Here is a 72,089-nt window from a genome sequence, read left to right as displayed (position 1 = left end):
ACCGGATTTAATCTTCGTCTCGTAAATAGAAGTACTCGCGGACGGAGCCGTGTCTTGGTATCTTGACACCCGCTGGCGATTGAATATCACGATTTTCGTCTATGTAAGGTATTTTAAACCGTAAAAATATCTCGATTTTAAATACTTGGGGGAACAATCCAAAGTGGATAAATATTTCCAGGGGCTGTAAAATGGTCGACATAGTATTTTTACACGGTTGCTTAGAAACGATGGAATATAAAACTTTTCGTCTATGTAAGGTATTTTCAGCCGTAAAAATATCTCTATTTCGAATTTTCCGGAGGAAGAAATCAAAGTGGACAATTATTTCTATCGTCCATAAAATGATCGACTTAATATTTCTACACGACTTCTTCGAAACGATAGAATATCAAACTTTCCGTCTATGTAAAGTATTTTCGGCCGTAAAAATATCTTAATCTCGAATTTTCCGGGGGAAGAAACCAAAATGAACAATTCTTTCCATCGTCCGCAAAATAATCAACTTAATATTTGTACACAACTCCTTCGAAACGATAGAACATCTCTCGTTTCGTACATACAAGATGTTTCGCGCCGCAAAGAAACCAAAATGAAAGTTATTTTCGTCCGCGGTAAATTGGTCGATTTAATTGTTTCGCGCGATGCGCAATGGGTCACGTGATCACATCTCGCGACCTTGTTCGCGGATCTAGGAGGCACAGGATCGTCGGGACCGGTAAAATCGATCGCAGCGCGTTGCGAATTTCCAAGAATTTCTCCTCTCTGAAACGACGAGATCGTACAATGGTCGCAAAGTCCAGGGTCTTGGTACGTGCGCAAACAAGGACCGCGAGCGTGAGCGGCGCAATTCGACGCAACCGAAGGACGCAACGCAATACAAATTCGCGCTAACGAACGCACGCCCGGAGATGTATTTTCGGTTCGAGCGTGTGGGCAGATAATAAGACGCGACGAGTGGCAATAAACGAATTTACGAGGACGGTTCGAAAATCCCCGGGCTTTTCGTGTCGGGATCACAGCTCTCGCGAGGGTTCTCGTACCACGCGTGATAATATTCCAACCCTTTTCCCCAACGATTCGAAACGATCGTACGTTCTTCGACGAGCAACGTTTCGTTCACCGATTAAACCTCCAAGCGAGTACGAGTGTCGATCTACCAACCCTCTTTGGAATCTATACGAATCGGTGAGGAATATCGTACCGATCGAGGATCAAAGAAATCGTCGAATATTCAATTCTAACGTTTGATATTCGTATTTTCACTCAACGAGTAACGCGTACAAAATTCTCCGTCTTTTGTTACTCGAAGGCTTCGAGCGGCGAAAAAATTTCCCCACCGTGTCGGACGAACACGGACGTAACATCCGCGTCATCGGATCCAACACCGTTCTCGAAATAGATACAGACGCGTCTAGGTAAAGTTAAACGTACGATAAATCGCGTACGATCGTATCGATGTAACTCGGAAATAGATTTCCGTTAATAACTCCGAAAAAGAAGTTCTCGCTATTTTTCCCGCGAGGAAGCATCAAGCTGGAAAATACCGATACGTATCCTCGAAGCTTGTCGCGTAACCGTTGAAAAAAATTCACCAACGTACCTTTCCTAATTATATTCCCCGGTTGCAGCTTCGTTCAGTTTCGCGTCGCCGAGAAAGAAAGTTGTTTTTCCAACGCGAGCTACGCGCACGGAGAGGAAAAATAGAATTCGCTTCGGGGGAAGCAAACAGTCCTTCCCTCCCCGTACCGTGCTCGAAGTCGAAAACGAGAAGCTGCCTAAACACCGATTCCGCGTCGGTGCGTGTTTACCTGTTCGCCGCGCGGCTTTCGTAAATCACCGCGAGCCAACATCGCGAATAGTTTCTCGGAAAAAATTGGCGTACACTCGCTGGACGCCCGATCGCGTAAACCGTGAGCGGTGCTCGCGATGGATGGCTTCTAAAAGTCCACACCGAGCGGAATCGGTTCGCGTTTCGTCGAAACGAAGAATTCGCGGAAAGAAAATACAACTCGAAGCTAGCGCGCGATGTTTTCCACCGATTTCGAAGCCTCCGAAAATCTTCGCTAGCGTATTTCTAGCTCGAATTTCCCCGTACGAACGCGCGTCGGTTGTTCGTTCTTTGTTTATTTCGTGAAGAGGTTCGTTCGGCGCGCAGAAACGCGAACGTTCCACGATTCGAGAGGAATACGTATCGGAGAAAGTTGGACAATTTCGGGACGATCTGTTTCGAAAACAATTTTAAATAACGCGAGTGTAAAGAGTGTTAAATACAAAGACGATTTTAAAGAACACGGACCAAGCGTTGGTACACGGAACGGATGATTTATTATAGCAGTCGACGCTAACCATGATCGATTGGAAACGACGGAATCAAAGTTCATGAATAATTCATCGAGAGTTTGTAAATACTTCTAGTCATTGATGCCGAGATTTGTATTCAATTATTGCTTTCTACCGTAACGGAAGCAGTTTTCGAAAAGGAAAATACGCGGAGAATTGTCTGCAGAAGATAACGACTGCAATAACGAGTAATAAATTAAGAAACAGTCTTGCAAATTATTTCTCGAAACATTGGTCTCGAAATTAAATTCCGCGAGGGTGTTGCGCGTTACGCTCGTACTCGCGCGTCGAATCGAGGGCGAGTCTCGTTCGTGCGTCTCGAGCGCGGATTCAAATCGGTGCTTGGATCGTTACCGGGGTTGACGTGAAATATTTTAAAAAGATACGTAAACAGCGAAGGAAAATCGTGGGAATAAGGTGACGACGCGCGATGGATTTCCGAATTACTCGAAAAAACGCGAAAAAACGAATAACGAGAGAGGTTCGAGAGTCCTCTCGAAGGAGCGTGGCACGTAGCGATCCATTGTCGCGGTAAATGTTTCGAACGAGAGGAGAGATACGATCGTGGCTTCTTCGAGCGCGGACACCAATTTCTAGGTGTACCGTGGCGTTATCTTACGCGAGTCGTTTCTCTTATGCAAATAATTCCACCGTAGAAACGATCCCGCTGATGTGCCCCGTAGATCCGATTGCAACGAAATTAATTATTTGCTCGGCTTTATCTGATCATTGGCTCGGTCGTCCTCGAGCCGGGAGAAAATCACCGTTTATTCTGTAATTTGTAAACACGAGCGAGGTGAAAGCCCGTGTATACCCTCGGTTGTTGGTGCGGCTGTCGGCCAAACGACGCGACCGTTCGAAGATTTTATCGGCGAGGTCTTTTCAGCCGGGAAACGAGCGACTCGCGGAAGGAACAGTGGCGGGAATTCGAAAAATATCCTATTCAATTAAACGAGCCGGAAATCGCGTCTCGAAAAACGTCCACGGTATAAATTACGGCTGGAATTCTTCTCGTCGAACGAAACGAATCCGAGCTGGTATCAGTTTTCTCGAAAGGAACGTTTCGCGCTCGAAACAACGGGAAAGATATCGATCGACAAGGCGGAACGCGTTTCGAATCGTTTTCCAGCTACCTTCGATTCTACGGATCCTGTTGTAAAATTCAGATTATAGTATCTAGTTTATTATAATATACAGGTATCTCGCGTATGTAATAGTATAGTTATTGTATACATAAGAATATAAAGTTCGAACGAATGTGTATACAGTGATATGTCTCGATGTGAACGACGACAGTGTCGCGTGGTCTTCGTGACTCTCGACTAGGAACCGACTAGAAAAAACCCAAAAGAAAAATAGGCAAACCCTTCCGTGCCTATCTTCGGGTTGCAACTCGGGACCGGAGTTCTCCACTCGTACGCACGAGTTGCAAACGGTGCTCCCAGTTGCAACGAAACTGTTCTCCGAGTTGCAACTCGGCTGTTTCCACGACTTTTTCTTCTTTCTCTTTGACGAAATACCCTTCCGCGCCAATACGGAGACAGTTCTTAAAACTGATATCGACATCTGGCACCCTTAAGATCGTTAATGCATTCGTTCCAACAGATTCGTGTCAAAGTACTACCCGTTGTTTAATCGCGGTAGTATCCCGTGGTCGAAAAAGAATTCCATGACAACAATTGCCCGTGAAAATCTCCGAACCCTCGAGACGTGGAACGAAACTGTCTCGAAAACTTCTAGCAACGAATCCGTCTCATTAAAAGCGTTCTCGGCTCGAACGAACCGGGAAAAAGAAGCAACGAAACACTGCGAGTCCATTTCATCGAATTCCTTCGCGATGGCGAGTCCGTGCAGCGAACAAGAACGAAGAATCGAGAACGCGTCGATGAACACACCGGACAAGTGTCCTCGAACGAGGAATATTTTTACAATAGCTTCGATTACGGACAAATAGAACGTTCCAACTGTGCAAGAGAGCAACAACGACTCGAGGAACGCACCGGATGGAATATTTAACCCTTTGCACTCGAAGCGTTTTTGCTACCTGAAACTGACGCCTCGATGAAATCTTTCAAATCGGAAAAATTAATACGCAATGGAACATTTTTGTTTCAATACTCGACGTACATACGTTTACATCTTAAAAGAGTGTTGTTTCGTTCTCTCCTCTTATCACTTGGATCTCTGGAGGAGAGATCCTTTTGAATGATTTATCCCCGTACGAGCCCCCAAATAACTATTGCTCTGATGTGGTATATTAGAGTATATTTAATAATATTATATATTACAATGATGGTAGTGTTAGATGTAGTGTCAGTGGTTAGTTTCGCTGGATACGTCTTTTAGTTGTCTCGTCTTATCGTCTTTTTAGTCATACCGTCCGCGACACACTCTTCGGACATACTCTCGTCGTTATACTTTGTCATACTATATCATACTGTGTTCCTACGTTCTTCTCGCGCTCTATATAGTCATTCCCACTCATTCTCTTTCATTCCAATCCTCAGTCTCTCTCACTTCAGACATTCGGCCACGCTCGGCCATCCCAATCACCCGTCTTTTCTAAACACTCTTCACTTTCTCCGAACCACATGTATTTCCTTTCATCCCCATGCATTCTCACGCTCGGTCGTCGCACAAGACCCTTTGTAAAGGATACTCGTGCCTTCCAGGAAAGCTAGCGAGCCGATCGGCGCTAAATGTTTACTTCAACTCGAGTCCAACCGCGCACGTTATCTTGTTTAGGCCTACGCTCGAAGCAAGCCTAAGCGGACGCCGAAAATCCGATACTACAAGAGTGTAATACCTAATTTCCAATTTCAATTTCAAGTAACGAAATTTTCCCGAATTGGAAGAGGTACACTGAATTGTGCGGTGACCGAGGGTCTCCTCTCGAGTTCAAAGGGTTAATTTTCAACAACGCGCGATGCATCGTCTCTGGAACCACTATTCGACAAGGTCTTTCTCCAATCTGTCTTAAACGCGAAGGGAGCTTCTTTGGGGGAATTTGGATAAAATTTAGCGGCGAGTTAATTAAAAATTTGGGAAAACGAACGACCGAAAGATCCGTTTGCAAAGTATCGACAGAATCACGGTAACCTACGCGCGTTGTACTTCGACTCCAAAGCAAGGAAACGAACTCGTCGTGTTTAATCGTGTTTAAAACGCGTTCGAGTATTCCGCGCAGTCGTTTTGACCAATGATTCCGTTGATAGAATCGTGAAGGAACGTTAAACATTCAGGTAGGTCGACGACGATACACCACTGTGACGATCTAAATGATACAAAATCAATTCGAGCACACCCACTCGAAACTTCGCACTTAACGAAACCCTCTCTTGGACAGTTCATCTCCTCGTAAAAACTCCGGACACGTTCCCAATGATCCATACACACTCTCGAGCCCGATATCCTTCCGTAAACCTTAAAAGTCCTCTCGATGCGGTTCCCTCTGAAACACTTTTCATTCGCAGCCAGTCGTACCGATATTTATCTCGTAGCTTCGAAACGTCTGTTCGCGTACCCTGTACACGATCCAAGCCCTGATCTTCGCTGCTCGGAGGCCCGCGATTTTCTCGCGGCCCGTTAAATCAAGCTCACGAAGACTCAGCAAGGGACAAAGGAGAGCCTCGACTCGCTCCTGGCCAAAGTCGATTTCAATTACACGTTTAATCGCGACATGGGGGGAGAAGGAGGGAGCGTTGGTGTCCGTGCCATCGATTTGCATCGACTGCGTCGCGACGAGGACGCTGGCAATAAAAGAGGTGTCGCGAGATCCCCCGGAAGTGAATTGGCTCGTGGGCTTTGCCGCGCTGGGGAGGAGGGGTTAATAACGGGGGCGAGAAAGCGGCGCGGACTCGCTTCGAGCACCAAGTATGTGTGCACGTGTGTGTGTGTGCGTGTGTGTGTGGGAGAGGCAGAGGGGGCCCCCGCGGATCGGGATAATCGGATGAAGCCGTCTGGCCCGCCGCGTCGGAGACGTGATGGATGGAAGGTGTTCCAGTTATGCGGATTCCGTTGCGCGGGATGATGAATGAACCGCAGCAGCCGGAGGCGCTCGAATTTCAACGCGGAGCCACGAGCAAAGAGAGCGCCGAGACAACGACCGCAGTGATTTCCAGCGCGGCCCAGACGCGGAGCAGAGCGGAGCCGAGCGGACGAGCTGACTCCCCCACTCTCGTTCGCGGCCAGTTACGGCGCAGCCTCGGGTTAAACCTCCGTTCTGTCTGCATGTGTGTGTTTGTGTATGTATGTATGTATGTGTGTTTGTATGTGTCTGTATGTATGTGTATGTATGTGTATGTGTGCACGTACGTCGAACGACGAACCGATTCGCTGGCGAACCGACGACGACGGTTCTTTCGTCTCGTTGGAACGAGTACCCGAAACGACCTGGAGCAACGATTGGGATACTGGTTACGACGTTCAGGTACGGTTATCGAGAGTTACGGGTTATTCGAAGGAATAACCATTGTATTTTACTTAACATTTTATTCATCGGGATCGTTCTCGCCGAAATCTGGCGCAGTGTGAGACAGAACTCGAGCGTAGAAGAGGTAGGGATGCAGTTTTCCCGAGTTCCCTGATTCTTTTCCAAAGCGTGAACGCTTCGAGCGTTTCGAGAACCTCTTCGACGCACGGACCTCGTGTACATTTCACCCTGGAGATGAATTTTCCAGTAAATACGTCTAAATTCACAAATAACTCAAAAATAACAAATACTCAAGGTTTGCGCGAGACTCGGTAAAATTGAAAATTCTGTGTCGCGAGTGTCACGAGATCGTATCGTATCAGGAAACAAAAATATTATAGTGTTAAAGTCGTTTTACCAACGCACTTTAACTCACGATTCGCAAATGCAAATATTGAGATTATAGTAATTTGATTTAGTTCCTGCTCGGTAGAAATAGGAGGTAATCGCCAAAAGTTACTATTTAGCGAACGTCTCTGTAAATTGTTATCGTTTAACGAAAGTCTCTGTAGAGAGTTACCGTTTATCGAATATCTCCATGAAGAATAATATACTGACATAATTAGAGGTAAGAGTACGCGACGGGTGACGAACAGCGATTTAGACTCGAATAAGGTGGCACAACGACCAAAAACTTTATTCGGTGGACAGTGGCTTGTATACATGATCTTTAATTATCGATGATCCTGGTGTTTCGGTTAATTACAGGTAATTACAGGTAAGAGTATGCGACAGTTGACGAACAGCGATGTAGACTCGAGTAAGGTGGCACAACGACCAAAAACTTTATTCGGTGGACAGTGGCTTGTATACATGATCTTTAATTATCGATGATCCTGGTGTTCCGGTTAATTACAGGTAATTACAGGTAAGAGTACGCAATTGTTGACGAACAGCGATTTAGATTCGAGTAAGGTGGTACAACAAACGAATCTTATTTCGGTGAACGGTGGCTTGTATACATGATCTTTAATTATCGATAATCTTGGTGTTTGGATTAATTACAGGTAATTACAGGTAAGAGTACGCAACGAGTGACGAGCAACGATTTAAACTCGAGTAAGGTGGCACAATGACCAAATCTTTATTCGGTGAACGGTGGCTCGTATACATGATTTTTAATTATCGATGATCCTCGTGTTTGGGTTACGCGTCGGTTTTATCGAAGTACTCGGTGGTCCTCTCACGAGAGTGTACAGTGTTCGAGACTCGCGTGACTTTCATCGTTGTTGCGGTGATCCGGGAAATGTCGGCGACTGTTGGCAACGAACTCGATCTTCTCCGAGAAGAACGGGACCGGATGCTGGGAATCGATTAATCGCGAGGCGTTGTAACGCGCAATTTCGTAGCGGTCGAACGACCATACCGGCTCGCATTGGCGAATAAGAGCGTCACCCGATGACCCAACGATTGGTCACGTCGCCTCGAACGCGTCGATCGAGATAGGTGTACACCGGACGAAGAAGCGTGCTGAAAGAGTATATTTTGCGGGGGGAGAAAAAAGAATACAACGCTCGTTTGCGTGTAAACCGAAACCGGTGTGAGAAAATGTTTCACGAAGGGGTTACCGCGTCCTCCTGGTCGCCGGAAACGGGGATCGTTCTTTTTTTTTCAGGACGATCGTATATTTGAAAATAGTGTACGCGGGTGTAATTTATCGATGCAAATCACTCGTTCTTTGTATCGCAGGGATTCTCTTTTTCTTCGGTGAGAACTCTTTGAAATAGAACATGTATACAGGTAATTACAAGTAAGAGTACGCAAGAGGTGACGAACAGCGATTTAGACTCGAGTAAGGTGGTACAACAAACGAATCTTTATTCGGTGGACGGTGGCTTGTATACATGATTTTTAATTATCGGTGATCCTGGTGTTTGGGTTACGCGTCGGTCTTTGAATAGTTTTCCTTTTACGTAATAACGCTCGATCAAATTTCCCAGAGAAGAGTGTTCCGAACCGTTCTGGAAATTCGGCGAACAAAAATTGCCCGACTGGACGATACTCTTCGGAAGTAAATTTGTCGAGTTTATTCCAAAGTAAAATTCTAACTCGACGATTTATCGTCGCCTTGTAACAGTCCCGATAGAGAACCAGTCTGTCTAACGACGACGCGAGTCCTTAAAAGAGCATTTTACAAACGTTTCGTCGTCCACGTATTTGGATCGTTCCGCGACGATCCTTGTTTCCTTTGAGAAAGCATTTCGGTGGAATTTCTTCGCGAATCGGCTCGAAGATTATACCGCGTCTCAATTAGAAGCTATTACGGACGGGTCTTCGATCGTGAGTGCCTAATTTTTTAACGAGTCGACGCGACGACTAGCATCGGAGCGATCGTATCCATTTCGATGGGTGTAATTGTTGAAAAATAATACGCGAGATCGTTGAAAAAATTCCTCGACTCGAATCTCTCGAGTTTCGACGTTTCCTCTCGACAGATTCGTCGAACGATTCTCAACCAAGAGAAGTATAAGTGTGGATAATAACGAGCCACGCTGATAAATAAGTTAAGAAACATAATTCTGTGAAGAGAAAAATTATGCTGTACGATAACACGCTAGTCTACTTCTCGCTGTACAATACACATATGCTCTCTCTCTCTCGTAACAAGTGACTGTTTCTTCCGCTCTGACATTCTTCGCTCATACCGTACGCAAAACACCTAAACCTAAAACGCGTAAACCATTATCGTAACGTAAATCGAAGTCAAAATGAAAGTCAAAATCGCTCGAAAGATTCCATAGATACTCGCAAATATTTTCACTCGCCCTTCTATGCAAACATTGTCCACGTTTACATTGAAATACATCGCGTTCCAAGTCGACCGGTGTCAGAAGAGTAGCCCAAGAAACCCCCGGTTTCGACGACGTCCAGCAGCACGATGGTATTGCCTCGAAGCGAGCCTTAGAATCAGCTAAGGCTTCCCTCGTTATTGCCGGAAATTCGGAATCGGCTTGACAGATTGGCGACTCACGAGACTTAGCATAGCTGAGGTGTGTCGCTACAGGCTGCGGGACACGTCGCCGTGTCCCGCTAAGGTTTCGCTATTATTGGCTAACCGATAGGTTACCGTGTCAATCTGTCTAGACTGACACGTGTCGTGTGATCGATAACCAGCCCCCCGGTACCCGTTGTGCTTTCGATCCACCTTCTTCGCACTCGCGTGACACGTATCTTGGCGTTTATCGATCGATTACGAATCCCCGTCGTATTCCCCACTTTTGGCGTCTACGCGTCGAGACTTCTCGTGGCCCTTCCAGGGTTCGTCGAAACAATTCCTGGGGATCGCGATTGAACGGAACCGTTGCCAGCGAGGGTAACGGAGATTTATATTAATAGCGACTCCTCGGGACGTGTAGACTTTTTAGAAGAATAGCGACCGCCCGTGTGCTTTCTGTACGCGCCCACTTCGACAGATTGTATTATATATCGCGATCTTTTCGATGGGGGAGAAGTGTATTGTTCGGTGCGCGGTAACGAATGGAAACTATCCCCCTACGATTAATGTGTACAACTTCGAGATTACGTTTCGCGGACCTTTCGAGGGAACGGTGGATACATCGGGACACGCGTTTCCGAGATGAATAGAAATCGTTCGATCGATTTTCACGTGTGCAATTATCGCACCGTGGTACGGTGTTTCGATTCTCGACGCTACGGAACGACAAACACGAAACCGTTTACCGTCTACCAAGAATCGCGTTCGGTTCGTAAATAGTTGCGTCCACAAGAGGTCCTCCGTGTTGTCCGGTTCGTGTCTGCTCGGTTAATTACAACTCGAAAAATCTTCCGTTGGTGTTCGATCGCTGTTCGAGTTCTCCCTGGACGAGGGCTGTGTAAGGACCAACGAGCACGTCGATAAGACCAGCGCGAAGCCTAAACATCGGGATCACCGATAAACGAAATTCGTGTATTAAGCCGCTGCCCTCTGGATAAAAATTCATCGATTGTTCCAATCTAGTCGAGTGTGAACCTCTGTACCCGCCGCGCACTTTTGATTATTACGCCGATATACTCTCTACGAAAGTATTTCATTAAAAACAGTAACTTTCGCCTAATCGATATATTCTCTACGGAGGTATTCGCCTAAACAGTGAATTTCGGTACTTATTTCATCATTCTACGAAGAATAAGCTAAGCCATTCTCACTTAAGTATTTCCGTTCGCGATCCCGTGCGTTGTGTCGCGCGAGCGAAAAGACTTTTCTGTTTATATTTTTGTTCGTTGCTCCGATACGGTCCAGTGACAGCTGCGAGAGCGAATGGTAACGCGAATGGAGTTACGAATTACGCGATCCACGATACGGTGTTTCGACGTTGCCTCGAGTTTCCGACTGCCACGGACCCGATGATATCCCCGCCCCACGCGCGCCGAGAAAGTATTTCGTGCGATAAAGTCGAAAAATTTATCACGCCCGGCGAGATAGTCCCCCGTACGACCGTAGGACGAAGAATTGAAAAATATTTAACTGCCGGCAGTGACGAGATAACTTTAAATACCGACGGGTAACGCTACTCAAACACTGGCCAGCTTCGGCAGCCGCAAATGCCTCGTTAAACATTTTCGAACCGTCCGCCGCTATCGGCCGTTTAAAGTACCCAAATATTTTAGGCACACGGTCGAACGGCGAACAAAATATCCGGGAATCGAACGGGAACGATAACGATACTCCGTTGTATTTATTTATCCACGAACGTGAATCCTTCGCCGCGAATTGCTAATAAAAATTGCACAACGAGCGCGCGGCACTTGTTTCCCGTAACGGTGACGAAACGACGGATCCATCGAAGAAATTTCAATTATCGCCGCGACTGTTCGTCAAATTACGTAATTCGACGATAAATACAGCGCGACGAGATAGCCATGGTTGTTCGATTCAAATTTTGCCAATCTTCGATTCGAAAGGATCGAAAGCACCCTCGCGCGAAAAGAAAATCTTTAATGTGAAAATTGTACGCTCTGTTTCGAATGATCGAACTCTCGTTCGGGGAATGTTCCAAACGGAGGAGAACCTGTGAAAATATACAACGATTTCGTACGTGTTGTATTATGTAATATTCATTTGTACGATAAATGTAATTTCTTAATAAAAAAATACAACGATTTCGAACGTATTGTGTAACATTAATTTGTACGATAAAATGTAATTTCTTACCAAAGAAATACAACGTTTTCGTGCGTATTGTCAATGCAATTTCTTAATAAAAAATACGACGATTACGTACCAATTGTACAATATTAATTTGTACGATAAAATGTAATTCCTTGATAAAAAATACAACGATTTCGTACGCACATTACAATATTAATTTGTACGATAAAATGTAATTTCTTACCCAAAAAGTACAACGTTTTCATGCGTGTTGTCAATGCAATTTCTTAATAAAAAATACAACGATTTCGTACGCATTGTACGATATTAATTTGTACGATAAAATATAATTCCTTGATCAAAAATCCAAGAATTTCGTACGCATAGTACAATATTAATTTGTACGATAAAATATAATTTCTTAATTAAAAAAAATACAACGATTTCGTGCGTATCGTCAAGGTTCGAAAACAGAGGGAGGATCGAAAGCGTCCAATGAAACGCTCGAGGAAGAGAACGATCGAGATTCACGGCGTTCGTCCAAACTCCTCGTGGAAACGAGCCGGTGGAAACGGGCAACGAGGGGTCGAAAAACGAGAAAAACGCGGAAAGCGGAAAGTGGAAAAATTGGAGAGAGTCGATCAAAGTCCAGCGACATTATCGGAACAATTCCCGAATACCGTCGGTCCTTGACGAGGTCGTGAACTCAGGGTCGTCGGAACCCGCGCATTGTCGGACCGTTGGATGACGTAATTCATAAATATTCCCCGAGAATTGGCGTCCTCCGGATCCCTGCCCCCGCTCTCTCCGTCGGGCCGGCTCGGTGTCCGGGAAGCGCTTAAGAGATTAAACCGGACGGTTCAAAGTTCTTGTCTCCCGTGTAAACACTTTAATGGAGCCCAGGAGCGGATGTGCACCTGTTGCTCCGGCCACGACCTAAAAATATTTCGAGCCGAACGGGTATCCTGCCCGTCGACGTCGCATTCCCCTCGCCCTTCGTCTCCACGACGAGAGGAAACTTTGCTATCCAAGTCGCGGTCCATCGTGGCACGAACGATCCAGGAAAAATTCGACCATCGATTTTCGAGTAACCGTGACGAAACGTTGCAAAATACTCGCGATAACTTCGTTTAGAAATTTTAAACCAGTGACGAGATAACGCGGAACGACACTTTCGTATCGCATCGATCTTCGTACGCGAAAATTCGCGAGAACGAACACGAGGACTTTCGAAAGTTTGTTTACAAATACAAGTATTGGTGACATTTCCATATGGAAACCTTTTTTTTGGAAAAAGACGTCTTCAGTTACGTGGAATATTTCCAAGAGCGCGTCGATCGCTAAAATTCGACGAGACTGTCCCGGTCGGCGAACGTTTTTCGATTCACGAATAATTCCGCGCTGGAGAGCATCGACTCGCATTTATCTGCGCAATAAATCTCGTAATTATTTTCCGATTCTAAAAATACGTACGTATCGCGCGAAAGCGTATACGTCTTACCAGGAAATCGGAGCCCTCTTCGATATCGTGGACATTATCTTCCGTAAAATTTAATCGATCTTCCTCGCGGTACACGGAGAATGAACGTTCGCGGGTGCTTCGTTTCGATAAACTCGAGTCGATCGTAACACGGTGAACGTTTTTCTTTTTGCAGTAAATTCCTACGATTATTGCGCATGGTTGTCATCGATGCGTTGGTCTTTCGGTGGATATTTAAAAAACGATGAACAACGAGAAGAAAAGAGAAAGAGAGAGAGAGAGGAAACAAAAAATTCGGCGGACATTTCCGATCATCGACGGAATTGCAAATGCGAGAATTATACAAACGAGCGAGCGATAATTGCTCGTTATTTATGGACGTAATTACACGTCGCTTCTTCCCACCCGATAATTACGAAATAATTTACGGATAATTTTTGCGACAAAAAGAAACGTGCACGCGCGCTTACACGCGGGGATTCACCGTTTGGTAAATCCACTCGCCTTCGCTCGTCGCGCGAGCGAATTCGCGAACGTTTTCGCGTTCGCGCGACGCTGGCCATCGTTGGCTCGCACGCGCGCACGCGCACACGCGCACACGCGCACGCGGCCACCTCCCCCGTCTCCCCCTACCCGCGTATCTTTTTGTTTCGGCAACAATGCGGATGATGCAACAATAACTGCGCATTTATCATCGGCATCTTGCTTATGAATAATTACGTATTTCATTAGCCACAATGTGAACGCGATAATTGCACGCCACGTCGAAGCGGAAGCCGCGCGCAACGGCGCCTCACGGAAGCCGCGACCGTCCTTTTGCGAAATTAATTGCACGAGCAGTGGTAGCAAGGCGAAAAAGAAAAAATAGGAAAAAAAGAAAGAAAGAAACAAAAAAAAAAAAGAAGAAGAAGAAGAAACAAGAAGACAATAAAGCAGCCTCGCCACGACGCGAGCGGCGAAATCGCGAGTGGAAGCGGCCGGAACAATTACCGGTGACGCAACCGAAAACGTCGTTTGATGCGCGAGCAAGATATCTGGGGTTCTGTTTTTTTCTTTCTTTTTTTCACGAGTAAAAAGAAGACGGAAAGAAACGCCTCAAAATTCGTCGTAAAACGGACCGATAACTCGCACGGTCGTTGGACGAAAATACAACGGGACGATGGATACGCGAGATCGTTGAAGGAAAAGATCGATGAAATTCATCTTCGTAGATACGGCTAGTTCGTAAATTCCCTAGGGATGATTAACGTCGTTCTCGTCACCGATCGAGCGATCGTTACTCGATCTCTATAGCCGTGTTTTCGAACGATCTTCGACGTTTGTTTCTTGCAACGATCGATAACTCGAACAGCGGGAAAATGGATCGGGACGACGAACGCGTGATCGTAGATGTGGGATTTTGGAATTGTTTAGCACGAGAAAATGTTAATAGGACGTTTATTTTTGGATAAATAATCGTAGCGGAGTATGGTTATGAACAACTGAATAGATTGTAACGATCACACCAATGGAAAAAATAGGAAAGCAGGTATCGAGCTCATCCACCATTCCTTGACTTCTCAAGTACTGCATGGTTCAATGTCGTTGTATTCCAACAGTAGATGGTAAAGTTAAAATTCATCTTCGCGTAAGATGATCTTCCGATAGAGAAGACTTACGATACTGTTCTTGAAGTTGTTCGTTGTAATAATCGCGTCGTTCTCACCGAGAGGGAAGATCCTCTCGACGATCCTCTCTACTCGTCTCGATCGAGAATCGTTCACGATGGCACTTTCCACGACACTTTGCAACTTCTAATTCCTCGCAACAGGAGAAACAACCGAATCGAGACGCTCGACGCGAGATCCAAGTTGGAAAGAAATTCCTGCTCGCGGTTGGAAGTGGTGATCGGAATCGTTGTTACGAGCCTGCTCGTAAATTCCCTCGGTGATAATTGCGTTGTTGTCACCGAAAGGGATCGTGTCGGCGCGCCTACCGGCCGCCCGATCCAGAATCGATCTCCGTAGGACGAGGAAAGGGCACGGGGTGGCGAGCAGGGAGGAGAAAGAGGATCGAGATCTAACGATTGTTTCGAAACCATAAGTCATCCGGCCGTCGAAACCGGTTCCACTCGATTCGCTGACGACTACAACTCGGTGTTTCCGATCAATGAATTCCAGGATACCGTAAATCGCAGACCGCGCGGACAAATCGTACCCGTTCCGGCCTGAACTCTTGCACGCCTGCCTGGCGGCGAGTTTCGACAAGCGTCACGCTTTGGACGATTCTACCTTCGCGGCGAGCATTTTTCCAGATGAAAATTATCAACGGTTCGGTCGTACTCCGAACGCGAACGTTTTGCTCGGGCTACTTAATTTTGTAAATCTGCTTACGAAACTCTTGGCTTCGTTTTACGTTGTTCGGTTAGACTTTCGTACAATGCGTATTATAAGATCGTTGTACGTTACCCTTGTTTGTACACTATTAGAATAAGCTTCGATTACACGGTCTCCGAAAGCATCCAATAACGAAATCGTACCAGAGAGAGTCCAGTATCAATTTCTCCGGATTCTTTCGTACGTGTTAAACTTTCCGATGTTTTTTTTTTTGGATCACGATTGCACTGATATATTAAATATGATCAACTTGGATTTACGTGTGGAAGAATAGCTGATCATAGTTTTATTTCTAATTTCATTAACGATTACATCGATCGTTCCTGGTTTCTTTGGCAAATCGATCTCTACGTGCCAAAACGTGTACCGAGATCTAGAACTGATTTTTATATACATTAATCCAGATCTGCGTATAGATCAAAGAATCCGATCGATCGTTACCGACTCTGACACTCTACAATCGTATAGAATTTTTCTATGGATCTTCGCATACCTTTAAAAAACAATTGCAACATTTGATACAAAGTGTTTCGGTCCGTTCACAAATAAATAGTAATGATAAATTATTTTGATCGAAATTCACCAACTTACCCTACACGTTCGTATACGACGATGCAAGGACTCTGTAATTCTTTTCATTATTTTGATCAAATTTTATCGACTTACATATTCGTGTACAACCGCGCGAGGAAAATACAAACGTGGACGGTTACACCGCAACTTTTCCACTATTTTTATCCAAATTTACAAAGTTCTACTCGCGCGTTACGCATTCGTGGATCGAGGTACGAGGGAAATTTTACCACTATTTTTATCGAAATTTACAAACTTGTACACGTTACCAACGCACTCGTACGCGGCGGTACGATGGAAACGGGAACGCGGACTTTTCGGTTGCTCGGCGTAGTAACTTTTCCACCATTATTTTCATCGAAATTTACCAAGTACTACCGAAATCTCCACGCTTCCGTCTCCCTCTCGCCGTTGCCCGCGAATTCGCAATACCCGACGTAACTCGGTCGATTTTAATGAAAATCACGAAACGCGAGTAAAAATCCACGCTCCTCTGTTACTGCCTCGTGTCCCCGTCGCGTACCAACGCGCGATACGCGGTTACAACTTTCGTAAATTTCAATGAAATAGTAAAAAAGAAAAGAAGTTTTCCCCGCGTGGTACGCACGAACGCGTAGCACGCGGTGGTACCGCAACGAATTTCGATAAATGTGACGGAAAAACGTCACCGTAACCGAACGGTCTACGTTCCCGTTTCCCTCGCACGTAAGAACGCGTACTACGGAGAAGCTCGTAAATTTCAATAGAAATAGCAGAATGATCACGGAAATAGCTCCTTAGCATGCAACGAACGATCGACGAAGTACGACACGAAACGAAACACGATCCCCGCCGGATATATAGCGTAAGTACAACCAGCCAATCGCGTTGAATACCGAACCGTGGAAACGTATCGATATTTCGATCTCTGATACGTAGGTACGCTCGCTCGCAGCCGAAATCCTCGTAACTCGAGTCGCTCGGATATTTTCCACGCGCTTCTGTAATTTTCGCGTACGGTATCGAACGTACGATGCGCGTTAACATCACCACGGTGGCTACGGTTATCGCGAGCAATTGTCCGAGAAATGAATTTCGCCGCGGTGGTCACGGTCGTTGCTTTCCCGATAATACGCCCGGCTAATGGAACAACAATCCACGGTATCGGCGGCTAGATATCGTCGGTCACGATCGTCACGGGAAAGTGACGCGCCGTGGATCGATACGACGAGATCTTCATTGTTCGTGGGATCGCACTTTGCCCGATACACCGGCAGCCAGCCTCGTGCGCGTAACGCCTGGAAACGCCGCGAGATTAAAGTGTTTTCGATCGGGACGCGCCTCGGTACACAAATACTCCGCGCGCTGTGAGTCAACAGGCATTCATAGCCAGTCGGTGGTTTCGCGCGTTCCACTCTGGATCTTCTCAGGTATTTTGTTTTCTTTTCGCCTTGCGCCGATGACGTTTCGCATAAATTCCTGGATTATCGTTACGTTTATCTTTGATACCCACTCCGATTCGAACAGTGAAAAGTATTCAGCGCGTTTCAGCCGCGTTTTGTAATAACCGCGCTAACTCGAAACGAGAAGGAACTATCGTCGAACAGCGATAGAAATAACAATGGTACCACTTCTGTGTAGAATGTGGAAAAATATTTCCATCGTCTTAGCCGTTACTGCCACCGACTGCTACTGTGTCGTCGATTCAACCGAGTATCACTTCGACGAAATTAATACCGTCGTTATCAATGGTCGATGTTGCTCAAAATTAAATCGAATCTTGGTCGATTATTTTCCCCTTTCTGTGCCTACCTCTCGAGGTGTCGCGGATTCTTGAAACCGAGTTAAATTTTCTCTCCTTTCGATCAACGCCTGGCGAATTATACAAATGGAGGTAGCCGATCGAAGGAAGGGAAGAGAGCCGTTCGATCAACGAATCCTTGAAATACTCCGACTACGTATCGTTTATTAACATATACGTACATTTCGCATATGGTAATGACGAATGTCTTCTATAAATATTTGCGTAACAATATGTGCGTGCGTACATGGCAGCCAACGCGTTTCGATCGCGGCTCGGGGACAGATGATCCGCCACTATTTCGCTTTCCAATGTTCCATCACAGGAGCAAGGGGTGAATGGGTCCTCGAGCCGTGGGCCCTTAGGTTAGGTGTCGAACGATGACGATTGCGCGGTTATTAGGTGTCGAGCAATATGGTTTAGCGATTTCAAAGGTTGAGTCGAATACGAACCGAGTCAACGCTCTTGGACGCACGATGTGCTAAAAAACCATTGATTTTTCACGTGGTTGATACACCAGTGTGATGACACCGCGAAAGAGAATAACGAAAAGTGAAAATATTTTACTGAAAATATTTTTTTGAAAAAAAAATACGGTAATCATTCTCGGAAAGAACGACGTTACACCGGTAGCTTAATATACGTGTATTCGACTTGTTATCCACCAACAGAATTAAACGAACCGACAAACGTATATTGACGAAATTTTTAAGGCTCGATCCTATACAATTACCAACGTAAATCCGCGTGAACGAAAACGTTAAATATCCGATAGAAATTACGAAGATAAGCCGTAGAATGTTTACGGGTTACAATTTGAAAGTTCGCCGAGAAATGCGTTTTCGATCGATTTTAACCGGTCTGCACAAAATTAATTACACGTTAATGAAAACGCAACGACGTTCTACGCCACTCGTAAGATTACGCAACGTTTGACATTTTTGCGAGAGGTTTGACCAAAATCGCGTGAATTGATCGCGCGATGAATGTACGTATATAAACAATTTCGCGCGTACGATCGGTATCGGGACGATAAACGGTTCGAATTCGAAGCGAGCATCGCGACGATTTACCGATAGACCGAGAAATCTGTGGAAAGACAGAGGCTGGAAAATGATTCGACTCGAGTGACGCGATAAGTGACACGGTTTCCGCGACACCGAGTGCGTTTCTCTCGCGATACATCGTTCCGCGAATTCAATGAACGCGGAAACCTCGTAGAAGAAACGCGTCGTGGCTTTTCGCGAGGAACGGAAGCGTACGGGATGAATCTCGGCGTGAAAAATCTCGTCGGGTGTACGGAATTAATTTTCGGGCACCGATCGAGAGACGATTCTTCGCGTCGAATTTTTCCGCGTCGACGCGACGCGTCAATGCCCCAAGGACGGGACACCGCTCGTGACGCGTCGACGACACTCGCGTCAATGGATTTTAATTACTTACGATCGCCCTGTCGTCGTGTCGCGATTATCGTTTCGATTATCCTCCGACGTGTTTCTCCGCTCGATCGTCACGGAAGATCCCGCGCGACTTTCATCCCCCCGCGGCGCGTTCCAACTCTTTCGTAATTAACGATTGAGCGACGAACGTGTCGCGGATTCAAAAAGAAGAAAAAAGAAACACGCGGTTCGCGCGTATTTGGGGAAATATTTTTTTCTTTTTTTTTCAGAGGGTATAAACATTTTATTAACCCTTTCCACTCGACAGGCGATCCTCGATCGTCGCTTAATTCGGTGTACTTCTCTCCAATTGGGGAAACAATCGTGGTTTGGAATTGAAATTAAAATTCAATTACTCCTTTCTTGTAGGATGTAAACATACGTGTACGAAACGTTGAAACGAAAATGCTCCGTTTCAAATTGAATTACACGATTTCAAGGATTTCATCGAGGTGCTAGTTTCTGGATGCAGAAAAGCTTTGATTGCAAAGGGTTGAATTGTATATTCTCCGGTTTGGAAAACGAAATCACTTGCCGAACAACCCGGTAGTAATTTAATCGAGGATGGAAAATAAATACAATTACAGAACGGATAAGTTTTGCCCGATGTCTGGAACGAAACTTTGGAAACAACTTAGTTGCACTATTAACCCTTTGCAGCTCTCAAGTGTTTATAATTGAGTCCACTGTCGTCAGGGTTGCAAACGCGAGAGAAAAACACAACGATGTACATGGTTATTCTTCAACGGAACAACGATCTCCCAATAGAAGCTTCCGGTGGTCTCTCGTGTACACTAGATCGTTCAATAAATTTCGTAGTTATCTCCATTGCAAAAAAAAAAAAATACTAAGACACTCGAACTTCAAAGAAGAGTGAATATACGAACGAGTCGACAGATCCACGCGAAACTTCGGTATTTAAAGAAACGACAGCTCCGTTCCTTATCGAAGGAGAAAATTTATGCAACTTGTCTACGAGTATGGAAAATTTTCCAAAAATTCCCGTCCCGTAGCCTCGGTTCGGTGTACCCGTGGCGCGTGGATTACTTCGCGAATCATCGTAACGAATTAATTGGTACCGAATTCCGACGACAATTTATGCAAACGTATTCCGCGGCGAAGTTGGTCACGCTTCTGCCGTGCAACATTCCCGCATAATGAAATCCAGAAAGGCAGAACTGATTGACGCTTATTACGTAACGTTAAATTGGAATTCCGTTGGTCCGGATCGCGGGCGGCCAAGTAGCGTGGCAACTGCCGGCGATACCGAGCTACCGGTATCCGCGAATTAGCAAACCGTGCCTGTATAATTAGCGGGTGAATCGTCGTACGCGAGTTATACGAACGCTTGGGCGTCTTATCGTCGACGTGGTCGCGGAAACGATCGTTTCGAGTTCCCGTTCGAGCACGGTGAGATCGTACGTCGACTTCTGACCACCGATATTTCAATCACCGCGAGCAAACACGCCACGGAGCCCCTCGACTACGCGTCGAACACGTTTCCCCTTGGAAAACTGGACGCCATAAATTTTCACACGATCGCTTTCAGCAGAGTGGCGTACCGCGGCTTTTCCACCTCCTAGTGGGCCCGATTTTCGCGGACACCTCGTCTTTCTCCAGCGTTTCGAACGTTCTCCGAGTCGGGATTCGAACCGTTTGTTTCGGTACGAAGTTCACGGCTCGTTGGCACGCTCGGGAAATTTACGAACATTCGTAACAAGTGTCAAATTTTCGGTTTCTTGGTTCACGGGACGATCACGCGCTTATTTCACGCGAATCGTGATCTACGTATCGACGAATCTCGGGGTTCGTTCTCGCGATTGATTCTGTACCATTGCTGCATTCCATGGTGGATTCTTCTTTGAGATTTATTTTACAATAGTGTCGTTGTAGGTTGAAATTAAACGAAAATCCCTCGTGAAAGTTAGCAAACGTTCTCGACGAATGCGATCTAGGTTAACAAATTGAATCTATTGTTTTATCATTTTTTAATAATCGGAGCGGAACGAGAATTGGTAGATGGATGGATTACGCGTAACGAGGTACAATGGAATACATTTGTCCTTTGAAGCAATATTTGACGTCTTTCTTTGGTAAAAATTTGAAGGAAGTAAAATCGAGAAGATCGATTCCATCGAGCTACCGCGAATGGAAAATTTAGAAACTTAATTTTTCCGTTTCTTACATCGATTGAAAATTTGACACTTTGAGGCAATATTTTCTCCAAGTAACTTTTCGAGCTACCGCGAATGGAAAATTTAGAAACTTAATTTTTCCGTTTCTTACATCGATTGAAAATTTGACACTTTGAGGCAATATTTTCTCCAAGTAACTTTTCGAGCTACCGCGAATGGAAAATTTAGAAACTTAATTTTTCCGTTTCTTACATCGATTGAAAATTTGACACTTTCAGGCAATATTTTCTCCAAGTAACTTTTCGAATATCGCGAATGGAAAATTTAGAAACTTAATTTTTCCGTCTCTTACGTCGATCGAAAATTTGACATTTCGAGGCAATATTTGCTCTAAGTAACTTTTCGAATATCACGAATGGAAATTTTAGAAACTTAACTTTTCCGTTTCTTACGTCGATTGAAAATTTGACACTTTGAGCTAATATTTGTTTCGAGTAACTTTTCGAGCTACCGCGAATGGAAAATTTAGAAACTTAACTTTTCCGTTTCTTACGTCGGTCCAAAATTCAACACTTTGAATTTGTTCCGAGTAACTTTTTGAATATCGCGCGCACCGAGAAATACATTTCAAATTTCAGCGCGAAAACGTACGAAGAGTTCGATTCGTGCAACGTTTCCAATTCTCTCGAATTCCGCGACCTTTTCGCGCGGCGATGTTTTCGAGACTCGGATGTCGATAAAAAAAAAGGAAAAAATCGATTAATTCTCGGTCGCGGCTCCCTCGAGTCACCCTCTCGTAACATCTCGTCGTTTAATCGTCGCGAGAGCGTACGAAGCTTGTAGCGCGCGAGTCCCGTTATCGGTGGCGGTATATCAGCGGAATGGAGCGTGGACGTTGCACGGGCTACCGATCGAACCTCGTTCGCGATATTCCGATATCCGTGCCGGTTGACACCGTTCCGAGATACGCGGCATTCCATGGATATTCGCGTTGAAAAGATGCCGGATGGATCGGTCGAAGATCGTACAGCTGGATGAGGCTGGAACTTTGACCGAGTTTGCTTTCGGGAATATTCTCGAGGGAAACGAGCGCGCCGCGGATCGAGAGTACAGTGTTCCTTCAACGGATGATCGAAAGAACGTAGAAATCGAGTACGAGAAAAGAAGAAAAAAAATCCGAGAAACATTTTTTTCCTTCCGCTGTACAATTTCGTGATACTTCTCTTCCGAAATGCAATCTCGAAAAATCACATTCGCGAGAGATTCTCCGTATTATTGAAGAATTATTCGTTCAAGTAATTTCGTTTTCCAGAATGTAGAATACATAATTGAATAAAATTGAATAAAAACACTCTGAAAAAAGTGTATAGACCTCCGTGTTTCATTTACACAAAAAAGAAACGACTTTCCGCGTAACCCAATATTTCCAAAGAATCAAAGATTTCTCCGGGCACCGATAGACCGGAAACGCTCGTGTTTGTTTTTCCCCTCGAGGAATCTCGATTCTATTTTCACGGTGTTACGTCGCCGTTGAAGAATCACCGGCATCGGTATCGGTCGCGCGCAAGAACCAGCTCGAGAGAGACGCTTACGAAGCGCGCGGCGATGGCGGCGGCATTGTCCATTATAAAATAATCTGGCCGACCGGTCGGCGGTGCCGTGTAATTCCGGCTCTAAATGCCATGAAAAATGAGTTACGACAAGAAAATTGTGCAAGCCCGCAATTATGTAAATAGACGGACACCGGGATGGAGATATACCCGTGCCCTCCTTCGGTTGCGTTCTCCCGTCGTCCTGGCCCCCCTCCATCCACCATACCACCCTGCAACCTCCCTCCTCCGTCCTCCTCGCTGCACCGTTCCCTGTTGCATCGGCGCGCGCGGTGCAGCGCGCATTGCAGCGCGCATTGTCCGCGGGTATATACGCTGGTATCGCTCGGGGGACGAGACAGAGGGTCACGGGGGCGTAAACGCAACGAACCGAGACTAGGGCCCGTAGACCGTAGAAGGTTGGAAGACTATTGCGAGACGATAAGGTCGGTCGCGAGTAGGTGGCGGCGCGCGAAACACGTAGGCGACCGCTAAGGCAAGGACGTTGCTAACCGACTCGCGGTTTCATTGCTGGATCGTTGCCTCGTGGAGGTATATATGCACCGTTCGCGGAAGAAATATAGCGAGGTGCTCGAGACGCGTTAGAACCGCTCGATACGACACGTGAGAGAGAAAAGAAGAAAGAGAGAGAGGGGGAGAGAGGTACGAGTCAATGGGATCGAGACTTTTCCCAATTGAAAAGTTTCCATCCGGTCGCAACGAGAAGCAGCTTATCGGATTCGAGTTAAATAAGCTGGTCGTTATTTCTCCCCGCGGAACTTCCAAGGACAAACTCTTCCTTGAGAAATTATACGCTCGCGCGACACTCGAACGAGTATACTCTCGTCTCTTTGTCGCGAGTATTTATACTTTGATGCTTTCCGTGCGCTGTTACCGACTACGTATCTTTGCGTATCACCGCGAGTGCAATTATCGTAACGGGGGGTTCTCGGTGTGCCATTGGCTACCAAAGGTACGGACTCTTTTCTCTATCGAGAAATCGAGAAATCGAACTTCGAAGGCTACGTTGTATAGCCTGGACACGAGCTTGTAGGATCTTAGTACGCAATTTTAGCGCGTCAATTCTCAAAGTACACACACGACGTTTCCTAATCTTGCCGTACAGACGGTGTAGATTTCGTCCGAACGATCGAAGAGAACTGGGAAACATTTTATCTCGTAGGTGTACAGCCTCGCGAATAAACGTTCAACCGGTCGTAATCGACGAGAACTGGGAAGTCTTCCGCTTCCCCGGTTCGTCGCCGATGATATTCTCTGGGGTCTCGATTCGAGGGTAGTAGAGGACGACGACGACGAGGACCACCACCGCAGACCGTAGACTCTGGTATTCTACGAGCGGGATGTCTCGGATCGGGCCTGGTGCAGATGTCCCGCGGCGGTATACTACTCCCCGCGTTATTCCAATTACAGGAGGGTATTATTCCGCGGTGTTCCCTCGCTCCCCCGATCCAAAGGTTAGAAATGTCCTAGACGGGACCAGCAGCATCGACGCTGGGTATTCCCCGGCGTTGATATCGTTTCTCGTCTCGTTGTCGACTCTAGAGACGTCCTGGCGGTGACACCGTCTCCGTACCGACGACGACACCTACCACTGTCCCAGTTCCGAGTTAGAGACGTCCCTGTTCCAACGATTCAACGGTAAAAGGAGCCGTGGCTGTACCTCCGTCCCCGCTAATGTCGCGCAGCCGTGCTCCCCGGTGGCCTACTTCAAACATAGAAACGTCCCCGCGTGGCTCCGATTCGGAGCCAGCGATATCCTACGTCGACCCGATTCCAGGTCGGCGACATCCTGTCCTAATTCGAAGTTAGATGCGTTCCGTCCCGTGTTTCCGCGCACCAAGACATCCCCCTCGCCCTCTCTAATTCCGTAATAACGACTGTGTCGTCGGTTTAAGGCTGTAGATATCCCGTGTTACGGTCCCTGTAAGTGTGTACGCGTATGTGTGCGCGTTTCGAGGCGACGACATCCCCCGTCGCCCCGATCTCGCGATTGTCCACCGTTAATTCGGTTCAGGGCAGATTTCACCGTTGATATCACCCGTCGTCGCTCTCCGAATGCATGTATATCCTCATCGTCCCCGTTTTACGATTATCCGCTGTCAATTTACTTGGGAACTGATTTCTCTAGCGGTGTTCCATTCGTTACTTCTCCTCGAGAGCAGATGCACTCTTATCGTAACCGATTAGTCTTTATTCATTCGGTTCGGGAGAGATTCCGCTAAAGGTGTCTTCAAGGTTGCTTCTGTTTGGAGACAAATATTACCCCTGTCGTTTCCATTTTGCGATTAGCTTCTGTTATTTCGGTTCGCCAAAGATTTCGCCAGAGATACCTTACGTCCATTCTCGAAATCGAATACATCGCTTCTCGATTATCCTTATTAATTCGGTTCGATTCCTCTAGAAATGTCCCGAACGTACCCCAAATCGTGCTCGTTTTCCGAGTACCCCGTTACCTCGATCCGGGAAAGATTTCCTTCGAGATACCGCACGTTGCTCCTTATCGAGAGCAAATACATCCTCGTCGTCTCTATTTTCCCATTGTTCTCCATTAATACGATTCGGGATCGATTTCGCTAGACGCGTCCGTTACTCGTGCACGGAAACGTCGATAACCTCGGTTCGGTTCGAACGAATATCACGAGAGGGTCCTCGTACCCGAGAATCGGTGACTGTCCAACCTCGGAGTCCGATTCGCACGGTTCCTCGTCGCGAGTACAGCTTCGAAAGTTCGCGAGCGTTCGATGGGACGCTCTCTCGCGCAACTTGGGCCAACTGCTCTCCTCTCGCGAATTCCGTAGCCGAAGTTTCCAAACAGGGAATCGAGAATGTTTCTCGATCCCGTGGAGCGGTCACCAACCGAGCAGCTGTGCCAGAACTCGGCTCCGCTTGGTAATGCACGCCGATACAACGCGCGTGGGCGAAGTCGTGAAAAGCTGCCAGAGTTTCCATAACGATAAGTCGGATATCGCGGGCGGTCGACGGCTGAGTACGACATCCGGTTCCAAGTTCGCCCCGGCGAACCGGCCCGATCGCATCGCCGGGAATAATCCGATCGGGCGTCCCTGTCAGAATCCGATCGCATTTGCATACAATTGGGCGTTATCCGGCTGCCGGGCCGGCTAATTTGCATCGCGCGTCGCGCTAGCGTACGGCCTCCCGTGTTGATGACCGCCCCGACACTCTCTCGTAAACGACGCCACTCCGAGCCGACTTCGACTTTTCGCCATTTTTACCATTTTCGGAAAATACGCGCAGCGATCGGGGACATTTCATTCGGATTGGGACAACGAGCGTTGAATTTTAAATAATTCTTTATCTTTACGATAATTCTTTCACCGTTCGCTTGTGCCTCATTTTTGGAATCTTAGGTAGATCCCAGCTCGTTTTGCAGTACAGAAATACTCTTGTATTGTCGATAAGTTGTTCGATAAAACGTATGGAACACAGTCTAGTGCTATACCACAGTGTAGTACTAGGCTGCTCGATAAGTTTCATTCGATAAAATTCATCGAACGGTACCACATTGTCGTTTCATCGAACGAACACTTATGGAATAATCCATTACGTGCGTAAATAGTATACACAGCGAAGCAATGATTTCGCGATTATCTGTTTCGTTATAAGAATGTTGACGCAAATTTGCGTTAAAGAGCGAGTTCTCGATTCCGTGAAGGAAACACGGGTCCGACTTTGGCCTCTGGTCGCTTTTTCGGATTTTCGGGAAATGCGTGAAAGTACGGAGTAGGAAATTTAACTCGGACAAGGACGATGCTTCTTAGGTGATGTTAGTTCGAGACAAAGTGGGGGGAAAGTTTCTCGCGTTCGTGTAGCGCAAAATCGAGAACCCTGAGATGTATCTCGGTCTTGGATGGACGTCGAATCGATACACTTGCCAACACGGAATTATCTATCTGTAAACTTCGTCGAGTGACTTTTCGAGGGATGTCGGCCTTGGCCCAGTTGGTGGGATTTTTTGGTTCTACGTGGAAGGTCCTCGATAACGAAAAAGTACTTTTAACGTTCTGGAATAAGTGTCGAACGAAACGACGTTCGAACGAAAAGTATCGCGAAACGGTAGTCCGGGAAAAGTTGTCCGTACGTGGAGACCCGAGCGATAAAAGCGACGTTTGTCTCTTTTTGTGCGGGAAACTCGACTTCGTTTTTCTAAACGCTGTAATTTTGTTCACCGATACCGTGTGAATTGCACACATCGCGACCTTAAACCAGGCACGACGATCGCGCGTCCTTAACGCTTTAAACGTCGTTCGACGCGGACTCAATTGACGATCCTTGTATTCGTGATTCGTCCATTGAGAATTTTCTACGAAGACGTTGGAGATTACAGGTAAGCCTTCTTATCTAAGGTGTCGATTCCGAACGAGTCCACTCCACGTTTACAAACACGATCGTTACTCTACGAGCACCGCGAGGAATTTTTGCCGTATCTTTCCCGAGAAGCTTATCGTAGTTTGACGCACGTAGCGCAGAAAACGCGACAAACAAAATGCGAAGAAACTAGCCTTAGAGAAACATTAATGTCGCAACTGTCGCGAGGCTTTCCGATTTTCTCCGTCGCGGCAACCGAGCCGCGGAATGGATAAATGGTACCCGCTCGTTTGCGTTTTACGTAAATGAAACGATTCTCGATTGCGAAATTCACTCGCGAAAAATAGTGCAGAAAATTGCTAAGAAAACAGTACACATGACTCGTCCATTTTTTTCAATTTCCATCAACGGGAAGATCCGCGACTAATTTGAAAACGAATAATCGAAATCAAATTTTCACGATCTTCGAATGTCGAGAGACACGATTCTTCCCGATGGTGCTCGTGGAATCTCCGCTCGAGGTATGGAAGGTTCGCGCGAGGTTGTAAGGAAAAATTTGTTCGAAACCGTGAACAAATTAAACAAACGAGTCACATTCCGGACGTGTTCGCGCGAGCGCGTTCTCTCGCGGGTCAACGAACTCCGGGAGTTTGTTTTCACCGTAAATGTCGAGAGAATCGTGGAATTTCGTTCACCGAGGTAACGCGTTCTTTCACGCGCTTGAACTTCTTCGTGTCTCTCGAACCATGGGAAGAAGTTTCAACGTTTCGATCGCGATAACGTTCGAAAGTTACCCTCTGGATGATCGAAGGCCCCGACGAAGCGCTCCCGAATGGAACGCGATGTTTACTGTTCGATAATTACGGAGGGGATAGAAACCGGTGAAATTCGCTCGGGATCCGTCGATTAATCGACGACAGTGGACCGCGACGATTTAAGTGGCCTGGCGTTACGTTTCGGTCGCGAGCGATTGGAAACCGGAGAAATTTTCGACGAAACTGGAGTACCGGCGTGTAAACACGTAGAGAAGTGAAAGTAGAAATGCTCGAGCCTATAGAAAGTGACATTATGCAGTTATGCGGGAACGAATATCAAATCATAAAAGTAAACGAACCTCGAACCGCGGGTTTCGCGCGGTTTCCATTATATAAACAAACCACGAAAACGCGCCCGGGCCGTTCGCGGTCTTATCGAGCGGTGGGGAACGTCTCTCTGTGCGTGCTCGTAGATAACTTATCGCTGAAAGATACACCGTGTCGGTGCATAGGAAATCTCGTTCCTCGAGTCGATCGAATTTCAAAGCCGTGTGAACTTCCACGGTCCTTGGAACCGTATTGTCGCGGCTCCGCGTTTAAAAAGCTGGGCTCGCTGCTTTGGCGCAAAAAAAAAAGTCACGATCGCTTTACTTTGTTCAAAGAAGGTCCCGCTATATATCCCGTCGCTAAATTAATTACACACGATTCGATTACAGAGCTCACTGTACACCTTTACCCAACCCTCTTGCTACAGTACCGTTGCGATGTCCCTCGTGTAGAACGGAGCATCGTGTCCAAAGTGGAAACATTTCGATATTAAGAATTATTCTACGAAATAATTCGGTCGTCTTCTTATTGGGACTCATTGTGCCAGTTTCTTTCATTATTTCGATTCTTATCGTTTCCAATCGTATTCTGGTATCGAATCTTTAAAAATGTATTGCAATTGGAGAATGTAATATGAAAGATGGAAAATTAATCGGTTATACCTTTGCGTTGGTGTCCGTTTGATATATCATTCGTATAAATTTAATTCAGTGTACGATTATACATTTGAGTCCCAGGAACTGGGAAAAACGAACATCGCAACAACGCTTGCAATTGTTCGCGAACAGAGGAAAACGAATCGATGGCACTTTTCTAAACTATTGGCTCCATTTTTGTAACCGGTGACTATAGTCGCGAAAGGATTAAACGACTATCGAACGGGTTTAAAATAAATTCTGTGTCATCGATTCGACACTCTTATTCGTCCTCCCGTTTCGATCCCTCGATTTTCAACGCTCGTTCGAAATTACCCGCGTGTGCTCGTGCTTCGTCTTTTCGTATCGTTCCAAATTTTCCTTCTTCGATTCTTCGATTTCTCCACCGATCGTTCCCCTAGCAATTCGAACCGCGCTACAACCACCAGTGGGACTCGTAGACCCTGTTCGGTGAAATCATTTCCACGGACAGACGGTACGAATGACACGGAGGATCAACGTACTGTCCAAAGGAAGCGAGAGAATTTTCACGAGGGAAAAGCCAGCCGTCCGGCCGAAGGAAATCCGATCCCGGAGAAAGGACGGACCGTGGACCGCGAAGATTTCATCGGGAATCAGAGAAACGAGGTTAGACCTTCGTCGAGTGGGACGGATTCGTTTCGAGATCGGTGAACCGAGAGGGCTCCCCCTTCTATCCGTAGAATCGGGTTTGCGACGCGATACTGGATATGCATGGATTTTTCCAATATTTTATTTCGTTTGTCGGTTCCGTGGCCGCGAAGATTGCGTTTGTCACCCGAAGGACCGATGCGTTTAACGTCGACATCCGGAGAATCGGGTAACTTTATCGCGGAGGGAAAACTTTCGATGTTTGTTCGAGCGTTTTCTACACGGTCTCGCTTCGAGATCGCGGGGAATTCTTTGAGAATTTTTCGCGGGGGAACCAACGAAGAAATAAATACCAAATTTTGCAGATACGTCGATACGGGATTCCACCAGCTGTGTGAATTATTTTACCTTCTTGCGCGTATCATTTTTGCAAAGGAAGCTGCGCAAAGGGTCGCGAGAAATATTCTTCCGAGAAGATTCCACCGAGTCGCTAAATGTGTATTACGTAATGGTTTCGAGTGCCAGGTTCGAGGACAGTTTATCGTTTACACGACGGTACACGTATTTAAGTGTATCCGCGCTCGCGATAAAAATAACGCGGAAAGTTTTTTCGATCGAGCGTCGCCGACTTTGACTCGTTAACGCGCGCGTATTCGGCGATACGGGGGAACACGGAAAGCACGGGGCGCGCACGTAAGAAATTGATCGTGGGAATTGACGATTGATTAACGTCCGCGCTCGTAATAAATACGATTATCGGCGCACACGGCGATCGCGTCCAACGATGAAGCGGTAAAAAGGAGAGCTTATTTTAATTTTCAACGGCGTATCGGTGATTCATTAATATGGATACAAATTGCAAATGCGGAATACTCGTAACTCGCCGGGGAAGTGCAATAAATTTGCGCCAGGATTATACGATGACCTCGTAAATATTTGATCGATAATCGTCTTCGAGCGACGATAATACGTCGAATGTCAACGCAATTTCAATATCTTCCTTCGATTCGGAGCATCGTCCGAACTTGAAAACCATAGGAACATTTGTAATTGTTCCACGATGCGTTTGAAAATCTGTTTCGTACAACCGTGTCGGAGTTCGAGACACCCGTAAACGGTGAGAAAATTATTTCTCAATTTTTACCGATAGCTCGGTAAATTTTATCGTTCGCAATACGATCCAGTATTGAAAATTTCATTGCGAAAGTATTACGTAAAATGTATCTCGTCACGCTTTTTACCGCTCGGTCGTTTATTCGGTCGTTTGTTCCGCGTCAACGTGCGATAATTATTGCGAAAAATCAATGACAAGAATATCGCGCAAGTCGTTAAAAAAGATTGACGCATATTCAAGAAGAAGAGACACGAGGAAAATACGTACAAGTGATATACGACGTTTTAACGACTAGTCGGTCAACAAGCGTAGAAACTGTAGAATTAGTAGAAAAAATATGTAGAATACACTTCCACGCGCCTCTTGGTGGCCAGCTATCTGTTCGATTGTTTGTTCCGCGTTAAAGCGCGATGGTTACTGCGAAAAATCAATGACAAGAGTATCGCGCAAGTCGTTGAGAACGATTTACGTATTTTCAAGAAGAAAAGACCGGAGGAAAATATGTACAAAGGACGTTACGACGAGCTAATGACCAGTTGGCCAACAAACTGTAGAATTTGTAGAATCGGTCTCGGTGAATTATTCCGTTCGCGCGTACATTTTGCGCAAAAGTCTCGACGAATTGAAAATTGCACACGTTTTCGAAATACACACGCTGGTAGTTTGCTCGTTAGAAAAGAATTTAATTTTCCCGCGATCTTCGAAGAATTTCCGAAAACGTAGCAAGAACCTTCGTACGATTCGAACCTCGAGAATTCGGACCGTAAGAGGCTCAACGATCTTGCGCGCCAACGTTAACAACGTCCCTAAATTTTCATAAAGTGGCAATTAACGCATTCGCCGCCGGTGACGTAATTTCACGTCATTTTTCCATCTATAGCCAGGCTACCGCTGATGCAACTTTGCGTTATTTTGTACACATCATCGGGACGAACTTTACGATCTCGTGTTTACGATTACAGTCGTCGACGATTAATCGATGCGAAATTCGGGGGAGACGGTGTTTTCGAATAATTTCCACTCAAAAATCGAACAGATCCGTAAGTTTCTTTCAATTTCAAAATGGTAACCGAACGTGATATTTTTTCATTTTAATTTTTTTCATTTTCGTTCTCGTTCGGTTCGACGATATCGGTCCGCTTGGTAGTTAACGAAATCGTGAACGATCCGTCGCGATATCAGTATATTGGGAAGACTAATTTGGAAGACGATTCTTCGCAAATTGGTCCGCGTGTACTCGTAGCAGCGCGATAATTCCGTGAACGAAGCACGAAATTCAACAAGTTTTCATTCTTCGGAGCGGTTTGCGCGCAGAAGCGGGCAAATATCGTCGCGACGCGAGTCCCCCGTTCCCCCCTCGTTCCTCGTGGAACGCGAAACTAGAGGGAACGAAACTGTTTACCGTTACCCCGCTTCCAGGACCTTGCCCCGGCTCGATCCTGTCGACCGACCTCTCCACGGGATGCCTGCGCGCCTGCTAGCGCGAGCCACCTTTTAAAAACGCGTCCCAATATTTCAGGATCGAACCTACCCGTGCGAACCCTACGTACCATCGTCGACAACCTTCTTTCGACGATTATTTCGGAGTAGGCGTTCATGAGCGAACACTATCGATAATCTTTCTTATAACGGATCGCGTAGGCCACAGTTGCGAAACAAGGATCGTAGAAGAGGTGGCACGGACCAGACGCTTCTGTTTCGAGTCAAAGTGACATGAAAGCGACTATTCTGGTTCCAATTCGTACCGTTAGAAATATCAATCGTTTCAATCGAACGACCAATGCCCAAGTAAGTTCCTTTCGATCGTTGTTGCTTCAGGTATTGCAATTGCAATATCACCGATTCTTTTATTCGTTCGCACTTTGACAATACGCTTTTCGTGTACTTGACACGAAACTAGTGTTTACATTCGAAAAGTATAGAATTGTAATTTTGAAAAACGGTATCTCGACGAGTATCACGTTACCCCGATGACGCAACGAACAAGAAAAGAAGAAGGTTAGGTTGCCGGTAAATGGCCCTCTACGAGTCCCGTTCGTGCCACCTCTTCTCTACATCGTCTTCGCCGAAATATCGAGATAACAGTTTCGTCGTCCTTAACCTCGTCCACGACCCCGGGTTCAAGGTCTCCGCGTAAAAAATCTCCTCCATTCTGGTCCATTCGCTCGCATATATTGTTGCAATGTAAACTCGTCTCCCGTCTATTTGCACGGAAGTGTGCAATCGCGTCACGTTCGCCGAGTTTATGTACACAAGAATCTGCAACCTCGTTGCACCACCACGACAACGACGACGACAACGACGATCGTTCGCGCGGTTTTGTATACGAGTTGATCGACAACGATCAAACGTGTGCCGTTGATTCAAAAGGAAACGCGTTTCCGTCTACTTTGTGACGTTTCTTGTCATCTTGTACACGTTTCTTGGTCTGACCGAAAACGTTCATCCGGGCGGATTCCGTCTTAAACCGCATTCTTACGCGCGCAACGCGGTGCGCGGCACTTAACAAGGGTCGGCCCTTACGGACCGAAAAGGGGAGGGGGATCTCGAGCGCGGTGCATTTACGGAGTGCAGCGATGCACCGTGTCCGCGGGATTGCACACGTGGGAATGTGACTTCGGAAGCTGTCGGGTGCATCGACAGGATTTCCTACACCTAGGGAACCTGGCGCCAATCCAGAAACACGAAAGAAGCTCGGTGTTCGCGGTCGTTAAATTTTCTTTTTTACGGCCGAGATAACCGGCCGTATTACGGAACGGTGCGGGTAAGTTTTATTCACGACAGGTGAGCAACAAACTCCACCAGCAACCGTGCGATTCGCGTCCGTGTGGACGGAAGGCGGCCGGTGTTGATTTTTCGTGCTGCGTTTGAAAATCCATCATCGAAAGGTAAATATTGTCCCGTTCGAAGGTACTCCGTTCGTTTCGAAAGCGGAGACACGCGGTGGAATTTTTTAACCAAGGTAAGCTTCCAAGTTCCCGTTGCAACGCGTCGAATAGACGTCTCCGTTTCGATCGTTCGAAAGTAGTTTGTACAGGCGGTGTTACCTACAGGATGATTCGCAAATACACGTCCATAGTTCAAGGGGTGAATCTACCTACGGCGCGTTGTTAACCTACGCTCGTTGCAACGAGACCGGTCGACGGATGTAAACAAACGCGAGCGATCGACGAGCGAGACAAGATCGAACTCACGGTCAGTCTTCTCCGTCTCTCTCTACCGACTCGTGTCGTTGCACGGAGTACGGGTACGTTCAACCACTCTTTCTCCAGCTGCGTATCAAAGTGTTCGTGACGGTGAATACCTAGATAAATAATGATATTAATTTTCCCTGTTTCGATACTGCAAAAAGGAAAATCCCTGTCCCAACGTTCGAGCTATTTAAATCGTACCGTGTCACGCGGCCCGTAAAACGATCCACGCGGTTTATTTCTATTTTATTCGTGTTTCTTTCGTCGGTACCTACGCGCGTAATCGCGCGCCGAGTTGCCCGCAACGAGCAATAAAGATTCGTGTAATATTTTCCGCGCGAAACACGCCTCCCGCGACATCGAGCTCGCGCGTGCTGCCGGGAGATCGAAACGTAAACGTCGTGTCTCTCTTATCGAGGGAAATCGTTATCGCGGCATTAATATTTATCGTTCCTCGGACCGCCATCTCATTAGCAGCTCCGATGGCGATTAGGCCACCGGTGGTATTTTCTTTTTTTCTCTCTTTTTTTCACTCTCGTCTCGCGCGATTTACGGCGACACGCGAACGAAAGTCTCGCGTCTCGATCCGATCGGCGTGGATTCATCGATGCTCGATGAACGATCGTCGATCACACGGATTTCGCAACGTGGGCGTCGCGACGACGCTCGAAACTACGCGAGAGCTTTTCCATTCGCAGCAGAGGTTTATCACTCCCACCTATCTCTCATTTGAGAAGAGGATCGCGGGAGAAAACTGCGTCACGAGAGGACCCGAACGATTTCCCGCGAAACGATCGTTCCGGGTGCGAGGAAACTTTTTTTTCGTCGTTCGTAACGCCCCCCGCGGAATTTTCAACACGGTTCCATGTTGGATTTCGGTGACGAGACCTCCCACTCCCGCTTCTTAGCGGAACCGTTTCGAACGACGATCATCGCGCGTTATTGTTTCAGTTCGGTGCTCTGTTTCCCTCCGGAAAGGTCGCGTCTCGAACAGAAGCGGAAACTGACTGGTAAGCATCGTCTAATCGCGTTTCGACGATCGTTGAGCGCGCGGGGAACACGAAACCGGGGACATCGAAACTCGTTCGTACACGTGTGCGGAGAATATTAAGGAAAACGATTTTCCAGTTCACCTTTGCGCGAAAGAATTTACCAGAATTACAATTACAACTTGTACATGGATAATATTCACAGCGATGAGAAAAGTATTTCGTCCTCGGTGATCCATTCCACGTGATCAGCAATGGATTGTTTTCATTGGGAGTATTCGAAAGATCGAAGCGGGAAATTCAAATAATTCACGAAACTCCGCGAGAGCGGTTCTTCGACGCGAAAATCGATTTTCGTTGACGAAGCGGTAAAGTGTACGCGTATACACGACGTGGTTTGTAAATAGGCCGCTGTTGGTTCTTCGGTTATAATCCGTCGGTTCTTTCCTGGGAAGCGTCCAAAATGGTTCGTTACTGGTATCTCGCGTCCCCCTTTCTCTCGTTTCGAGGAAAATTGCCCGCGTGGACGAATCAGCGTTCGCGAGAGGATCGAAGGAATTTCGCGCGACGTCGCGAAACGATCGTAAATCTGACCATTGAAGGTTCGCGAACTTCGTACGTCGATCGTTCGATCTCGAGACTCGTTGAGAAGCGTTTCTCGTCGATCGATGAACGATTTTTCTCGTCGATCGACGAACAATTTTTCTCGACGATCGACGAACGATCTTTCTCGTCCATCGACGAACGATCTTTCTCATCAGTCGACGAACGATCTTTCTCATCGATCGACGAACGATCTTTCTCGTCGATCGACGAACAATTTTTCTCGACGATCGATGAACGATCCTTCTCGTCGATCGATGAACAATTTTTCTCGACGATCGACGAACGATCTTTCTCGTCGATCGACGAACAATTTTTCTCGACGATCGACGAACGATCCTTCTCGTCCATCGACGAACGATCCTTCTCGTCGATCGACGAACGATCTTCCTCGTCAATCGACGAACGATCTTCCTTGTCAATCGACGAACGATCTTTCTCATCGGTCGACGAACGATCTTTCTCGTCGATTGTCGAACGATCTTTCTCGTCCATCAACGAACGATCCTTTTCGTCGATCAACGAACGATCTTCCTCGTCAATCGACAAAGGATCTTTCTTGTCAATCGACAAACGATCTTTCTTGCCCATCGACGAACGATCTTCCTCGTCAATCGACAAAGGATCTTTCTTGTCAATCGACGAACGATCTTCCTCGTCGATCGACGAACGATCTTCCTCATCGATCGACAAACGATCTTTCGTCGATCGGTTTCGCGAGAAGTTCTAGAACGGTGAACGCGGACTCGCGGAGATTGTTCCTCGCGAATGAAATTTCGTAAACATCGTTTCTCGCGGTCTCCCCGTACATCGCGAGATCTTAGGGCAGACGAGTCTCGTTGATCGGATTCGCGTGGGCGGCCCTCCTCGACTCTGTTTCCCGGTGAGTTCGCCTCGCAAGCCGATTACGAGCCCCGGGAAAGAGCCCTCCCCGCGATACCAATTACCTGGGGGAGTTTATCGCGAAGCACGCTAAAGCGGGCGCGAGCACCGGGAACATTTTCGCCCGATTCTCCGGCCCCCACCGGGGGCGGTTTCTATACAAAGGAGAAAGCAGGCAGCGCCGGTCGGGAAAGGGGTGAAAAAAAAGAAAGGGAAAAGAAGAAGAAAAAAGAAGAAAAAAAAAAAAAACACGGCGGATAAGAAACAGACGTTTCCTTTGTTTACCGAGGAACGCTTTGTTCTTGCCCGCGGCAGGGAGCACGAGAGGGTGGCGTTGTTTAATTTTTAGCAAGCAAACTTGCTCTCTCGGTTGACGCGCGGTTTGCGACCACGGAGCACGGGGGTTGCGCTCCTTGAATGCCGCGATTCACGGCGATGGGTCTTTGTACGGGCTAGATTGGAAGCAATTTGCTTTGGCTTTCCGTTTCCGCCAACTGGCCAATCCTGCGCGGTAATTAAATCGCGCGACTTATTAACGAAGACGACTCGATGACGCGAATTCGGGACGGGGGATTAGTCTTCCTCGGCGGTCGAATTTCGCGTTGAGTGGAAACGATGGACGACACGTTCATTTTTGTATTTCAATGGAATGTATAAAATTTGATTGAAAAAGTCCAGCAGATAACTCGTTTGTCGAGTAACGAGGTTCGATAAGCTGAGATTATTTCTCTACCTCGTACACGGTGTCGAGATACACGGAAAACTTCCAAGTTCCAATTTTACTTTTCGAATTTCAGTGGCAATGTTCCAACTATCGTTCAACAATCTCTGAGAAATGTAAAAAGCTAACGATTAGTTTTTATCTACGAGGCGATACGAACGAGACAGGAAACATTACTACGGAGAAGTCGGAGTTACAATGGCATCGGTGTTGTTGTCACGGTCAGTCGGTTTTCCCGCGTATTTTTATCGATACTCGCGCCAACGTCGAGTTCGACGACACGAGGCATCGTGATTTCGAAACACGAAAAAAGCAGAACGAATGGGATCGTCTTTTCGACGATTCTGTACTTTTGGGGTACGAACGGTATATTTGAGATTCTCGGTGCAATTGCAAAACCGGAAACGTGGAATCGCTGACCCGTCATCGTTTCACGGTTAAAGGGAACCCACGGATAAGCGAGACACGTAGCAGAGGCTCGATAAGAATTCTCGGGCGTACTGCTGACGCAGGTTTATCAGCTTTCGCTAACGGGATCGAACCTCGAACATCGAGACTCGCGTTCAACCCTCCGCAACCCGACGCGTTCCTTCTCCGCACGATCGTTATCGTTTTATAGTTTTTTTTTTTATCAGAACTTTGCGTCTCGGTTCGCGCATCGATCGACGAAATCGTCGAGCATCGTTCGGAACAATTTGTGTTTTCTCTCGTTATGAATGAAATTCGGTCGAGGAAGTCCTAATTGAATTAAATCGCAAAATTACAATATTTCTTCGATCTTTCGGCAAAGTGATTTCGAGTTACATTGGACGATCTGATCGATCGATTTCCTTCGTAGTATTCACAAACTCCTCGAACACGATTGAGGAGAATAGAATAATAAATAAAGAGGAAAGCTGCGTAGAAATTTCAGTCAGTCGCCGAAAAAATAAAATGATAAATAAAAAAGAAAGGAAACGATTTCCTTCGTACTGTTCTTGAACTCCTCAAACACGATTGAAAAGAATAGAATAATAAATAAAGAGGAAAGCTGCGTAGAAAATTCGACCAGTCGCCGAAAAAATAAAATGATAAATAAAAAAGAAACGAAACGATTTCCTTTGTACTATTTTCAAACTCCTCGAACACGATTGAAAAGCATGAAATAATAAATAAAGAGGAAAGTTGCGTAGAAAATTCAGTCAGTCGCCGAAAAAAAATAAAATAATAATTAAAAAAGAAAGGAAACGATTTCCTTCGTACTATTTTCAAACTCCTCGAACATAATTGAAAAGCATGAAATAATAAATAAAGAGGAAAGTTGCGTAGAAAATTCGATTTGTCGCCGAAAAAATAAAATAATAAAAAAAATAATAAATAAAAAAGAAAGGGAACGATTTCCTTCGTACTATTTTCAAACTTCTCGAACAGGATTGAAAAGAATAGAATAACAAAGAGGAAAGCTGCGTAGAAAATTCGATTAGTCGCCGAAAACAAATAAAATAATAATTAAAAAAGAAAAGTAAGTGAAAAATTCGGCCGGTCGCGAGAACTATGCTCGCGATTAATTTCGCGCGGCTCGAAACGCGCTCGTCGGAAACAAAGAATGTACCGAGAGTCGAAAAGTTCGTGGAAGCCGAGTAGATTGGTCCATTAACGAACACCCTGTTCGAAGAATCGGGCGTGTGCACCGGTCGTCAGGGCACGTTCGAGGCTTTGCAGCCACGAGCGATCGGAGTAACGGGAAAAAAGATTCAGCGACGAGAAGTCCGCGAAATCAACGCTGTCGTCGTCTTCGTCGTCGTCGTGTCGTCGTCGAAACGCTTAAAAGTTTCTTCGGTGACCGTTTCCCGCGGCGACAAGATTAAAGTACAAAGTGTAACGTATTGCTCCGAAAGTACCGGGACTTTCCAGGGGGACGGGTACGGGGCTGGAGCAGGGGGGCTAATTTTCGCTCCGGGTTCATCGCGCGGCCGGATTTGCTCCCAGAAACGGTTCTCCTCGGCTTGGAAAAAACCTCGAGCGTGGCCAATCGGGCGATTCGACGCGGTCGCGAGAGGATCGTCGATCAAAGAACCCTCCTTCTCTTTTCAAATCGACTCGAGAATGAGAGAGAACGAAAAACAGAGAGAGAGAGAGAGCGATGTGCTTCCAAGCTCGACGATCCCTCCTCCGACCACTCTTCCCTCTGATTCGCGGTTTAGGTACAGTTGCGCGCCGGTTTTCTTCTAACCCTCGCGATTAAGTCGCGGCGAAATTGGCAGCGGCTGTGCCGAGGTGTCGACCGATACGCGTCGTTTAAGTTCAGATTCCATGTTCGACCGATTTCACCGAAACTTGTCGCGCACAGTTCGAAACTCCGCTTCTCCATTGCTTGGACGTCGCGCGTGCACTTGACCCTCGAGCGTCCTCGATTATCCGTCCCTGGATCGCCGCGTCATCGCGCGGATACCATTAGGGTCCCCGAGCTGGGAATAACGTTCGCGGTGACGAGTGGATCGCGCGTGAAATCGCGAAATTGTGAAATCGCGCAAGGGAGGGCGGAAAGAAATCTTAGCAGGGGGCGCTCGTTACTAATTCTTCGCGTCCCTTTGCGCACCGAGTGTTTCGTCGCAGCGTTCAATGCCCAAATTCGTAAGTTTCTCGCGATCCTTCGTGAGGAAAATATTGGAACGTCTCCTGAATCTCGACACTCAAGCTCGTCCATTTTCGTGGAAGTTAAAAGTGAAGGGTTAATCGTTGAGAAATGTTCGAAATGGCGTCCGAAGGGACATTCCACGCTCGCTTTGCCGCAAAAGAAACAATCGAAAGCTCGTCGAACGTAACTCACTTCCAGAGGAGAACTCCTCGCACGGAAGACTGGTCGAGTTCGTATCGGTTTCGATTTGCGCGAGGATCTTCGAGGGAGCGGGGCCGGTCCCTGGCGTCGACGAGCCGGGCGAGGCATTTCGGGAATTTTGCCAATTAAAATCGAAAGACGAGAGAGGGTGCCCGCTCGAGGTGGGGGAGAGGAGACTGCAAGGGTGCAGCGGCGATCGAGGCGGCCCCCAGGCCCTCTCGACGTAAACGGTACTCGGAGGAATGTCCTTGGGCGCGGCAGTTTCGCTAATTGAAATCGATTGCTGCTGCTCTGCTGCTGCTTCTGCTTCTGCTTCTGCTACTGGCCCCCCGTCTGCCCGGGGGAGCAACGTTTTTCCCGTGACGGCCACGTTTTCCCCGCCACCGACCAAGGAAAACCGCCTCCTCGCAATTACCGACCTGCTCGCTCCGCTGCTTTCCGGATATTCCCATTTTCCGCGGAGAGTGCTCAGCCCTTGCCGCGCGCCACGTCCGATCCACGCTGTCCCGGATCGACCATCTTACCCGTATCCGGTTCCCTCTTTTTCCTACCTGTACCTACGATTCTCCCCTGTCCTCTCGTGTACGCGCGAGTAGACGTCTGCCGCGACCACGCCGCTCGTAGACGATACCACCGAGCCGACTCGTCCCCGAGACGACGTTCGATTAAGCCCCGATTTAAATAGCCACCGGCGGCTGCTGTGTTTTCTTCGAGAGCTGATCTTTTTCACGATTCGGGGATTCGAGCGCCATCGCGATTTGGACACGTTTGAGAGTACGGTGAGTGAAAAGGAGAACTTTGAATCGGGAAACGGGAAGGGAGCACGGAAGGGATGTGGTAAATTTTTTTTCAAGCACTGACCCACTTGCTTCTCCGACGTGAATCCTTTTAGAATCGCGAGGTCTTCGTGGCGAGTAGACATATATATGATATATCGCAAAACACGATCGAACTTCGGTAGCAGATTGACTCTTCCGTGTAACTTTTCCCCGAAATTTCCTAACCCGATATCGCGATACAATTAGGCATCGAACATCCTGGACGATCGACCCCACCCGTGGAATTACGAAATTATTAAATAGGTTCAACACCCGTGAATCGTTTCGTCGACCCTTACCCTCGTCTCGCGCGAATCCACATTTCGCGAAACATCGAAGCTAAGGTAGAAACGTCGTAACGAATACGGTGATCAGCCGTGGCGCCGAATGCGGTTAATAAGTCCGAACAGCTCGTTAAAGGTGTCCTTTACGGGTAGTAGCCGGCTAATTAGGTGGCCGTAGGACGATGTAATTATAAACGAACTTTAACGAGAATTTAAGTGGGCAGTGCCCGCGTCATCTTCGTGCAATATTCCGTACCGAGCGAGCAAATTGGGCAATTTGCTCGCTAACTAGTCGCGTCCTGTTCTAGGTGTCCTCGAACGAGGAGCCATCAACGTGAGACGTTCTTCGCGAGGTACCTTTGTCGCTTAAATACTCCTTTAATCCGCGTGCTCGTCACGGAGGTCCGAACGAGCCGAATCTCGGGCTCGATCACGAGCCGACGACCGAATTCGAGCTTCGTGAAACGAATTTAACGAGTTTCTACGTGACAGTCGCGCCGGGACGCGTCTCGCGGCTCACGCTCGCTTCGAGATCGCGTGAACCGCGTGGCAATTACGTCCCCGAGCGAAGGGGTGGCATCCACGAACGCTTTACCGCTTTATCCCGCGATCTTAGCTGCGACGGGAACGGGGGATGGGTTTCGAGCGTGGTTGACGCCCGAACTTCGGAGCAACTGGTGTCCAATGACGGGACGAAAAGGCAAGGACCTCTTGAATGCACTTACATTCTGAACCTTACATATGCTCACCTTCTCGAGCAACCCATCGTCGCGGTAAGCTCTCTCTGGCTCCCGCTTCCTGTACACCGATAGCGACGCGACGACGTTCGTGTGCCTGACAAATAGACGAACGCTCGCGCGTGTCTACTCCGCGTGCGCGCACGTGCGCGTTACTCCGTGTACGCGGAACCTAGAAGGAGAAAGAGCACCCCGATGGAACGGAAGCGAGACCAAGAGAGAGAGAGAGAGAGAGAGAGAGAGAGAGAGAGAGAGGTGGTTAATCCGCACATGTGTGATGACAATCGTGAACCACCTGTTGAACGCCACCGATACCCAAGGCACACTCTACCTGCCGCCCGCCACAAAAGGTAGCCCCGAATTTCGATCGGACGCGATCCTATACTTCGTCGAGCACCCTCGATCCTTGCCTCGAAACCTCCCTACCCGACACCTATCGAGATCGATCGATTTCTCCGGTCCGTCGCGTGAACGAGGCCAGATTCGATCGAGATTCTACCGTGGAACGGTGTGTCGTAGTATGTCACAGTACGTACACAGTACGTCCACAGTATGTCCACAGTATGTCCACAGTATGTGCACAGTATGTCCACAGTATGTCCACAGTATGTTCAGAGTATGTTGTGGACAGTATGAGTAAAAAGACGTAATAAGACGAGACAGTTGGAAAGTTGCACTAAGACGAAAGACCAGTAATAGACATAAAGCGACAAAGACGATAAAGACGCGTGCCAAGGGCATCGAGACGAGAAGCTTAGTCTTATACGCGGTCGATCTACCTTTAAAGGTAATTAGGGGTGGAGGAAAAGTGAAATTAATTGCCAACACCACGTCCAATACTAATAACACTGTAACTTATAGTATACTTAAATATAAATTGATACACCGCACGAGTACAATTATTTGGAGGCTCGTACGAGGATCAACAACTTTGCACGCTCGTCTGTGATCGAAGAAACAAGTGGCTTGGGTATCGATCGAATTTGTTTCGAAAGCCGAGTGTCGAGAGTTTCTTCCATCTCAAGAATATAATATATTCTTCCTCGTTCGATGTTATTCATTTATAACGCGTACGATCTTGGTGTAATAAGAGGTATCGTTGTTAAGAAATATCACCAAATTGAAATTACCGCCAAACTCGTGTAGATATTTTTTGAAATTACTTCGCGCGAAGTTGCAATAGACATCGAGGTAAATAATGCGAACTTGGAAGGTGAGAAATAGGTTCGAACCTTTACCTTACCCCAAGAATAGAATATTTCCATCTTGCGTCACCTTTGCCTTAGCGTTATTCTTCCTCGTTCGATGTTACTGATTCATAACGCGTACGATATTGGCGTAATAAGAGGTATCGTTGTTAAGAAATATCACCAAATTGAAATTACTGCCAAACTCGTGTAGATATATTCTGAGATAAATAATGCGAACTTGCAATGTGAGAAACAGGTTCGAACCTTCACCTACCGGAATCTAAATTGTTAACGATCTTCGAGAAGCGCGACGCAAAACCGTGAGAATCTCCCTCGATCGTTGATCGTCCATTTTCAAAGTTCCATCGAGGCGAAGGGTGTCTTCGATTCGAAAATCGAGAGAGTTTTACGTTCTTGGAGCAGTCGCGAAGCTCGGAACGCTAGGTCCGCATTGTCGTCGAGGAATATTCATCGATGCGCGTAACGATCCACATCCTTCCATTGTACGGGCGCGATCGGTTCGCATTGTACGGAACGGTTTTAGAATATCGAGAAATTAATAATTGGACACGCGCGGCCGTACGCGGAACTCGAATCGTTCGACGCACGAGGTGTTGTAACGTCACGTGGAACGATGTAAATGAATAGCTCTGACGTACGAGTACACGCGGCTTCGAGACCCGAGAACCCGTGTCCGATTTATTCGAAAGCGTAATTGGACGAAACTGACTTCGTCGGCGTGTCGTTCGACGAAAACCGACATTCCGAGCGATCCGCGTACACGAACGGGGACAGCTCGAGCCGAAAGAGAAACTCGAAACTTCGAAATTCGTATTCGTTGACTCCAATTCGCGAAAACCGCCACGACGAAGGTCCACGCGCGATCCAAGAACGTGGAATTAATTTCCACGTAAATCGTCCGGTCCCCGAACACTCGTGGCGGTATTAAAAACCAATTGCGTTCGGATTGAAACGGGGACCACTGGCGAAACGGAGCGAGGACTCGAGATTTACGATCCGATCTCGCGCGAGACAAGACGCTACTGGCAATTTCGGCGCGATAAGTCACGCGCGGATCGTGAAAACGTACGTCGACACGCGACGCATAAATCTAACAGGTATTCCCTATTTGGAATAATTTCAATGTCGTTAACGCGGCGAAAATTCAAGGTCGAACCAATGGTAATCGACCTTCGCGAGCTTCCGCGGAGATAAGGTTAACTCGCGAGTCTAGATACTAGACTGCTCGAGAAGTTTTCTCGTTCGATGAGAAATCGCGATATTAGCTTCCTCGTTTTATTTTTCGAAAAACGGTACTATCGTTTCGCGATCGTGCGCGAAGTTTCGCGTAGATGCGTCGACTCGTTCGTATATTCACAGTTGTTCAAAGCTGAAGCGTCACAATATTTTTTTCGACAGTGGAGAAACCGACGAAACTTAACGAACAACCTAATATATGTTTGGGAGAGCGGTAGGTATGTCGTAATCTTGTTCGAAATACGACGAAAGATCCCACCACGAATTGGAATTTTCCATTTCCAATTTCTCGACGACTTTCATCCCTGACGACATCCCCTTACTTCGTACACAAAGCTCGAAGTTAGTAAAATCGTCACGGTTACACTTCCGACAGCTACGTTCGAACCATTTTGTTGTACGTCCGAACTATTGCTATAGTTGTTCGATAAATCATGGTACCGCGGTTAACGAGTTTTCTTCGCGAGCGTACCTCAGTCTTGGGCGTGACTACGGTTGCATCGATCTGTACGGTTCGATCAGTCGAACTCGTTATCGCAAGACCTTAAAAACGGTGGTCCATGTTAATGCAAAATTTCAACGTAGAGTAGTATTTAATTTTGCATGATTTTCTAAAGAGAACGTGTACACTTTTTTCGACTTCTCACGGGACATTTAAATCCAACTACCAGGGTTCCTACGAGGAATTTAAATCGAATCGTAGGGGTTAGTATAGGACACTTGAATACATGGTGTCACGCGGTGTCGTCGACGCGGGTTTACTTGATCGAAACAACGCTCGATAAAAGCAACATCGAAGATGTGAACGTCAGCGCGAAATATAATAAGCGTATCGTTGTTTCGAGCACGGTGCAACGTCGACGTTGCGTTGTTGGCCCGTGAACGGGTTAATACCAACGGGGACCTAACTCACGTGACTATGAAAAATTGGAAAAATTTCGTCGCGTGACGGGGACGAGTGGACGAACGCCTAACTCGTCCTTCGTGCGCGATTTCCTGACGGCCACCGCGAAAATCACGATTAAAATGTTGAATTTTCCGGCGCATGCATATACATGAGACACGTAACAGCTCGGTTTGAATTTCACGGAAAATTGACGCACGCACGCGGTTAAACAAACGGCACGCCGGTTGAACGAGGAGTACGCCAGGGGGTCGTGGAAATTTTCGAGAGCCCGTGTGACAGACTGTCGCTGACAGTGCAGACCAGATACGCGTGTCGCCTCGTTCCTCGAACGAAGACAAAAACACGTGCCCGGTGTCGCGTTCGACGATTTAAATAGCGAATAAAATAAGAGAGAGAGAGAGAGAGAGAGAGAGAAAGAGAAAAAATAGAAAAAAATCGCCGATGTTTCACGGATCACCGATAATAATTTCGAACGGACAATAATCGCGGAACTGCGCGCATAGTTCCCTCGTGAAACGCAGAGGTTTTAATTACGCGCGGTAGTCTCGTTAATTATTCCGCGGAGAATAGTTCGAATAAGTTGAACCTCGTATTATCGGTCACACGTGTGCATTTTTCATCGGGTTTCCGAGGTCGTTAAATATGTAGCCTTCTCCGCCACGTGTTAGCGATTATTATTAAAGTTTCCCAACGATCGACCACTCGTAAAGAATAACTTTTTCAGCTGTAAATCTTCGATGCGCTATCAACGTTACTTGTCAAACGGGAACGATTATTTCTGCGTTATTTACAATCCAATTTCGCGCAACGCTACAATGTTTCTTTCCGAAACTTACCGAGTTTCGGATATCGTTTCGCACGCGATTCATCGAGCGTTGTATTACATCTAAGCAGAAAATCTAGTAAATATAATACTCGCGGATCTTTGAACCACATTGGGTAAAAGTATTCCTAAATATCCGATCGAAAGCATCGAATTCGAAGAATTGAAAATTTTCGGTGTACTGTTTAAAACGGGTCGATTAAATCGATACGCGACAAAATATTAGAAATTTTCAACGGTTCTAAATTTCTCAACGAATATATTCAAAAGTCTCTCCGTTTCATCGAAGTGTCGATTCGCTAGATACGCGACAAAAGATTCCAAATTTTCAACGGTTCTAAATTTCCCAACGAATATATTCCAAAGTCTCTCCGTTTCATCGAAGCGTCGATTCGATAGATACGCGACAAAAGATTCCAAATTTTCAACGGTTCTAATTTCCCAACGAATACGTTCCAAAGTCTCTCCGTTTCATCGAAGCGTCGATTCGCTAGATACGCGACAAAAGATTCCAAACTTTCAACGGTTCTAAATTTCTCAACGAATATATTCCAAAGTCTCTCCGTTTCATCGAAGCGTCGATTGGCTACGTTTCGGAGCGTTCCGCGTGCTCCGATCGCGTACGCGTGGATTCGCTCGGGCAAAGTCGCGCGAAAACCGGTCGTCGTATGATTAGAGCCGCGCTTATCGACGCGGGTCGATATCTCGGGGCTATTATAATATCGTGGCCAGGTGACAAGGGACCAAAAAAAAAAAAAAAGAAAAAAAAAGAAAGAAACGCCGCGCGACAGCGGCCGGTCGTCCTCGCGTATCAACGGCCTCGTATCTCTGCACATATGCTCGTGTGCACGCGCAGGTTGCATCACGGTCGTTGCGAAGCACGCGCGACAACGCGCCGCGTTATCAGCGGCTTCCCACGGCGCGTATGCGCACGATCCGTTATCAAACGCACGCCGCGGCCTGGCGCCTTTTATGTCGGGAGCATGAAACGGCACATTTTCGCGCGTCGAAGACGACGTACACACCGACGACAGCTGACGAAGCATACGCGACCGCGTAAATAACCGCGATTGTTATCGTTGGCAACGCCACCGGCGTCCCCGTCGTCGTTCCCTCGCGCGTTACCGCGAGATGCGTGTCACGGGGAGAGAGAGAGAGAGAGAGAGAGAGAGAGAGAGAGAGAGAGAGAGGGACAGAGAAATCGGTCCCGTGGCTCGAGGGGAATACGGTCGCGCATGGGGAACGGACGAGGAATCTTTCGCGAGCCTTACCAACACACGTCCAATTTATCGAGCTTTTCTTTCTACCTGGAATACATCCACGATCGATCCGCAACGAGCGTTCGGAGAATAATTTTTGGCGCGAATCTTCCGAATTTCGATCCGTGGAAATCAAAATACCAACTTGTACGAGAATCGATCTTTCCTTCTCCCTAGAATACATTTGACGTCGAGTCGTGGGTACACCTATGGGGAATCTATCTCGAATCTTTGCTTTCGGTGCATTTGTTCGACGCGTAGACTTATCCATCGAATCGCGTAATCTTCGTTTTTCGAAATAGAGGATATTGTTTCTTTCTCTCTTTGGAAAAATACATTTAGTTTCTAGCCATGGTTATCGTTTGTTCGACTTAAGAATTGCGCACCGAAATCTTCGTTTTTTCGAATGAAAGAATATTCTCCATTGTCTCGATCCACGAGAGTCTCGGAGCGATTGGTATCTTGCGAGAACTCGAGTATCGACTCGCGATGTTCGATTCGTTGTCCTAAGATGGCGGCCATTGAAACCGATGCGCGTAAATTGAATTCGAGACCGTCTTTCGCGACGCGAGCTCAACTTCTGCGAATATTGTAGACGAGGCAGTCGATCGCGACCGAAGCAGAAATTGCCAGCTCGTCCGAGCACGGTACGGGGTTAACGGCGTTGACGGCATAATAAAAAGCAAATCGGGAAAAATGAGTTACACGACACCGTACACAGGGGTGGCAGGTTGCTGAAAGTTGCGGTCACGCGAGCCGGAAGTTTCGGGGCGTAGTTCAACGTTCCGTTCGATCGGGGTAAATTACAGGTGTACGAGCTCGCGGCAAGTACGGGGCGAACGGGAACTTCGTGGAAAATATTCGTAAAATGCGAGAGAACGGGCATAGTAGGGGAACGTGTAACGAACGGTGCGTTCTCGGAACTCGATCGCCGACGAGGGTTCGATCGGCGCGTCTCCGCTCCGTTCCTCGCGCTTCAGGAGCCACTTCGTTTAACCCGCGGCGAGGAAAAAGAAATTCCGCGCACGATGACGCGCGTAAGCAACGATAATCTCCGGATAAGGCCAAGACTCGCGCCGTGGTACCGATACGGATGGTAATAATCCGTGTGGAATTCGAGAAATCGTTTTTACCGAGTCGCGTTATCGGCTCCGACGCCGATTAAACGCGACCGCGGCGCAGAACCGGGCGTTGCCTCCATCGCGACAAAAACAAAGCGAATTACGACGAAGTCGCAGCAACACCGTGAAACGAAGAGGGCTCCGCGTCGGGTGTCTCGGACGATCCAATGGAAAATTCGCCAGTCCGTCGACGGAAAGATCGAAAATAAGATAAACGAATCTCGCGAACGAAGGTTCGCGGGGACTGTACCGTGGTCGTTAAAATGCAAATACGTGGCCGCAACGGTTACCACGGTCTCCGCGAAAACGGTGGGAATGTTTCTCGAGTTCAACTTCAAAGAAGAAACGTATCGCGTGTCGGAGAGTCGCTCGATTTTTGCGCTACGATAATACATTTCTTCTACGAACGATCCACGCGAACTACCCGCTAAAAAGTTTCACCGCGCGCTCTTGGACACTCGGGTCCCCGGATTCATCTCTGCGCGCGTTACGACGGTGGACTATCCGGAAAAAGTATTCAATTTCGTCACGGGGAAACAACTCCGCGACACTTACCATCGACATCGAACCAACACCGTGGAAACTTTCCACAGAATCGACGAAACCACCGGTAAATTTCCCAGCGAGTCGTTCGACGCTGTTCGAACATTACCACCGGTGAAAAGTAGTGTGCGCAGGAAATGCTAATTCGGGGCATGGAAGCCAAAGGGCCGCGAGCAGGGTCCGCGCGAAGAATTTCTCAGGAACGAGGCGGATAGGTGTGTGCAGAGGCCGCGAGTACCGGCGCGCGCGAGTAGCGTAATCGGTCCCTTAAAGGGGCCCAAACGCAACGAGTCAATATTGGAGCAGCCTCGTTTGCCAAGCCGCTCTCTATCGGGCTGCTCCGTGTTTAATCGGATCGAGCGCGCCTTAATCGTCGACGGAACCCGCGCTTTCGTTGCCTTTCGTTTGTTTTTCGTTCGACCGTTGCACGAGACACGAAAACCAAGCATTCTGGACGCTCGGTGAGTCCCTTCGAGGAACTCTCGAACGTTTCTCTCGAATTACCACGAATTACTCCAGCCTTCTTCCGAGATCTCGAAAGTTCGTTTCTTTTTTTCGCCATTCGCGAGTCTTTCTTCTTCGAATTCTTTTCTTCCGGTTGGGAGAAATTTTTGATCTTTTCGCGTGAAAATCTGCACCGGTTATGGAATTATTACGGAAGGTTGTATATTGTAAATAACCATATTATGGAAGGTTATGGAAGAGAGACGAAAGAACCGATAATTACCATCGCACGAGGGCACTGCTCGCGCTTGGACCAATTCCCTCGAACAACACGCGCGCGAAATGTTTCTAAACATTCCCACCTCGGACGCGGTACGAAACGACGCTACGCGAAACGTACGATTTAGATGTTGCGCAAACAGAGAAAACATAAATTTTGATAAGGATCCCCGCGCTTCGAAGAGTCGACCGCGAAAAGAAAGATAAACGGAACGACGGGAAAGAGATGGAATTTCTTCAAAGAGAAACCGGATAGATAAGTCTCACGGCGTTGCGTTCGTTGTTCGGTTAGAGGACGAACTTCGAAATCGACGCGCATAAATTGCTCGGGATTCCTTCGCCCGGTATACGACGCGTCGAAGTTCGACGGTTAGGCGGCCGAAAAATTTCCAAAGTTTCGCGAATTCGTTTCTCGCAGAGGCGTCGCGAGAACGGAGATCGAACCACCGCGAAAACGACTAACGACTTTTGTCGCGAACCTGGTATAACGCGCGAGATGGAGGGACGGGGGGGAGTACAAAAAAAGTACCGTGCCCTCCTTTCGGCACGAAGGAACCACACACGCGCCCGCGCGAACGCATTACGCCAATGAAGTGGCAAAAGAAGCAAAAATCCGCGATAACGAATGCGGCGCAACGCGACGCGACGCAAACTGGTAAATCTTTTTCGCGCGCGGAATAATTCAAACTTTCCTTAATGGCCTCTCACGAAATGCCACGACCTTAATCACCGCCATATAATTGCGCGACCTCCGCTCAACGCAAACACCACGCTACCTACGAGTTGCGTTTCAAAAAGTACTCTTACCCCTGTCTTCTGCCTCGCCCCACCTTCCCCCTCCTTAGCACCGCTCCCGTCCCTTCTCCACCACCTCCTCCGCCACCTTCTACTCCACCTCCTCCTCGTCTCCGCCAGTCTCTATTCGTTAACCGTCGCGCTTCCTCTCAAACTTTTTTCATCCGTTTAATCCGACCAACCGTCTCGAGTGCTTTGTTGATCTCCGATCTCTCTCGTTCACAGTCGTGCTATCCGACTCGACGATAGTTCGAGCGATCGTTTCCGTGGAAATTTCTGACCCCTTCGATCGAGCCAAACGGTATCAAAATTATTAACGACGGAGCGAACAATCTCTTGGTTATGTATATATTTTTTTTCAGACCGTTGCGGTGAATAGAACCCAACGTACGAAATTCCAAATGAAGATTTACGGTTTACTCGCCTCGTGCTCTACGAGAATGTTAAGAAAGGTTATCGTTAACAAAAATCGGCGACCTTAAATTCTCATAGCCGGAAGATTTATTTATCTTAGAACCAGAATTAACCGAGATGTTCAGGTCTTTCCGTTTAAACGATCTACTCGGTATAAAAAACATAGATTCTTCTTTTTTCGCAACTTTCGAATACTCGGTTGCAATACGCAGGGTGTAAAAAAAAATACTCGATTCCGTTTAGAGAAACAACATTGGATAATTCTCCGTAGACGAAGAACGCTCGTTCATCGTATCCCTTTGAGACCCTTTTCGTCCCTTATCTGAAACCCTTTTCTCGCCCAAGTAACAATTTCAACGATATTTGCGCGGATCGATTAACCGGGGTATCGTTCGCGCGATCGAGCGACTGATTTTTCGCCGAGATCGCGGGAGAACGATCTCTCCACGGCGAAGGTAGGCGTATTTTATAAAAATAGCGGAATTGGGTGCACGGGAGGATGAAAATTCCGGAGAATATCGTGCGCGGGGAGGGAAGATTCCCCCCACCCCTCTGTCCCATGTTTGCGCATACGAAAGGATAGCGAAACCCCGAGAAGATTTTCCAAAGGCCTGGTAATCGACTCACGAGAACGACAGGGTTCGTTACACCTTCGCCGTACCATTCTCGACTATGAGGTTATGTTACGGACGAATACGAGTAGCGCTTTGTAGTTAATTATAAATCTATATCGTGCGTCGCAGAACGTCACGAGCGTGGCTCAGAGACGTGCACCGGTTTCTCGAAGTGTGCCACAACGGATAAGAAAACAATCGGTCGTTTCGTACACGGTAAACGCGAATCGGAACACGTTTCGTTTTACGAAATATACGGCCAACGATACGACAAACGATACGATAAACGATACACGACGAACGATAAAGATAGGTAACCAGCGACGTTACTTTCGTGTTTCCAGTTTGTTCGAGAAGCAGTTCTCGACGCGTCGATCCACGATCGCTCGGAATGTTGAAAAATATTTGACAAACAACCGGAGGAAAGTCACGGCGTACGAGAAACGTTACGATCGTCATCGCCTCGGACACCGCGAAGGAGATACGGTGCGCGACAACGTATCGCGACGACGTACGTTGAAGGTGATTGGCGACTGTTTGCGGAAGATCATCATCCGCGTGGATACTTACATACGCACGCGGTACGTACGCCGCGATCTGCGTAGTCGACGTGGGTGTATAAAACCTCGGTATTGTTTATTTGCGAACGCTCCGTCGCGATTAAGAGATCTCCTCGTCGACATTCAAGCATCCTCTCCGCGCGTCGTCGTAACAACTACCGGAAAGAAATCCTTCGATACGCACCGCGCGAGAGAAATTCGACGTTAGTTAGTCGGGAGAACGTTCGACTGGGTGAATATTCGTCGCGGGTGTTTCGAACTGTTCGAAATGAAAACCAGAAGCGAAAGAAACAGTAAGAAAAGAAAAAAGAGGAAAAGAAAATCCCTCGAGGAAAAGAATTCCAGGCCGCGAGTCCTTATCGCGCGTTCGGTAAAAGTATCTCGCGTTTCCTGATCCGTTGCAACGATAAACGAACATTTACCGAGCGGACTCGGTATCGGTCTAGCTGCCGATCAACACCAACGAGTATCCAACGCGATAATTGGCCGGCTATCGTTCAACGTTCGCTGAACTTCACCTTCGAGATCGTAACGCAACGAGGTTCCTTTTCGCGTGCTCGATCGTCTCGAGGATCGCAATTACCGGGAACGTATCGCCGTTGGATTTTAAATAACAAACACCCCGCGCGACCCTGCGTTTCTACGTTTTGCGTATATCGCGCCGGTAATGACGCGCTAATGACGCGCTAATGGCGCATCGACACGCCTACTATTTCTGCTTCGCGATAGCTCTACCACCCTTCGTGGCTTTCTTGCCTCTACCTTTCACCGCTCTCCTTTCTGTTTTTCTGGCCGAACGCGTCCCCGACTAATAGAATATCGTTACCGGGATATTTCCCGGAACGAAGGGATCTCTCGTCTCCCCGTACAGGGGATTCCTGGCACCGCAGACTCATCGATTTTCTTTTTTTCTTTTAGAATTTTTCTCGTAAATTTTCGAATCAATTTCGAAAGTTTCCAAAGCTTCGATTTTGATGGAAAACAACAGTCGCGTTGACCCTTCCCGTTTCGACGATACGGTGTTCGTTCGCATAAATGAGTTCGGAATGGAAACCATTAGCCGGGTCGTCATCGACTCGCCTAACCGTTTCTGCTTCGCGATAGCTCCACCACCCTACACGTGACTTCCTTGTATCCACCTTCCCACCGCTCTCTGTGTTTCTCCGGACGAATAAGTCGTCGACCGATAAAATATCGTTCCTAGATAATCGCTCGAAGGAGGGATGTTTGTTTCTCCTCTGTTGTTTCTCGAGATCGAAATTTGACCTACGATTTTTACTACTTATTTTTTACTGTATCTTTTCGGAAGACTCTCTTCTCTCTTTAAATTCGAGAACGCAAAATACGTTTACACACCTGGGTTCGTTCCTACGTTAACTCTCGAGCAAGAGATCTCTCCGATCTGCCGACAATACACCTAGAAAAGAAAGTCGAAAAACGCTGAGTAAACCTACGTGCGTTTCCCAATGAAGGTGAGCGTCGAGCAAACAGAGATTTCGTGTTCGATCTTGGCCGATCTCTCCATCGGTAGTTCGCGATGTCCAAGTTCGAAGACGTTGAATAGGTCTACCGTAGACACGTGGGTTCGTATCGAATCAAGGCCGCAACGTCTCTGCTCCCATGCAAATAAGTAAACGCGACATCCCCGTTCGTTGTACCCTCGACCGGTACTCCCCGTCCCTCCCAATTTTCCCAATTAACGAGGAACCATTAGACGCGTCGCCGTCGACTCGACTCGACTTCGTTCCCCACTCGGCCACGGTTCATCTATTATGTTCCTCCGGCTACTTCCTGTCCGCGTCCGTGGGCGAGTCGACACGATTTCGTCGAGCGATTAGCGTGACTCTGCGCGCCGGAGAACTGTTACCGGATCACCGGACGACGTAATTAAGGGCACACGATGGAAACACACAGCAGAACCTCCATTATCCGTACCAATAAAGGGAGGAGGCCACCGATTCGCGACAGATGCACGACCAACCGCGTCACCGCGCACTCAACGTTATCGATCCCTTTTTATTAGGGTCTCGGGGCGACTCTTGGGCTATTTTCGGATACGTTTAGAACGCGTTTTCCTCCTCGTTAAACGAATCGGTCGTTGCCACGAGCTCGACCATTCCGAAACACGAATACTCCCCTTCGCGAGAACGCTTCCGAACGGAACATTAGGGGGACAATGTGTTTAGACGTAATTACCAACGGGAGAAACTTTCCAAACTCTCTTCTCTTCGTTGTACTTTACAACGTAAATTACCAGAAGGTAATTATCTTGACGAGAGAACGGAAAATTATTTTACACCCTCGACTACTCGCGAACTGTACACACCCTCGTCGAAATAAAGTCTTCGAAGACCCAAACTTTCGAATACGTTCCAACGCAATTTCGAATGTTCTCGCGAGTGAGAATAATTTCGGAAAGTTTCCCGTGTACTTTCACCCTTGTGGTACTCGAGCACCCTTTCCCTTTTCGAAGATTCCGTACATTTCGGTTTTTCGATCAGTCTCGAACGCAATTTTTGTCCACGCCAAACGTTCGATGATTCCAAAAGAGCGTTGGTACTTTTTCGACGAAATATTTTCCGCTCGGTTAAAATGATTGGTGGTCCGACATGGTCGACGATATTTGGTATCTCCGTTTCGTGGAACCGTGAAACGGATTTTAATTTACAGAAACACCGAGCTCGGGTCACGGATACACATCTCGGGCTATCGTTTCCTCGCTTGGCCAAGATCCGTCCGGATAGCGGATTCATCCGCGGGATTCGAAGCTCACGGGACCCTGGACGAACGACTTTGAAAAAGCGTCGCTTCGCCGAGCCGCGGCGGGGAAACGTCCTGAATGAAACTACGAGTCTCACGGCGTCGCGACGCGACTTCTGCCCTCGTCTCTCCACGCGATAACCACGACCGATAACGAAGAGAATGCACTGACCGGATTTCTCGCCTCGCTGGAATTTCCGTTCCTTCGCGAGAACGGCCAGATTCACAGATACGTGTTTTCCTTTCGGGACGGTCTGCGCTTCCAACTCGTCCGTATTACGGTAAATATTGTTGCACGCGTTGCAAGAGATTCGTTACGCTCTAGCAATGTGCCAACGAGTGTGGCCAGCTGATGTCCACGAAAGAATCTAGGAGTCGAGATGGTCTTCGAATTTCAGATTGCGACCATGTGTCGTAGAACAGTTCTCGCGCTTGGAAATTTGAATTCGAAGATCCTGAAATTGTTCTAGCAATGTGCCAATGAGTATGGCCACCTGATGTCCACGAGAGAGTCGAGTCGGTCTTCGAATTTCAGAATGCGATCAAATTTCGTCGAACAGTTCTCGCACTTGGAAGTTTGAATTCGAAGATCCTGAAATCGGTCTAGCAATGTTCCAACGAGTATGGCCAGCTGATGTCCACGAAAGAATCTAGGAGTCGAATCAGTCTCCGAATTTCAGAGTGAGACCATGTTTCGTCGAACAGTTCTCGTATTTGGAAATTTGAATTCGAAGATCCTGAAATCGCTCTACCAATGTTCTAACGAGTGTGGCCAGCTGATGTCCACGAAAGAATCTAGGAGTCGAGTCGAGTCGAATTTCAAATTACAACCATGTTTCGTCCAACAGTTCTCGCGCTTGGAAATTTGAATTCGAAGATCCTGAAATGTACAATCATCGTTCCTTTCGCGCGTTCTGTGCGAGATAACGCGCAGTCGACGCGCTCGTACGGTAAAACGTTCAAATTTTACGGGCAATTGTAGCCCATTTATCGTAATTACAAATACTCGTGAACGAATTGCTTAAAGAGCCTTCGGGACCGTGGTGAAAATTTTATTTGCTTTTCGTTTAACGTGGTTATTTCCCCGTAACGATGCAAGAGGAAGGAACGAATTAACACAGGATACGTCGAGGGTTATTCCACGGTGAACGGGCGAGGTTCTCGAAATCGTTGTTTTACAACCGAATCTTGAAACACGTACGCGTGTTCGCACCGTGGTGTGAATTTTTCTACGGCGCTGCGATACTGCACGCTCGATCCGGGGGATCTGTAGTAAACAATCTACTCGTCATCGAGACGAGAAACACTTTTATCGTTGTTCCTGGAAGTGGAAAAAGAATCCATGTCATCGCATACATTATTCCATTCTACGAAACTATTATCGTAGAATCCATCATCGCCACGTCTGGGACGGTAACGGATAAAATTGTTGTTTTGCGAAAACTTGGAGCGTCGAGTAAAACGACTGCTTATTACGAAGAAAAATTCGTAAACACGGAACGAAGAAATAATAATTGAATCCGTACGAGATTCGTCGTAGTTGTCTTTCATTTCGATAAATATTTGCCCATTTTCGGATCACGAGATTTTCCCGTTAAAATTGTAACGGATCGGTGTTCGAAGAAAATCGAGGATGAGTGTTCATCCAGGCGGGTTCGTAGCGCGTGGAAATTTTCGCGAATTTTTCCGAGTAGACGCGCGTCTATCGTAAACTGGATACGAGCCGTTCGAAGGAATTCCGCGCCGCGACGCGTTTATTCTTGTTAAACCGGTGTGCGAAAATAGACCGGTCAGTAACAATGGAGAGACGTTAATTTGTGCGGTTAGCGAGCGTTGATTCGCTTTCGAGGATTTCCACGAAGACAATTAACTTCGACTCGTAGTTGGAAACAGTGGCGCCGTGTATAACCGTTTCCACGGAACGGAAGTGAATTCCACGAAATCTCCTCGACATTTGCATTTCTCGACGATCTCGAAACAATTACGAATTACGTAATCGGTCGAAATCGGTCGAGTATCGGGAGAATAGCGGGAATCGGTTACCCAGTTCGGTAAAAATGTTCAGGTTAGCCGTGTCGATTTCTATTCTCGGTACCTCGAAATAAACAAACGACGCGCGTACGCGTTCGCTCGTCGAGCGACTAAATGCGACGTAAGTCTAATAATAATTATTGCTCGCGCAACGACTCGTGTCGCCGCTTGGAAGTATCGCGTTCGTTCGTGTAAAAAAGAACGATCGAAGAAACGTGTCGTTAAATGATCAATGTTGCGTTTTTCTGCAATACTGTGTACGCTAGGGCGAAAAAGAAACAGGAAATAGAAGAAGAAGAAGAAGAAGGAAAAAAAAAGAAGAGAAGTAGGAATTACCTCGACGACTCTTCTAAATAACGAGACACGTGCTAACGAACCTAACCCCGATTCGACTATTTTTAAAGCGTCACCGGTACGCGCGCGCGCGCATGCGTCGTTTATTCGCGCGCGTTATTCCCTAAACGATTTCTATCGAAAACGCTCGACCAGCGTACCGAAAATCGCGTTCGATCGCGTTACGAAGGAAAAAAAAGAACAGCACGCGGCGAGATAAAGTAAACTACCCATTGAACCGCCTAATGCATATATGCAGCGATATCAGATGCATGCGCATAAAGAAGGAGTTATTTTATCGAGCGTGCTCGCTCGTTCGCTCGCTCGTTCGTGAGGACTTGGACGCAACGCGTGGCTTACATTAATCCGCGTGGCCGAATTGTTTCTCGAAATTCGTGCACGCCGTAAACGAGGAAAAATTGCGAGCACCGCTTATGAATATTCATCGGCTTTCGTCGACCGCGATGGACGGATGCGCGCGCGCACAAGGAAAACGAAAACTCGGTCACTTTTTGTAATTCACGGAAAAACGCCTCGCGGTTTATCGCATCCTTCGTTGTCGTTAAAAGCGCATGCACGTTGAATCGTACGCGTTACACGTTTCAAATAACCATTCTAAACGCACGGTAAACAATTTCGACCGTAACGTTGTTCCACGGTATTTTTACATATCGACCGAAAGCAACGTTCTCCTCGTTATTTATCACCGTTCGACGTAAATATTTACTCGGGGAAAGAATGCGACTTTCGAAGCCTCTTTCGTTATTTACAAACTCGTCGATTTGCGTAACTGTTCATAATAGCTGATCGAGTTACCGGTGTACCGATTACTCTACAAATATGCAACGATGTGTGTATTATTCCAAAAATTGTATCATATTGCGTCAATGGTATGAATATTATAATTGTAGCTTCTTTCTCGTTTACTTGCTTTCTTCTTCCCCAATAGGGAAATCGTAGTTTTTGTTCTCGGGGTCGATTTGAAGTTTTCTATCGTTTCGTGGAAAATCAACGAAAATTAAATTAGTCTTAGCACTTGTAACCGTGTGGTAGATTGTTTTTAGTTTCTAAGGTTCGTTCGATGTTTCGAGCTGAACTCTCAACTCGGTCGAAAACAACCGGACGCGAACGAATATTTGCCCGAGTATTTATCGCGCGTTCGTCCACACGCCGGGCGCGCGAACCAGGAAAGAAAAACGGGGATTTCTGAAAATTAATGAATATTCCCGACATAAGAGAGACGCGTTTCCGCGAAGGAAACGCGGTTGCACCGAATCCGCACTCGCGGTGGCGCCACTTGCGAAATCTCGGTTAATTGTCATTTTTTCCCCGACGCGATTACAAGAAATCGAGGACACTTTTGTGGTCGGAAGAAACAGTTCGTGGAAAAATGATTTGTCAAGCTCAACTGCCAGCTTTGTTCTTTGGGAACGATCGTCGTTTGCCAACGATGCACTCGGATTCGCGGAATTTACGGAAATTTACTTTCCTCGTATCGAAAGAATTGAAAAGTCGAGTAACATCGATATTTGCGTTTTTTCTGTCATCGATGGGTGTCGATTGCTAAAATCGTTTCGCGTTGATAATTACTGTTGGAGTGAATGCACTTTTTGGTTTTGCTTGTCAGTCGAGTTCCAAATCCAGAGTCAGAAAGACCACAAAACACTGTCGTCGTTCACATCAAGACATATCACTGTATACGCATTTCTTCGAACTTTATATTATACATTAACTATACTACTAGATACGCGAGATCCCTGCATATTATTATAATCTGAACTTTACAACAATTACTACATAGAAATCCAATTCAGATTAATTTTCAACGCACTCGTGCGTACACTCCGTGTTCCCATAGCCCGTTTCGTTCTTCAGCTCGCGCAGAAGTTACAAACGCAACCCATCATCGTTCACCCAATCTCGTTTCTTATACATCCACGTACGAAACGCGTCGAATGAAGAAAAAATTCTTTTTTCTCACGTTCTGCGTCAATTAACACGACATAGAACGCAACACCAAAAGTCGAGTTCCGTGACGCAAAGCCTCGAAAGCGGAATCGGTAGCGAATTTCGTCTCGCATGAAGATCACTGGACAGTGAACGAGACCGATGAACGCAAAACGGGAAATAAACATTTGGAAAATGACGTCCCCGTTGAAAATTAGTCGAGACGCGACCTCGTTCGGTGCGTTGCACGTATTCGCGTGATTCAGAAGTGTTTTGCACGGGTTTGAAAATAATTCGAGTCGCGTTCCCGTTGATTTTCAGTGGGAATATTTCACCAAGCGTTCGTACAACCGTCGCGAAGCTCTCGCGAGAAATATATAAATTTTAATTTCGCTGCTCGAGGTCGTCGCGACGCCCCGCTTTTCATCCACCCTCGAACGAGGTCGCCGACGATTCAGGTATCCTGCAACGTCTGTTTTCACGCGTAAGAGCATTAAACGTAACGGAGACTCGCGGTTTGTTTCACGCGGTCGTGTAACGTTTTAACGCGATGCTACGTGACTTGGTATAATCCGCGACGAGATGTTTCTTGCGCGGCTGGAAACGTCGTTTGTGTACACGGTCGAACGTTTCACGGAAAAGATCGATTTAAATCGCACGCTCGCGATGATCGATGCGAGCTTCGACGTCGATCCGCGAGCAATTTCTCAACTCGAGACGCGTGGATCGAAATCGAATCGAACGAGAATCTTCAACGAGAATTCAGCGATATTCAACGCGAGGTACCTTTTTAGGTATGGTTTAACGCTTTGTCTATTCGCGAGCTTTTTGTACGAAGGTATGATAAATGGGAAGAAACAATTGCAATGAGAAGAAACTTCTTGCGTGTACAGTTTCCTAATGGAGATAGAACTGGATAGTTTATAGAAGACTGTGTCGAGACTGGAATCACTCGATTCTTGTAGAATTATTGCCGATTTTTTTCTTCAAAATCATGAATTATTGAGTTGACTGCAGGTAGCTTTTAACCAGTGTAAATCTATACTTATGCTTCTTCGAGATCTTTCAAGTTTATACGCACTTTCGTCCCAAAGAGCTACACTCTCGTTTCCTTAATTCCAATTTTATTACTCGAATTTGCACCCTTGCATCTCTTAAATTTTTCAATCTACCTTTCGCTAAATTTCGTTGTCGGTTAAACGATCTCTTGTAATCATTTTTCTTCGATTTGCCCACTATGTTCAGTTTTCTTTCCAAATCCGAATAAAAAGACTATGGAATCTTGAAAGATAAGTTTTCTAATGGAGCTAGAACTAGATAGATTATAGAAGACTGTGTCGAGTCTGAAATCACTCGATTCTTGTAGAACTATTGCCGACTTTTTTCTTCAAAATTATAAATTATCGAGTTGACTGTGGATAGTTTTTAACCAGTGTAAATCTATACTTATACTTCTTCTAGATCTTTCAAGTTTATACGCACTTTCGTCCCAAAGAGCTACACTCTCGTTTCCTTAATTCCGATTCTATTACTCGCATTTGCACTCTTGCATCTCTTAAATTTTTCAATGTACCTTTCGCTAAATTTCATAGTCGATTAAACGATCTCTTGTGATCATTTTTCTTCGATTTACCCACCATATTCATTTTTCATTCCAAATCAGTGGGTTTATTACCCGTGAATCGATAAATAAACGAATAAAAAGACTATGGAATCTCGAAAGATGCGAACACTCTTAAGTAAACTCTCCATCGGGTAACATCCCATTCGGTGGAGAAAAGTAACGATTATCTAGCAACGATATTCCCGTGAGCTCCGAGGTCACTTCCGGTCTGGCGATCCGCTCGTCGAAATCGCGCGAAAGTTCGAAATTTCTGTTCCAACGTGGCAAATAAAGTTGCCACGCCGAGATCACGTTCCCGATTTCGAGGAAGCGGTAACGGCGATCCCGGTGGCTCGATAACGCTTCGATTTCTTCGTTTTCTTCGGCCATGTTGCGTCATCGCGAGCGTGAGTTATTTCGAGCGCGAGCTACCGACACTCCGCGAGACTTTAACGAGCGGTCAAGTCGGTCGGTTAATTCGAAACGGTGGCTAATTACGGGCGGTGCCTCCGCGACTCGCGAGCAATCCGCGAGAGGTGCTCCCCACTTGGTTCCCGATTTTGATCGAAAGTTCGTGACGAAAATTGTGAACGCCCAGGGTTTTGTCTCCGTTATCTCGAGAGCTGTCGAAGATATCGGAGATACACAGGGGAATATTTATCCCCGCCATCTTGAGAACCATCGAAGATACGAGGAAGTATTTCAAATAAATTCATTCGATTCCATGGAAAATCGGTAAGAAAAATTAGAATAAATACAAAAGATTAAGTATCATTTCACCAGTAATTTTTGCGAACATTCTTGGTAATTTTCAATTTAGAGTAACTTTTTTCTATTTTGTACACAATCGTGAAGAGGATACTAGGTCGAAACTTCGACGAATACTTTGCGTGTTCTTTTTAAATTTTCATCGGACAAGCGATCTTAAAGAATATTAATCTTCCAGATTCTTCATCGAAATCGGTGCTCCGATTTGTACCGATATTATTTCCCTAGTTTCGCATCGAGAAAAGGCACGAACGCCAGACGTACGTTCTCTCGTCGAGAAAAGCGAATTTCGTCGAGCGGAAAGGTCGCGGCTCGAGGTTGCCACGAAGAAAGGAGGTGTCCAACTGTACTTGGTACGCGTATCTAAACTCTCGTTGCAAACTAGCAACGTATCGTTTCGCGAGAGCGGGAAACTCGCGGCGGAGAACGCGCGCCGCGGCCGCGGCCGCGGTCCGGATTCCACGCGTGCCTTTCAAGGTCCCCCGCGAGCGGAGTCCTCGATACACACGGCCAGACAGGAAACAGCGTCTCTAGCCGACAATCTCTTTCCTATTTTACTTTTTATACGATGGAACTAGTTTGCGTGCCCGAGACTGTCCCGCCGGATGGGGTAAACGATCCGGGGATATTCTTTCGATCGAACCGAGCCGCTCTTTCCTTTCCATTCGGCTCTCTCGCTCGTTTATGGTGTATCTCGATGCCTTTCTCGCGGTACGAGTCGTTAAAATTTTCATCGACGATTCGGTGCATCGATGATTAATTCCACCGAAGTGGAAATCGTTTCTTCGGGAGTGAAAATTCGACTTTGGCAGAAGTCCAAATTCTTGGGGAGAGTCTAAAATTCTTGGTACGTTCTAAACACGATTCGTACTCGATTTCTACGATTCTCGACCGATAATTATTGTTGAACTCCGATCGAAACGATTCGGTGCGGTAGGTCACCTTTCGAGGTATCGTTGTTGAAAAATCGTTAATTCGGAGGCAACGAATCACGAGGACTCGAAACTAAGCTCGTATCGCGTGTTCCTGGAACACGAAAGTTCCTTCGTATCGAAATCGAACGTTGTCGACTTTGACTCGTCGAACAAATTTAAAGTTTCTTGCATCGTTGATACAGTGACGATCGCGGTGTCCAATGTCAGTTCTCTGACTCTTCTCAACATCCTCGGAGCGGTTTCAACGTAGGTTACCGTCCTTCGCTGAGCAGAAACAGTTTCTTCCTGGTTCGTAAAAAGCAGCCCGTTACTCGACCAAGAAATCGACCAGAAATCGACATTCCGCTGTGTGGCATCGGTCGCGAGTTATCGCACCGCTTCTCGAATTAACCGGTTAATTGTTATCGCGGTCGCGATAAGCCGCCGGGAGACCCGAGCCGTCCGAAGAAGCTTCTGTTTTTTTTTCCTTTTTTTTTCGCCCGATGGCAATTAACGTCGCGACGACCAACGCGCAATTATAGACGCGGATAAAACGGATTGCCCGGACGATGGTCCGGCGCGGTGCGTTGCCCGATTCGAAGTCACCAGTTTGGAATTTTTCCTCGAACGGCTTCCCTCTCGTTCCACTTTGCGAATCGTGCGAAACTTCGCGCCCATCTTTCGAAAGACACTCGCCTCGATTTTAACACGTTTGCCGGTCGGATCGCGGCGAGCCCAGGGTCCTAAACGTAACTCTCTTTTATGGGTTCACGTGCGAAAAAACGAACGCGAATTTACCGCTCGACGTTGAAAGAAACTTACCATTCGTGTTCGTTGGATTTCAAACGCGCGAAAATCTGCGCAGTGATACGAAAAATATTTACGTCGGACCTTCTAACAGCGAGAGAAACATTTGTGCAATATGCACTTGTACGATTGCATATAAGAGTGAAGATGCATTTTGTAGAGATGCTCCGGTGGACTTTTAACACCCTGGACTCATAATTGCGAGAGAAGGATTTGTACAAAATACACTTGTACGATTGCACGTGAAAGTGCAGTTGCATCTTGCAGGGACACTCCAGTGGACCTCTCCTCCTTGGATCCATACTAGCAAGAGAAAAATTTGTGCAATATGCACTTCTACGATTGCACGTAAGAGTGCAGTTGCATTTTGTAGAGATGCTCCGGTGGACTTTCAACACTCTGGACCCATACTAGCAAGAGACAAATTTGTATAATATGCACTTGTACGATTGCACGTAAGAGTGCAGTTGCATTCTGTAAAGCTACTCCACCAGTGGACCTTTAACACCCTGCACCCATAATAACAAGAGAAAAATTTGTGCAATATGCACTTGTACGATTGCACGTAAGAGTGCAGTTGCATTCTGTAGAGATGCTCCGGTGGACCTTCAACACTCTGGACCCATACTAGCAAGAGACAAATTTGTACAATATGCACTTGTACGAATGCACGTAAGAGTGCAGTTGCATTCTATAGAGATGCTCCAGTGGACTTTTAGCACCCTGGACTCATAATAGCAAGAGAAGAATTTCTACAAGATACACTTGTACGATTGCACGTAAGAGTGCAGTTGTATTTTGTAGATACTCCAGTGGACCTTCACCACCCTGGACTCATAATAGCAAGAAAAGAATTTGTACAATACGCACTTGTACATTCGTAGAGTGCAGTTGCATCTCGCAGGGACAGTCGAGTGTTTCGAAACGAATCGCAGCCGAAGCTTGTTTACTGGTTAACGAGATTCGTTACTTTCAGCGTTACTCTCCGCTACTTATGCCCGGTTACTTTTATCCGAGCGTCGAAAGTCCACGAAAAATTCCACCGCGGCGAACACGTCGGTGCAACATTTTCCCGCGCCGACTTTCTCTACATTCTCTCGGAAAAGAGTTATCGACCTACTTTTTACGTTCACCCCGTGCGCGAACGCGTACCTTTTTTTTCTCTTTTTTTTCTTTCTTCCCCCCGTCCCGTGTAACACCGGACCGGAGGAAGCGTAAATCGTTAGCCACGAAGAAGCCCCGGGCTACGGGGAATCGGATCGCCGTTTCCCCTGGCGGGGAATTCTTAATACTTCTCGACGTCTCGTTGTTTCGTTTCTCGAACGATCGGGAACAAAGCGGAGATCGTTGAAAGACGGTAACGACACCCGCGAGCGGCTAGGGATTACTGCTCCGGAGAATCGTGGACTACTTATCCGTTAATAGGATTTTATTTATGCCTTCCTCCGTCCGAGACACTTATCAGACGGACGTTCGCACAGCGGAGCGTATTATTCCCGAGCAATTATCCATCGAGCGGGGTAGCACGGGACGGGATGTCGATCGTGAATGAAAAAAATCCTAATGTAATAATCGGTCTCGCGGGGCGTTCCTCGAGCTGTCGCGGATCACGCGGATACACGGTATCGAACCTGTCGATAAGTCTCGCGTTCGTTACGACGCGGTGGCTCGAGCGTGTTACGCGCGTTCTACGCTCCGTTTTTCTTTTTCCTTCGTTGCGTTTTTCTTTCTTTCTTTCTTTCTTTCTTTCTCTCCTTTCTTTCATTTTCTTTTCTTTTCCCCATTTTGCTCCCCGCGCTATTTTAAGTGGCGTTGACAAGAAGCAACGCGATACACGAGCCAGGCCACTTAGCCGGACGTTTTCTACTCGCGGTGGCCAACGAAACAGGAAAACAACTTTATCCCAACAGGTGTGGTTGAGCCGGTTCCCCCCCTCCTTGATCCGTAAATGAACATTCTCTTTTATTTAACATTCACCCGGCCCGACACGCACGAGCACAGTGACGTGCTCATTGACGTTCGCGATTGCGTCGCACCGCGCGCAGCCGGATAGACCTTTCTTATCTGGGAACACGGATCTCGATACGTATTTATATTTCCTCGAACAACCCGGGATCGTTTTAACCCCTACGGGAACCGATCGGTTTGTTTTTTTCTTTTTTTTTTCACGTCGACCGACCCAAACTTTGACCCTCGTCGAGCAACTCCAATTTGTACTCGGTACGTGCTCGCGAGACTTGAAACTCGTACATTAAACGATAACGCGGGAATTTTTGAATCGTTGAATCTTTTATTATAATTTCGATATCCGTATAAGATGGACCGGTTGTACAGAACGTAGATTATAGATGAGCAGTAGATCAGGGGATTATTCAGCACCTAAAATACGAATGATAAAAGTTCGTACGTATAATAGATTGTATGTTCTATTTACGAAACGAAATGGAAGATATGTTTATACAAACTTTGTTTCGTTGTTTTTAAATACTGAACGAATCACCGAAATATTGTTCGCGTTGCATTCGACCTGCGTTTGACCTAAGAAAACTGTTCCCTTATCGCATTTTTCACTATTCTCTCGTCGAAAATTTTCTCTCGCGGCGAGTTTACTCCGAATGGGATAATTGTTTCGGGAATTATTCGGGGAGCGGTAAAACGATGTTTAAAAAAAAGAAAAAAAATGAAAACCACCGCGGTGGAACGTCGATTATCCGATAAAATGAGGATCGATGAGAAAGGGTGGCGAAGGGACGAGGAAAAGAGAGAAAGAAAGAGAGAAATTGGTAATTGCCGCGCGATTTTCCAAGAACTGTTTTCGCGGTTCGAGCGCGGAACGATCGCTTTAAACGCGTGCGTTCATCTCGGAAAAAATACACCGAACCGAAAGAAAAATGACAACATAAATTAAAATGTCATCAATAATCGTCCCCATAGTTTCTTCGACTCTTAAACTTCGTCTCCGTTCGTTGTCCTCTTTCTCGACTTGTGCTTCGCGCGTCGATAATTGGCCCAATTCTCGCGCGAGTCACAGCGTTACCCAAAGTTCTCGACAAGTATTTTGAATCGTAATTTCGCGAAGATCGATCCGTCGCAAGGTTTTCGAGCCACGTTTTCAAACACGCTCGATTAACCGAGCCGAATTTCCACGAATTTCCCTCGGGGTTGCTACCGCGAGCTTTATCGCGATTCGCGTTCCTTTCGATCGTAAAAATCGTTTTCGCGGTTGAAAAAAAAATGTCGAGTGTCCCAGCACTGCTTATCGTCGATAATCAAATCGAAAAATCTATCTTGTCTAGAAACAACCGCGAAGAGCGTTCCATTCGTAGCTCTCGAAACGGTCCAAATTCGAAACGAGGGTGTCTCGAAGGAGAAGCGTGAAGTTACGGAAGAAGCGTGAAGTTTGCTGTTAGGGTTGGCCGCGAAACAGGACTCTCGTTCGAATCCTATCCCTCGAATCCTCGAAGAACGGTCGATATTACGGAGAGTTTGAGCTCCCTCCACGTACAAAAGAACCGACGGAAGCTGTCCTTTCTAACCCGGTCTAACGAGGATACGTCTGCCGTTATCTTCGCGGAGGGTGGAATCGGGCAAGGAGAGAACGAACCTAAAACAACAACTCATTTTCGACCGATAATTTACAGCCCTCCCGATGTCACGGAGGTCCAACGTCGGTAGGACGCGTCCTGAATTTCCAGAGTGCCGCGGGTTTCGTGGAAGGTCGCGCCATTAGTGGATCCTTTGTGTCAATAGATTAGAAAGGAGCACCGCCTCCGCGTTCTTCGTTCGTCCTTTCTCCCACTACCCCCACCCCCGCCACCCCATTGGTGCCCGCTTTTTCTCACAGTCCCTTCTTCTCCGCGCTCGAGGATTATCCAACCGTGTTTTTTACTTCCCGGGCCGCCGGCTGGAATTCTCATTGTCCTTGAGCCGGGAAAGCGTTCGCGGAAAACTGGAGAGATTCGACGATAAACGATGATTCTTAAGCACGGATCCCGAGGATTAGCGGCGCCGCAGGATCGCGGGATGTTACTCCCTGGAATTCAGTTAACCGCCAAGGACTTCCCCGGGGAGATTTCTTTTAGCGGTCTTCGGCCCGCGAGGAGACGCATCGCGAAATTTTCGGAGCTATTTCTCCCGCGGAAAGACTCGCTTTGAGAGCTGCTAGTGTGGGGAATGCTAAATATAACAAATGTTGCATAAATGTTGCATAAATGTTGCATAAATGTTGCACAAATGTTGCACAAATGTGCCTACGTACAATGAATCCTTCCGCGGAAAATCCCCCTTGTGTTGATCTACAATCTTCTCGGACATTCTGGTCTCTAGATGCAGTCTCCAAGTTCAGAGGGAACTTTGTGTTTCGGTTCTATATTCTCACCTCGAGACACAATTATTGTTATTATAATATTAATTGTAAACAATGTGGCATAAACGTACCTATGTACCGTAATAAACGATCACAAAGAATCCTTCCGCGGAAAATCCCTCTTGTGTTGATCTACAATGTTCTCAAAAATCCTGATCTCTAGAAGCAAAGTCTCCAGATTCAGAGGGAATTTTGTATTTTGGTCCTACACTCTTACCTCGAGACCCAACTATTAAAAATGATATCCATCTTGATTTCTTTGCACATTGGTACGAAACTTCTTCCAGAATCTGTACACCATCGAATACGCCAAGAAGAGCCACGGATCTTTCAAAGATCTACAAATATTCTCATAAATCCTGATCTCTAGAAGCAAAGTTTCCAAGTTCAGAGGAAATTTTGTATTTTTCGAGACCCAACTATTAAAAATGATGTCCACCTCGATTTCTTTGTACTTTAGTGCGAAGCTTCTTCCAGAATTTGTACACCATCAAATACGCTAAGAAGAGCCACGGATTCTTCAAAACCCTCTTACGTGGATCTACAAATATTCTCAGAAATCCTGATCTCTAGAAGGAAAGTTTCCAGGTTTGGAAAAAATTTTGTATTTTTCGAGACCCAACTATTAAAAATGGTGTCCACTTCAATTTCTTTGCACTTTGGTGCGAAACTTCTTCAGAATCTGTACACCATCGAAGACACCCAGAAGAGCCACGGATCTTTCAAAGATCTACAAATATTCTCGGAAATTCTGATCTCTCCGCAAAGTTTCCAGGTTCAGAGGAAATTTTGTATTTTTGGAGACCCAACTATTAAAAATGATGTCCACTTCAATTTCTTTGCACATTGGTGCGAAACTTCCTCCAGAATCTGTACACCATCGAAGACACCAAGAAGAGCCACGGATCTTTGGAAAGTCTCGGTTCGGTGTATTCCCTTAAGGCCGATCCGCGAGTAACGCTAGGCACTCGGCCACGGTCGGTGGAGGAAACGAGCCTGTGGCCGGAATACACGTTTCAGCACTTAATTATCGTCCATCGCTTAATTATTTTCCTCTCATTGTCGGCCTCGTACCGCGCCGGGAATGATAATCAGCCGCGATTCCGACGCGGAAATTGCGGAAAGAAGCAGGAAGCGGGCCGTCGTCTCCTCCTCCGCCTCGCCGCCGCTGGTTTGCAACGGCGTGCGTTTAATACCGTTACCCGTTGACAAGCCGATGCATCCTGTGGCGAATCGCTCGGCGAAAGGAAAGAAGACAGAAGTAGAAACGAGCCGGCCGGAGGAGCGAAAAGAAAAAAAGAAAAAAGAAGAAGAAAAGGAAAAAGAAAAGGGGGTTTCGGTGGAGGAGCGGATAGCCGAGCGGGAGGCGAAGGGAACCGTTAATATCGTCGGGAATAATGGGATTCTCGTTGCGTCACATCCTGTAAACAACGTTTACGATTTGACGATTCTGCTACGATGCCCCCGAGAATAATCGTAATTTGCCGCCGGGTACAGTTACGCTTCGGTGTTGCAAGTTTTCCTACGTCCTGTCCACCGGAACAGGGCTACGTGGCCGACCTAGCTGCTCGGAAAACGCGCGCAGACCGGCTCGTACGAGCGGCTTGTGAAATTATTAGGCTCTTTGCGTAAAATCGTGGACGAGTGATCGCGATCGATGGTGTTTCGGACAGGATCGAAGGGAATCGGAGTATCAACGAAGAGTAACGTTCACGCGTTACTTTCCAGGTGATTTTCCAGGGACTGTTTCGGGGGAACGAAGTTCTACGCTCTCGACGAACGACGTATTGCATTTTACGCTTCGTTGGACAACGCGTAACAAACTCTCGAAAGTTTCAGCGTCGATTAAATCGCGATCAATTTTCGACTCCTCCGATCGCTTTTCGTTTCCTCTGTGTACTGTCCTGGAAAGTTTCCATCGTTCAACTCTTATACCGTATTTAATACTCGAAGGTTGAATATCTTCGCTGAAGGATCGGACATCTTCGAAGTCACTGTTCGTTCTCGAGCAAGGATTCCTGGGACATATATACGAGTCGGTAATAAAACCTGTATCGGCTCGATTTTTTCAAAATTCCCACAGCGGCTACCCGATCCGTTGTCTCCTCCATCGAAACGAACGATTCGAAGTCTCGTATCGTAAAAATTCTCTCAACGTGTTTCATATGTGGCATCGAGCTTGCGAATAAATCTTCCTTTATCGTTCGACGTTTCCACGAACGGCTCTGCAAGAAAATATCCACTCGCTGGGAAGTTTCTGTCCACTTGAACGCCGAAACCACGTCACGAGTAGACCCTATCGTTCCCGTGGAAATGAACGCGCGCAGGAACGGTTCGATGGCTGTCGACCGATCTCGAGCCTCGCTCCTCGATCCCGTTCCCAAAGTAAACAAAATTTCGCGAAAGGAGCTCGAAAGGGTCCCCCCGTGGCCGACGTGACTGTTACGCGTTTAGAACTAACGTCGACCAGGTTGAGCAAAATCGTTGTTTACACCGTCGAACGAAGGCTAAGCGGCAATGTGGCAGTTTACGCACGTACACGGCTCTCGAAGCCAACCGAAGACAACGCCGAGGACCTGTACACTTCGCGAGATTTAAGTCCGATCGTGGTTCGAAATTTCTTACGGACGATTCCTCGCTTTCCATCGGGATAAATGCAACAGTGGCTCGGCTGGTGTCGCACGTTCATGGCGAACAGTTCGTGTTGGATTTTGAACCGATATCGCGCGAAGAGAGCGAAACGTTCACATGGAAGTTGTCTTTGGTTCTGTTCTCGTATCGTAAAAATTCGAAAATAGATTTAGAGAGATTCGAAAATAGATTTAGAGAGATAATAGATTACGCAGATGCTCGAGAAATGAAATGAAGAATGCTCGATCATTAAGGTGTACATTGAAATTACTCCAAAACGTTGCACCATACTTGAAATACTTGTCAATCTTCGTATCGCGAGTCTGCTTCGAAATTATCCCAAACGCTAATGTCACCACACAGACGCTACCTTCGTGAAAATATAATAAAGGAAACAATGTAACAATATAATACGATAAAAAAAATTGAAGGAAAGGATCAACGGTTAGCGTTAAGGTCGATGGAAAAATTATAGTTCCTACGTTCGATATATTATTTTAATTCTTGACATCGAAGTCGTCTTTGGTCTTGTTCTCGTTCGAAAATAGGACCTTAGGCAGATGCTCGAGGAATGAAAAAAAAGAATACTTAATCATTAGGGTCTACACTGAAATTTCTCCCGAAATTACTCCAAAACGTTGCACCATACTTGAAACACTTGAATTGTCAATCTTCGTATCGCGAGTCTGTCTCGAAATTGTCCAATATAATAAAAGAAACAATGTAGGAATATAATACGATACAAAAAATTCAACGAAAGGATCAACGGTTAGCGGTCGATGGAAAAATCATAGTTCCTACGCTCGATATATTATTTGAATTCTTAATCGTTCTTTGTACCTGCACGATTTCCATCGAGGGCCCCTCGAATTAGGTACGTCGTACGCGTCGGTAGGAAATCTCGGTTAGAGGAATATCGGTTCGCAATTTTCGGAGATACGCGAGCGTCTTGGTGTGTTTACCGGTGCGAGGATGAACTCGGCCCTTAGTTGCTACACGAGTAAATCGAAGTTTGCGCGAATTTCGAGCGAGAAACAAGCGAGCACGCCGATGTAGGTACAATGCGTTTGGAAACTAACTGCCGGAGTAGGATATCGGTCGAACACTTCAGTGATTCATTGGCTACCAGGAAGCCGGTTATCCGACGTTGCGTCTCCGCTACTCGAATTGTATCTCCTCCTGAGGGATACTGGAATGTCTATTTAACTGTTCGGGGACGGTTGTCAGTTTGGGGTTCGTCTTGGGCGTAACTATTATTAGATACGCTAAAATATACGTACGCGTGTATCCTTGCGGCTAGTCGACGATGGACGCGGGTCGGAGACGATCGTGGACTCGTAGGAAACGGTACGGATCGAAGCTCAATTTTCATTGTGTCAAATATCCTGCGACTTTACCTTCGATCGAGTGCTCTCTGCCCCCGACAAGTATTTCGTGGCATAATTAAAACTTTGAAGGGCACCGCGCGAAACTTATTAAACCGTGTGTTACGTATTTGGTAGTTTCGTCGTTAGCGAGTCTCCGAGCTGACGAAGGGTCCGGTCGTTACGAGAGTCGCGGTACGCGCTCAAGGGGAGAACGCGCGAAAATGTAATCGT

The 72,089-nt window shown here is 46.8% G+C and overlaps 1 protein-coding gene and 1 long non-coding RNA gene across 2 annotated transcripts; both read left to right on the top strand.

Moving 5' to 3' along the window:
• Window positions 1–35,232: 35,232 nt before the first annotated feature.
• Window positions 35,233–58,371, top strand: LOC143148510 (uncharacterized). The gene is made up of 2 exons (XR_012992496.1): window positions 35,233–35,283; window positions 55,002–58,371. It is a non-coding gene; the product is annotated as an uncharacterized LOC143148510 (long non-coding RNA).
• On the top strand, window positions 36,412–43,282 carry LOC143148496 (uncharacterized). Its single transcript, XM_076314883.1, has 2 exons — window positions 36,412–42,912; window positions 42,987–43,282. Exon 1 carries the CDS (start codon window positions 42,403–42,405, stop codon window positions 42,763–42,765), a length of 363 nt encoding a protein of 120 aa, XP_076170998.1. The 5' UTR covers window positions 36,412–42,402; the 3' UTR covers window positions 42,766–42,912; window positions 42,987–43,282.
• Window positions 58,372–72,089: the final 13,718 nt, after the last annotated feature.

This window comes from Ptiloglossa arizonensis, chromosome 6, assembly GCF_051014685.1.
Source record: "Ptiloglossa arizonensis isolate GNS036 chromosome 6, iyPtiAriz1_principal, whole genome shotgun sequence".
NCBI classification, from domain to species: domain Eukaryota; kingdom Metazoa; phylum Arthropoda; class Insecta; order Hymenoptera; family Colletidae; genus Ptiloglossa; species Ptiloglossa arizonensis.
The sequence above is the reverse complement of the archived record's forward strand: the minus strand, read 5'-3'. Positions and strand labels throughout refer to the sequence as shown.

Bases quoted from the DNA above. Each gene is read 5' to 3' on its own strand.
- LOC143148496 (XM_076314883.1), top strand. From the start codon at position 42,403: ATGACAATCGTGAACCACCTGTTGAACGCCACCGATACCCAAGGCACA.